Source organism: Phytophthora ramorum (assembly GCF_020800215.1).
Source record: "Phytophthora ramorum isolate Pr-102 chromosome Unknown Phyram_PR-102_s0022, whole genome shotgun sequence".
NCBI lineage: Eukaryota > Oomycota > Peronosporomycetes > Peronosporales > Peronosporaceae > Phytophthora > Phytophthora ramorum.
Genome location: NW_027150668.1, coordinates 1 through 67,466, shown reverse-complemented (window position 1 = coordinate 67,466; position 67,466 = coordinate 1). Strand labels below are relative to the sequence as shown.

Here is a 67,466-nt window from a genome sequence, read left to right as displayed (position 1 = left end):
ACTGGCACTTCAGGTCCTCCTGCAAGCTCCGCGCGGACGCCTTCGGCGTCTCCTGGCGACGGCAGCCCCAGTGGGGGTGATGTCGCTGGCGAGTCTCCAAGCGTCCCTTCCCCAACTCCGCCGCCCGTCGATGACGAGGAGGAAGAGGTGGAAGAGGAACTTCCGGAAGAAGAGGAAGCTCCCGATGACGCGGCGGATGAGTCGGTGGATGCACCTTCGGGACGATCGTCGGCTCAGACCCCCTCTCGGTTACTGCTTTTGGATCGAGCACTTGCTCTCCAAGGCGAGAGCGCACTTCCTTCCGGACGCGACATCCCGCACGATCGTCAGTTGCCAGCTCCGGCGCGTTATGAAGTCCCTCCGGAGCACACTTCCGGTAGACCGGTCCGTCTCGTTGGATTTCCGGCGACTGAAAGCCACAACGATGGGAAAACGTTCACCCAGAACGGCTACGGCGGTCTGGAGGCGCTAATGCAGATGAATGAGTTGACCATCGGTTCTCTGGCGCAGTTGTATGATTTCTTCGACGAAAATGTGGACATTCACGATTACGTCTTGACGCCCCGCAAGAAACCACTTTCGGAAGATGACATGGAGCATCAGTTGGGTCACGTTGGTCTGAAGCGCGAGATCGCGAGCATTCTGACCGAATTTGGTCCGGAAAATTTGGCTCAGCGGGTCTTTGGGACAGTGGACGTCCTTCAGAAGGTGATGGGTCGTTATCGTCGGGTGCGAGAGCAGGTGGACGATTCCAGTTCTGCTGTCCACGACGCCGTCGAAGCTCGTGATGAACTTCTGGTGGTAAAGCAGGACTACCAGTTCCAGACGGACTATTGGAGTCGGAAGGTGGCCGAGGTTCTGGCGGAAAAGGACGAGGTCGTCCGAAGTTCCCGTGAAGACATCATCCAGCTCCTGAAAGAGCATGCTGATGACAAGCGTCACCTCAAGGAACAAGTGGCCACGCTCACCCGACGTCTGGACGACTCGGAAGCGCATCGCAAGATGCTGAGCGACCGTCTTCAACAGACGCGTCTGGAAGTGGCCGATGTGATGAACTTCTTAAGTGACCACTCGCAGCTCTACTTGAACTGGCCTCGCCTCCGAGATCTCTTGGTTCACTTCCGGAACGGCACGCGTGTTCCATCTGGGTGGAACACCATGATCACGGTCGTTGCAAATGACGACCCGAACTTCGCACCGACGTCTTACACTCGGATGAACCGTCCTCACGGCGACGATGACGGAGAGTTCAAGGACAGTGGTCCTCCTTCAGACGCTCTGACCGTCGACCTGACGCAAGACTCATCTTCAGGTGTGCCTGGTGGCAGTTCACCCAAGCGCAAGCGGTCTTCTGGAGGCAAGTCACGTGGTTCGTCCCGCAAGGTTCCAGACGCCATCCAAGATTTCCCGTCCGAATGGGACCGGACCTCCGATGAGCAGTGTCTTCAGGACACCAGCAACATCTCGTCGGAGCAAGATGCCCACAAGATGTTGGCTGACTTCCCGGTGGTCTGGGACCAACTTCGTTTGGACGTCCAGATGTTAATGCGGTCTGGCGTCGGGTACTTGGGAGCGGTTGAGTTGCTCGACCAAGATCAGGTCCTCCACACCAAGTTCCCGCTCGACCCGCTTCTGGAAATGCTTGTCCAGATGATGTTCTGGAACAAGCTGGACGAGACACCGTGGACCAAGCACGTCCCGAGACGTTACTTCCGGGCGGCTCGTGCGAAGCTGGACGACCTTCTGGAAGATGATGTCCAGCCTCCAGTCTGGGACGCTCTGATGTCGCTGGACAAGGAAGAGGACGACCTCATCCCGGAGGTCTTCGAGCCGGAGGTCGATGACAAGACCAAGGATGGTGACTTCGTCCCGGGTGAGGAATTTGAGCTTCCTGACGATGAAGTCATCCCGGTCGACGAGTCTCCTCCCAAGCGTACCCGTCAGAAGTCCAAGCGTCGTCGCACAAGTTCGTCGACATCTGGACCTACTCCTTCCAAGAAGCTCAAGCGTTCCAAGCGTCGGAATGACCTGTCAGCCACTGTCTTGGCCCGGAAGGATTTCGAGTCTCTGACGTCCTTGGAGAAGACGATCATCGAGACGCCTGGTCCGAGCATCACTTCTTGGATGCACTTGGGCATCCGGGTGAAAAGAGGTGATCCGACCACGCTCTCTGCCCTCCAGACGCCGGGCTTTCCAGACTACGCTCCGAACCGGTTTGACTTGGACCTCCTGAAAGAGCGTTGCGACGGGCAAGAACTGGGTGCCTTTCTGAACACCATGCCTTGGCGTAAGATGTTCGATGAACGTCCGCGTGAATTGTACTTCCACAAGCGCGAAGATCTGGATGACGAAGTGCTAAATGCTCTTGACGACTGGATGGACTTCGTGTGTGGAAACTTCCGGGCGATCTGGGACATCCTGCATTGGCTCACGCTGGATCGCTCTTCAGATGCACCGCCGGGTATTCTCAAGATTCAGACCAAGCGCGCTCGTCGTCATGAAGGTTTCCGAAAGAAGGCCTTGGCACTCCAGAAGAAGTTGTCCACCAAGTTGCCGTCTACCATCTGGAACGAGCCTGGTGTTTGGAAGTTCCCGAACAAGATTTGCCACTGGATCCTGATGGACAAGCAGCACTTCAAACCAGGGACTTCCGAATGTTACTCGTTGCAGGAGCAGATGGAACTTCTGGACCGCCGTGAGCCTGCTCGCGCGCAATGGAGCTTCTGTTCCACGGATGCAGAGCGCATCGCCCACCTCCCGGAAAGCGTTCGTCGCGGTCTGATTCCTGCTGATGAGCGGGATCCAGTCACTGACATCTTCTCTTAGTCTTCCATTGGCAATTCATCCGGACGTCGTCACACATCTGTACGTTTTTTTTTTTTTTTTTTTCTTCCAGTAGTCTCAAAGTTAATCGTCCGAAATATACTCACTTGACTTTCCAAATGTTCCCAATCACAACTTCCCATAGTATCCCTTCTCGAAATTCGCCACTTACAATACACACTCGATACTCACTCCAATTTCACAGCAATATAATCACACATTTCCAAAAGTCCGTTCGTCTGATCCATCCAAAAGGATGATATCTCGAAGGCCTAAACTCTTGGATGGTCATCACCTGCTTGCATAGTTTGGAAGCGAGCTCTCGCACGTGCACCTTGGTTGAATTCATAGAGTAAGGCACCACAGCTCAGTTGTGTCACTGGTAACCACTCGGGTTCATCATAGCCTTTCCACTTGATGAGGTACTCTCGGCGCCGCCTGGAAGTACGAGTACGTTTGGACCAACGTAAGTCCAAAATCTTTTCAACTTCATACTCGTCCCTTCCAGCATCCGGTTCCCAACTGTCTTCTGGAAGTAGTGCAGCATCAAAGTCGTCATCTTCGTTCACGTTCAACTCCATATTCGGGCGTTTTGGAAATAAGCCCGGGGCTTCAAACGACTGATGTGCACCCAAGGGTTGACACGATATCCGGTGTCTTCGATCTTGAGCTTCACCCTGAAGTCATCATGCACTTCCTCAATTCGGAAGGGGCCATGCCACATGTGGGCCAACTTTCTGCTCAGTCCAGGTGGACCTTCGGGATGTACAAACCACACCAGGTCACCCACTTCGAATCCGGACTTCAGTCTGTCGGAAAGTTCTTCCACTTCTGCGTTTGCGCATCCGAACGGTGACGCTTAGCTTTCTTCTGTAGGTCTTCTGCACATGCTTTCGCATAGCTGTAGTCCCGTTGAAGCTTTCGTCGCCACTCATAAGCGGTCCTCTCCTGAAGACTTGATGGCTTCGGACCCAACATTGCAGATAACGTCCCTTGGGCATCCCATCCGTGAACCAGATAAAATGGCGTGTCCAGGCGAGTTGCGTCGAATGACGTATTCAGAGCAAACATGAGTCTTTCTGAATGATCGTCCCAATCACTCTGATCCGCTTCCGAAATGTACGCACGGATGCTCCTGACCACCGTCTGGACGGACCGCTCCTGTTGGCCATTTGCCTGGGGACGATATGCCAGTGTGGCGCGCTGTCGACTTCCTAAAAGTTCTCGGAAGCGGGTGAACACCTCGCTCATAAACCTTGGGTCTTGATCGTGACGCAACATCGAACTTGCTCCAAACCTTCGGAAGACGCACTCTTCGTAAGCTTCCGCTACGTCCTGAGCTGTCGTCGAACTCATGGGTTTGCACATGACGAATCCGGAAAACGTATCTTGGAACAAAAGTAAAAAGGTGTTCCCACGCTCGGACTTCGGCATGTGCGTCACAAAGTCCATCGATACAACTTCGAAAGGTCTTCTGGTTCGATGTTTCCAGGCGACGGACCAGCATTCGGAGGTCGTCCCTTGCCGCTGGCACAATCAACACATTCCTTCACATAGCGTTCCACATCCGCATACATCCAGGCCAATAGAATTCCGAACGCAATTTTCGTGCGTCCGGTGATGCCTTGATGGCCGCCCTGATAATCTTCGTGCGCATAGTGCAGCATATCTGGACGGAGTGACTTCGGGACGACCAGCCTTGGCTCATCCACAAAGTCCCTCGGGCGATCTCGGGTAGATCGTGCAAGTCGGTACAGCACATCGCGAGTGTCGAGCGCAAACAAGTCAGCAACCTTGGCAATCTTTCGGAGGCGTCTGGGTGAGAATCTGTCAACTTCACCCTTCAGGAAATCTTTGATCTCTGACAAGTACTCGTCTTCTTCCTGATGAGCTTTGATGCGACGCCATCTTTCCGCTTGGAATTCCAGAGGTCCCATTGGTGGTCCATCCAGAGATTCGGTGGTTTGAAGGCCTGACCTCGTCATGACTGCCATCACTCTGGCGGCTGCCGACAACGGGGCAGAATCAGCATCAGGAAGCACCGTTCCTACCTGAGCGTCCCTCGCATCAGCTTCCGGGTCCCACTGGACTGGAACTGTCATCGCCATCTGGAGTGTCAGTCTTCGTGACCTTTTCGGGTATTTTAGACACTACTTCCAGGTGTCGGAGCTCATGTTCATCTTGGACTTCCCATGACTCACCCAGTAGCAACGTCTTGGAAGTCAAGTAATCGGCGGCTTGGTTGTACTCCCTTTGAGGTGTGCCAGCCTTACTGTCCGGAACTTGGCCTTCAGAACATTAGCCTCCGCGAGATGCTTTTGCAGGTGAGGCTGATTGCAATTGATTAACCTTGCACTTGCTGAATAACAATCCGGGAGTCACCGACCACGAATAGATCTTCGACTGACGTTCGGAAGCCATCGTCATACCTTTCAGAAGTCCGTAGTACTCAGCGTCATTCACAGTAACATCTTTCAGAATATAACCATGTGCTTCTAGAACGGTCCAACCGGGCACCTTCCAAAGGATGCACCCGCAGCTTCCTTGACGAGTCGATGTCTTGGCAGCTCCATCGAAGCTAAGGACGATCCCATCGTAATCTGCATCCAACATCTCAACACTCACCACAGGCGGCTGCCGGATCTCACCTTTCGCTGGAATCAATGATTCAGCAACTTTGTCTAAGTGTTCACGCGGAGTGATCCCAGCGCCCATGATAGCAGCCAGACCGTCCTCGTCCCGTTGAACCTTCCGGATTTCCATGTTCCACCCGGATAACGCAAGTCCCCATGGGACGCATCTTCCGTCGGCGGATTTGGAAGTGATGACCCACTTCAGAACGGAGTATCTCGTATAGACGATCAGTGGACAATGTTCAACAATCGTCCGGAACACCTGAAGCACCCTCATGATAGCGATCACCTCTTTCTCGGCGACATGATACCTCACTTCGGAGTCGTTCAGGACGCGGCCGGTATACCTGACCGGGTGTATCTTCCCATCATATTCCTGCCCGAGGACTGCACATGCGGCCCACTGATTGGCATGCGGGATGATGACGAACGGTCGGGAGCGATCCGGATGGCGTAGCAACGGAGTTGAGACAATCTTCCGCTTCAGGATTCCAAAGGCCTCCTTAGCTCTTGACAGATTACGTCCTGAGCGCACTTGGTCATCCGAGAGTTCATACAGCACCGCAGCTACCACTGGAAAGTCCTCAATAAACTTGTGATAATAATTGAGACTTCCGAGGAACGATTGTACCCCTTTCAGTGTGCTTGGGAACGGCAAGTCCTGAACGCCTTTCGCAATCTTAGGTGTCGCTCGGATGCCTTCAGCACTGATCTCGTGCGACAGATACGGGATCGACTTCTTTCCGAACTCACTTTTAGGGAGGCTCACGGAAATATTCCAGTACCTCAACCTGAAAAGGAGTGCGTTCAGATCATCACAAAGTTGGTCCCAGGTTTCAGCTCCATGTGCAATGTCGTCGATATAGGAACTACGTCCCAAGACAGGGCCCATCTGAGATGGCGCAGGGATATTCCTTTTGAACACCGTCATGTACTCAGTCAGCGTCGGGACTTCAGGATTAGTGTCCACATCCAGAAGATTGGCTGCCGGAGGGGGCAACTTCAGGAAATCCAAGACGTCTTGGTCGACTTCAGCTTCTTCCTCTGGAGGCAGCCGGACGAATCCCCACAGGCAGTTATTAATTACTGCCTGATACACCAAAGGCGCGTTTTTGAGTCCAAACGGCATTCGCACCCATTGGAAGTGTCCAAACGGACACACAAAGCCGAAATCAACTTGGCACGCTCTGACATTCGAACCGCCCAGAATCCACTGCCATATCCAAGCTCATGAACCACATTGCGTTCTCAAATCCGATCAGTAAGTCGTCAATCAGTGGTAACGGGTAGTTCGAAAGTTCGATAAAACCATTGACGATCCGGTAATCAATACACATCCGGATGTCTACACCGTTTTTCTTCAGGACAATCACGATCGGAGAGGACCATGGTGATTCGGAAGGTTCGATCAATCCAGTTTCCAAGAGTTTCTTGAGTAACTCATAGACCTTGATAGCCAATGGTGCGATGGATCGGGCGCGTTGTGCGACCGGCTTGGCCGTCCCAACGTCCAAATCACAAATCACCCTCTTGCTGGAGCAGGAGCGCATTTCCATCACCCAGAAAAATAGAGCGGTGGTACTTCAGGATGGACCGAAGCTTCTGCTCTTCCAGAGGTGATGTCGTTTCCGAATCTCCCACATCAGCCGCATCAATATCACATGTCGGGCTCAGCTCTTGGAGTTCCGGAAGCATCGCCAGCTGATCACGCAATTGGGCTAACAAGTCACTTCCTTCATGGATGTACACAGCGGGTTCCAAATCCAGCTCTTCTGCGTTCAGACGCATGCACCTCTCATACTCGACTTTCAACTTTTGGATTGGGGTAGAGAGCATGGCTTGGGTTTGCTGATCCCGGAGTTCGTCCAATCCTGACAAGTCATCCAGACAATCGTTCACATCATCAGCACCTTCATCCGGAAACTCTTCATTCAGACTAATCGAATCAAAGAATTCATCTCCGTCCGAATCCACGTCGTCCGTCAGAAGTTCTGCGCCTTCCAAACGTTCTTCAACCCTTGGTATGACCTCCGACTCCCTTGGATGACATCCGTCGCCAGTATCTTCCGGACGTGGCACTTCCTCAACCTCAGGGTCCTTTTTCAGCTTCACCGTGTCTTCTGTGATGACTTCATCTGGAAAGTTCCTCCACTTTCGACGTAAGACTCGAGGCAGCTCCTGAAGTTGCACCATGTGAACTTGGTCGCTTCCAGGAAGCGGTCGAACCAATAGCTTAGCCGGCCATGAGTATTCGGACTTCTGGACGCAAGGAGGTTCGGCGTCCCTCATCATCTGCTCAAATCGTTCAGAACGTAAACGCATCTGATTGGATTCGGTATTCTCATAGATGAGAGTCTGCCACTCCTGATACCTTCGGAGACCCGGGCGGACAAAACGTCCTGCCCTCGGGAAGAAGCCAAACTCGATGATCCGAGCAACCGGCGTCCGAGTGTCAATGCTAAGACACCTTCCGGAAATGTTCACCACTTTGATGGCCACAGCCCATGATCTAGCAGCATAGATGATCTGGGTTACCCATCGGTCTCCCCGACCAGCCCATACTACATCACGTTGTGGATTGCTCTGTCCGTAATGTATCCGGACGATAGCATGTTCACCTGGACGCAGGAAAAGCTCTTCACGCGGTCTCACCGGAAGGTCCAAACCTCTGTGGTAATGATCCGCACCACGTCCTGATAGCAACACAGTTTCTTCATCCGGAAGTTGCACCAATCCTTCTCGTGCGCACAGTCGCACTCCAGCGGAATACATGAAATTCATTCCAAGCAACACGTCGACACCTTCACCAATGTTCGCGACCCAAAGTTCCAAGACATACACAATTCTCGGACCTAAAGTGATTTTCACTTCAGCACTCGCGGTGATGATGGTCGGAATGCCACCCAGTCCAGATACCCGGAGCTGTTTGCAGAAGCTTAACTTGAGTTTGAGTCTACGCGCAAGATCCAAACTCACCATGCTTACTGACGCTCCAGAATCCAAAAGGATGTCTGTCCGACAATTGTTCACCGCTCCGTGAACCATCGCAATCCGTTTCGTGTCATCCGAACAGTGATCTTCCCACCAGCCATATCGTTCGCCTGGTCCCAGTCGGAATTCAACAGGTACATCCGGATCTTGTATTTCCGGCCGTACACCTTCCGACAGAACTCGTTCAGGACGAAGTTCATCTGAAAGAGGGTCACCACTTTCCGGAGTCACGTCATGCATTGATGTTTATCCTGTTTTTGGCGTCTCAACTCCGGACCAACATACACTAGAAGACACATATCGGGGGGTTTCTTCAGCCCGTCGCGTTCTGGATCCCCATCCAGCGGGCTTACTAGTTTAACGGCTGTTCCCCTGGATCCACTTTCCCTTCCAGAAGTTGCTTCCGGATAGGAGACGGCAGATCTTTCAGTGCTCCTTGACGTGCAAGATTCTTGATCGCTTGAAAAGCCTTCCATTCTTCACACTTGCCTTCGTGAAACTGGTTACAAATCGCACACGGACGAGTCCTGCAGAGGTGTGTCGGATGTCCCATCCGATGGCATCGATCACATTCGATGTCCGACCAACAATTCTCCGTCAGATGTCCAAACTCCTTGCACTTGTCACAGAACTTGGACGCGTTCGGACTTCCAAAACGTTGCTGCCGGCGATCCGAACGGAAATCAGAAGTCGGTGGCCGCCATCCAGGATTCTCCATCGCACGAAATACTGCTTCGGAAAGGTCATCCATGCTCGAACCGGACACGTTCGTGGCATCCGCAGTTGGAGTAGGCAGCACACTAGGAACATGTTCTCGACTTGGCACTTCTTCCACATCTTCCAAAAAATGGACTTGTCTGCCGTGTTCGCCATCCCGGTTATCGTCATCGTGAAGGACATAGGCCCTTCCAGAACGTTTCGGTCGGAATCGATCACGAGGGACATTGTCCGCTCGGAAGTCTCTCTTCGGAGGTGGAGTATCGTAGTCGTCGTCTTGATTCATTTCTTCATGCTGTTTCAGGACATACTCCAGGTCCTTCAGACGACGCAGACGTTGTCCTTGCAAAGTCGTTCGGAGGCGAGAGTCCAGAAGCTTTTCGTGAACACTTTCAGATGACGCTCACGTTGCTTACTCGATGCGTCGAACTCGATCCCCGCTTTGTCGGCCACCTTGTTCAGGCGGTAGTAAAATTCCAGCGGAGTTTCTGCCTTCTTTTGGATCATCGTGTAATAACGTTCTGAATCCGAGGTCTTGGCCTTGCAATACATATCTCGGAACTCCTTCAGGAACTTCTTCCATTTCCGGCGCACGTTGGGATTCAAGTTCGAACGCCAGTTCCGAACGGCAGCAGGTAACTTCAGCTTCATCTCATAGATCTTGACCTTATCCGACCAACCGCCTTGAACAGCAAAACTCTGGAATCGTTCCAACCACCGGATACGGGTAGCTAGTGACGCTTTCTCATTGAAGTCTTCCAACGTGCTGGCATTCACATACGGTCTGAACGTGAACAGAGATCCGCCTGGACCTGGTGTCGTATGGACATTCGGAACGACATCTTCGAAAGAGCTGCTATTTGAACTGTCCGAGTCCGAGTCACTCTTACTGGAGTCAGAACTTGGGTCAGAATCCGAAGGATCACTTGACTTTCCAGATGACTTCTTCGTCCTCTTTCCTTTTCCAGATGTCGAACTTTTCTTGGACGAACCAGATTTTTCGGACATGTGCCGTTTGACGGACTTTCCAGGTGCAGTTGACTTGGTTCCAGAGGACAACTCGGCCTTTCCAGTTGCAGACGTTTACTTCCAGACATGGGTTCCGCTTTCACGTTCACAACCGGCTCAGAAATCTTCACGGCTTTTCCCATCGGGTTCTTCGAAACTCTGTCACCAGCAAATGCCTGCAACGTAGCTTGCAACTGTGCCGCGAAGATCTCGTCAGAGCTTCTCACATCCGGTTTTGATGTATCGTGTCAGCAGCAGTTCCGGAAGCACTATGCGATCTGAATGGGCGGCTGTACGACCGGATCCGGGCGTACCATCGGAGCCGAACCAACTTCTTGAGCCGAAACACTTCCAGAAGGCTGCTGGGCAGATGCCGTTCGGAGTTCCCGCACTTGGCCTGCTAGAAACTTCTGCAGGTTCTTCGCAGTTTCTCGCTCTTGCTCCCGGTCAACCCGTAGAGCTTGGAGTTCCTGCTGGAGCGTGGCAACCATGGCTGCAGTCCTCTGTGCTTCATCCGTCTGATATGCTTCCGCTTGAGTCTGATATTGCGTAAACCGTGCTTCCGCACGTTCGCGTTCCAGACGTACTGCTTCCAAATGTGCCGCATCAGGATCATCTTCGGCGTCGTGACTTCGACGAACTTCCACCGGAGGTTGAACCGGTTCCTGTTTCGGAATGACGTCCCTGAACTTCTGTTCGACAATGTGATCCAACTTGGCTTCCAGACCGGCAGACATCTTCTCGTAGAGAGACCCCTGCTGAAGTTCCATTCGCGCCATCGCTTCCTGAACTTGGTTCATTGTGTTAAGCGCGACTTGTGTAGATCCGGAGGTTACCGACTGACGTGATCTTCCAATGACTCGAACGAGAGGATCTTTCCGAGGGTGACCGACGTTTGGATCGTGTCGAATGTCTGCTGTTGGAACGTCCACGCCGACGACGGGCATCTGCATCAGAGTCTTCTGACGACGACTCGTCTCGGTATCGGGAGGTCCTTCGGGAGGAAACCTTGGACTTCTGTCTTCGAGAACCCTTCGCTTTGTCTTCTGACATGACGATGTCTTCCTGAATCACTGGTACTGGGTTCCGTGGAATCACTTCGTGAGTGACGTACATACCTACACCAGTCTCCGCCGCAACGGCTCCTCCCAGACTCTGAGCTGTCATTGCCCGTGGTTCAAACACTGAGAACGGCATATGCCTCCTGCACCTTGGCCAACACTCCATCCAGAAGATCCAGACGAACTATCTCTGGAAGTCCGTGAACTGGATGTAGCACTAGCCATCGACTCGCTTGACCCTCCGGAAGTTTCAAACATACTCGGCGTAGAATCTGAGCCAATTCGTTCGGATACATTCTGGGCAGAGGACAAACTGCTTCTGGAGGACAACACTTCCAGGTTCTGGACAACCGAAGATGGCACCGACTGGAGCGATGACGGCGACGGGATCGATGAAGGAGGCGGTCGGGCAGCCACACGTTGAACACGTTTAGACGCAGCTTCTTCGTCCGCAACCCCTCGTGGACTTCGCACCTTCCGGAAACCGGCAGCTTTCAAATGCCACACATACTCCGATCCCAACAGATTGATCTCGTGATCCGTCGCGACTACTATTCCAGGCGGAAAATGAGCGGCAACTTCAAGACGCAGTCGATCAGCATCTCCAGGGGCAGCTTGACTCAGCACTTTTAGAAACTCTTGAGCCTGATTCACCACCTGTCTCCACTCAATCAACTCCACCACAAGTAGTTGCAGCATTTCGCCTACCACTCGTCGGACAAGATCCGGATGCACTTTGTAGACTCGCGTCCGGAACCATCCAGGCACCAAATTGACAAACTCGAAACCAGCCTCGAAAAGGATGGTCTGCAAGACAGCAACGCAATCCCGGGGTGAACATTCCAGGAGGAATCAGAGCGGCGGTCAGATCTCGGGCCATTCCAAACGTGCGACGTCGTAACTGCATCTCCGCAATCCAGGCGTCCGCTTGAGTCGGCATCGACATCCGTCGTCTCAGGTAATCCGAAGTAGTCAGACTAGCAACCATAAACGATTCGGAATCCAAACGCACTTGCGGCCAATCATACTTGACATCCGGAGGGACATTCTTTTCAGAAACATCACGTTCCCAACGTCGAACTTGATCTGCCACATACGCTTTTGCCTGGGCCTCCGTTATTTGAACGTCGGCCGTCCCAGTCTCCACTTCTTGAACTTCAGGATGGTAATCCTTCTGCATAGCGGTTGGAGGGGGTGCATCGACACGACATCTGGAAGCTCCACTGCAATGGGACATCCGATCGCACAGGCAAAGACATCTCCACATCTTCTAGCACAGAATCTTCTTGAACAGTCGATAATGGCCGCTCATCTTTGATCGTTTGCGCTCGTTCGGATGTCTTGATGTCATCCAGAATTTCAACTTCTTCTTCCTGTAATGGGCCCCTCCCATTTACATATGTAGGTAGATCTATATAGGTAGATCTACAAAGTAGAGACAAAGGCACGCGGCTAGCGTGTGCCTCGTTGTCATCCTGCGATTGGTTGAAAGTGGGGAGCCAGACCCATTTCGACCAATCAGGTGTCAACCTGCATTTGAGTGGTTCACATGGATCCGAGGGCCACCCGCCCCGGTCCCAATAATAAACCAGAGTTGATTTTACCCTAGACTAAACACTTGGTCTCAGTATACCTGAGCTTATTGGACGCTTCCTCACCGCTACGTGTAAGCTAGTGACGGGCACTCACCTGGCCCGTTACACCTGGTAGCACTTTGTAGTCCTTCCCATGACCAAGTTCGAGATGAGTGAAGACCAGCCCGCCGGACCTCCAGTGATGACCCTGGAACACGCGGCCTTCCCCCATCTCACGTCTATCGAGTGGCAAGCGTTGCACCGCCTCGCGGCGGTGTCCGGAGAAACCGTCGTCACGTCGCTGCTGAGCTCAGCGACCCCCGACCAACAGCGCCAAGCCATCCAAGAGTTCATGGACCGCGAGCTCGCCGAAGCAAAACGGCGAGTATCAACTCCCTCGCATGCGTCCAGGAACAATGCCGTCAAGATGGAGACATCCTCCTATTCTGGCGAGGGTCCTGATCGCCTACCTCTGAATCGCTGGTTCAGAGAGATCGACATCGCGATCGCCTCGAGGCTAATCGAGGCGCCATCAGCCAAGGTGAACTTCCTGCTATCCCGTTTATCCGGAAAGGCCAAAGAATGGGCTCTCGGCAAACTTGTCGTCGACCAGTACGCGTTCCCGACTCTGGAGGCACTCCAGAGCGACCTGCGTCTCGCCTTCGAACCACCGCAAGATGAGTCGCGCGTTCGAGCTACATTCTTCGCCCTAAAGCAAGGCAAGATGGCCATGCGCGACTACGTCCAGAGAACGCGACACCTTGCATCGTGTATCGTCACGAAGCCGATCGACATGGCTTCCCAAGTCCATGTCTTTGTGTTTGGTATGTGTGAAGGTATGACGCGGTACTGTCTCACGCGCGCCGAGCCTGCCACGTTGGAAGAAGCCTTCGCTCTCGCGCTACGCGAGGACTACCTGGTGACGTCGTCATACGCCAAGACGATGCCTGCACAAACTCGGGTGTCGGTACCCGAGCCAATGGAGATCGATGCGATCGAGGCTTCGCAGAACCGACGGTGGTCGTCTTCTGGGAGAGGCCGCGGTGGTCAGAATGACCTCTCGCTGAATTGTTTCCGCTGCGGAAAGCCTGGTCATCGCGCGGCGGTGTGCCGCGCGCCAGCTCCGATCCTCGCCCACATGAAGCACGTCACGCCCGACGAGAGGATTCCGGCCGCACAGCCAAAAAACGGCCGGGGCCAGTAGGTGCGGGGCGACCTACTGGCTGGAACGGAGGTCCGGGTCCCCCGGCGGCAGCCCGACCTCCTAGCCCCCTGTGCTCTATGCACACTTTAATGCCACCACTGCTAGTGGCGACTCGAGGCTGATTATTGTCAGCCTTTATGTCGCCGGTGCCCGACGACCACTCCGCGCACTCCTGGATTCAGGAGCGACGAACAATTTCTTCCGCGCTTCATGCCTGTCGATCCTACCCGCGGGTGTTCCCGTGCGTGATGTGCCTGGTGATGTCGTTGTCAAGCTTGCGGATGGAAAGCCGTTCCGTGTCGCGCGACGAGAAGTCTCGTTGCCGTATACGTTCGACGGCTTCCGCAGCAATGACAACTTCATTGTGCTTGAGATGAACTACGCGTTTGACTGTATCCTGGGTATACCATGGCTGTCCCGGTATCAGCCCCAGATCGACTGGTTAGCCCGGTCAGTCAAACGGCGACGCGACTTCGATGTGAGCGAAGTCTTCACGCACCTCTTGGTGGCACCAAGAGACTGGCCCCATGTCACAGTCGTGGACGGGACGTCCACGACGCACGTTGTGCGCAGAGCGAGCGATGGCCCTCTCTGCACGACTTGCGCAGTACTGATGACTGATGACGACAGCGTCGAACACCCGTTCGGTTACGGGCGCGCGAGGCGAGCGGTTGAGCATCCGCGGCTCCCGCGGACGAGGAACAAGGCGGCGGAGCGCATGGCGCTCCCAGCGACAAGCCCGACGGTCGAGCAGGGGCTCCCGCGTGTTTACGAGACGGTCGAGCAGGGGCTCCCGTATGATGATGAAGCGGTCGAGCAGGGGCTCCCGCATGCCAACGAGGCGGTCGAGCAGGGGCTCCCGCATGCCATCAAGACGGTCGAGCAGGGGCTCCCGTATGATTTCGAGACGGTCGAGCAGGGGCTCCCGTATGACTTTGAGGCGGTCGAGCAGGGGCTCCCGTATGACTTTGAGGCGGTCGAGCAGGGGCTCCCGCATGACTTCGAGGCGGTCGAGCAGGGGCCCGTATGACGATACCGCGGTCGAGCAGGAGCTGCTCCCGCGTATGAGCGGCGCGGTCGAGCATGGCCTCTCGCGCCTAGAGGAGGGTGAAGTATCGTCCGGCGACAGCGAAACATCGGTCTTGAGCAGGGGCTCGAGACGCACGAAGACATCCCGACGGTCGCGGAGACGTTTGAAGCCGCGCCGCAGTCCAGTGGAACTCACGACGCCACCAATCGAGTCGGTCTGTGCAGTCGAATATGTGGGAGGTGTTCCCAACCACGCTCGAATGATCAAGGTCGCGAGTCCACCTCGCGACGCCAAGTCCATCACGGACCTGCCAGGTCTCTCCTGGAAGAGCTTCCTCCGGGATCTCAAGGCTGGTGACATCGAGCAAGTGTGCCTGATCACCGATGCCAACCCAGTGTCTGACGAGACGAACGCAATTGCCCATGATGACACGTCGTCGCGCCCGAAAAGCGCTGAACCAAAGTCAGCGCGCGAGGAGCGCTTCGCTGCGCAGTCGTGGGAATCGCTGAAGGCGTCCGGCAATCCGGTCTACGAGACAGCTCGCGAGTTCGCCGACGTCTTCCCAGACAAGATCCCTGCGGAGCTGCCAGCGGATCGCGGAGTGCGCCACGAGATTGACCTCGTGCCTGGATCGAAGTACTGCGTGACGCGGCAGTGGCCACTGCCGCGCGATCAAGTCAAGGCCATCGACGACTTCTTCGAAGGCCGCCGCCAAGCCGGTCACGTCCGTGAGAGCATCTCGCCTCACTCGAGCCCGACCTTCTGTGTGAAGAAGGCTACTGGCGGGTGGCGCATCGTACACGCCTTTAACAAGTTGAACGATGCCACCATCCCGGCGCAGACACCGATCCCGCGGAAGGACATGGTACTGGACTCCATGTCGGGCAGCGTCATTTACAGTGCCATCGACTTGACCGATGGCTTCTATCAGATCCTCATGAGAGAGAGCGATGTACCTCTCACGGCAGTCAGTACGCCCAGCGGTATGCTCTGGGAGTGGCTCGTGATGCCCCAAGGTCTGAAGAACGCACCAGCCATTTAATCGCATGGTGTCCCATGTGCTACGCCCGCTTCGTGACTTCGCTCCGAGTTACTTCGATGACATTTTGTGCACAGTCACGCTGAAGAGGGTCTCAGCGCGATCGACGTGCATCTGCGGCACTTGAGGCAGGTCTTTCAAGTGATGAGAGAGACAAGCTCTACGCGAATCTCAAGAAGTGTGTCTTCTGCGCGCCGGAAATTCCGGTGCTTGGGTGCTACGTGAGCAAAAACGGAGTCCGTGCTGACCCGGAAAAAGTGTCGTCTATTTGCTCGTGGCCACCACCATCAAACCCCACTGAGCTGCGTCAGTGGTTGGGCCTCGCTAACTACTTGCACAAGTATACGAAGGGATATGCCGGCTTGATACAGCCACTGTCGTCGCTGTTGAAGAAAGACGCCACGTGGTCGTGGCGCCCCGAGCATCAAGTAGCCTTCGACTCGGTGAAGAAGAGCTTGGCCTCGGCGCCAATACTGATGCTCCCAGATGACGCGAAACCGTTTCACGTCGTCTGCGACGCTAGCGACTTTGCTATCGGGTGCGCGCTCATGCAGTTTGACAACGAAGGCTGCGAACGAGTCGTGAGCTATCAATCACGACAGATGAAGCCGGCCGAACGCAACTATCCCGTCCACGATAAGGAACTTCTTGCGATGCGATACGCTCTGATCAAATTCAGAGTGTATCTGCTCGGAGAACAGACGTTCGCGGTGTACACGGATCACGCATCGCTGCGCACAGCGATGAAGTCCCCACATCTGTCTCAACGCATGGCACGATGGTTGTCGTTCTTCGCTGAGTACAACTTCGTCGTGCACTACAAGCCCGGCAAGAACAATATCCTCGCCGATGCTCTGTCTCGGCGTCCAGACTATGATCCACGAGCGACGCGGGTCGTCAAGTGATTGACGAAGACGAGGATGACGAAGATCACTGCGCGATGTGCTTGACATCAGGTGTCAACCTGATGAACGTGACCCCAGAAATGTCGCTACGCGAAGAAATCGCCGTTGCGTACAACGACGACGCGGTATATGCCGCCATCCTCGCACATCTTCTTTCCCCCAGTGATAAAACACTCCGCGCGCTGCCGAATAACACGCGCAATCAGATTAACCGATATCAACTCGACGGCGATCTGCTGACGTACAGCATCGATCGATTCGATGCTCCCCGCATCGCCATCCCGAACGACGATGATCTGCGCGCTCGGATCATCCACGAGTTCCACGACAGCCCTGTCGGTGGTCACTTGGGCCGCGAAAAGACGTTCGCGGCAGTATCCCGCGACTTCTACTGGCCCCACATGTACAAATGGGTGCGCAAGTGGGTCCGTACTTGTGAGATTTGCCAGCGCGTGAAGCCGTCAAAGTCGTCGCAGGCTCCCCTGCGACCCCTGCCGATTGCAACTGAGGCGTGGCGCTCAGTGTCGATGGACTTCATCTTCGGGCTTCCACCCGATGCCGAAGGTCGGACTGGCGTCTTGGTGTTTGTGGATAGGTTCAGCAAGTTGGTGCATCTCATTCCGGTGTCCGACACGATCACCGCGGCTGAGTCCGCGGTGCATTTCGTTGACGCGGTCTTTCGACACCACGGCTTACCTGAATCGATCGTCTCTGACCGCGATCCGCGGTTCACGTCGGCATTCTGGTCGAGTCTCTTCCAACATCTGGGAACGAAGCTGCTCATGTCAACGGCGGCGCATCCGGAGACGGATGGTCAAACGGAGCGGGTCAACCGAGTCCTCGAAGATGTCCTTCGAAGTTACGCGACTTCGTTCACTAGTTGGAGCTCCTTTTTGCCGCTTGCCGAGTTTGCGCTAAACAACGCGGAACACGCATCGACGGGTCTGACCCCTTTTTTTGTAAATAACGCGCGGCACCCGCGCGTTCCCGCTCTGCTCGCCGTGGGCCACCCCACGATGCCTCGTGGCTCCACTCTGGGTGGGGAAGGAAATGATGGTGCTGGTAGTACGAACACAGACACACCGATACCGATACCGGTATTACCAGTGGTGAGCACGGATGGCACACCACCACCAGCTCCCTTGTCGAGTGCAGCCCACCAGTCCGTGACGCTGAATGCAGTCACCCGCGCGAAGTCGAGACGGACCCTTGCGACGCCGAACAACGCGGTGTCTTCACTGACAGATTGGACTGCGCGCACGTTAATCAACCCTGGCCCGGCTACCGATCCCGTCGCAGCTAACTACGCGCCGAAGCCTCCGGCGCGTCCAGTCGATGATGCGGCCGTCTCTGAGTTCGTGCTGCAGCGACAATCGGTCACCCGATTTGTACGAGATGCACTGCAAGAAGCAGTGGATAAGCAGAAGGAGAACGCCGACAAGCGTGGGCGCAAGAACGTGGCTACATTTACGACAGGAGATCGTGTGCTCCTGTCGACAGACGGCATACGCTCTTCGGCCGTAACGAATCTTGGCGCGAGCAAACTCGCGCCGCGCTTTATTGGTCCCTTCAGGGTTACGAAGGTAATCGGTGATGCCTACACACTGGACATACCATCTTCCCTACGACTACACCCGACGTTCTACGTCGGGCGACTCAAGAAATACCACGCAGCTACAATCCCGTCGGCCCCGGAGCATCCGCCGGCGCAGCATGAACAGGACGTCCCTCCCGACGTGCGCGCCTTGCCATCGAGCCATCCGAGCCATCCGTCCGCTCGCGCGGACGTGCTGCCGTCTGCGGCGCCCCGAACACGCGCCTTTCCAGCTCCCGCGTCCGTTGCAGCAGTTCCGCACTCGTTTGGCGAGCAGCCGCTGCTGCACCCTCCGCCCGACGAGCCCGCTCCTCCGCCGCCTCAGCATCAAGCTGAGCGTCCCGCGCCAATTCACTGCCTCGTCCACGTCATCCTGGGCGACCAGGACGCGAGCTCTATCGTCGCGAAGGTCCCCCGCCGATTGTAGACTCGGCTGGTGATATCCGCTGGATCGTGGACCGTATTGTGGAGCACGAAGATCCACCTCGTACGTACCCATACCCGTACGAGTACGCGCTCCAAGCACGCGGTTCCGACCGCGCGACGTTACCGAGTACGCTGGCTCGGGTTCGCTCCGGACGAAGATACGTGGGAGCCTCGCGCCGCACTCCTCCGGGATGTCCCGGATGTTGTCCGCGAATACGAGAATATCGTGAACGAGAACGACGCCGCAGACGGTCCTGCGGCGAACGAGAACGCGAACGCCGGCGTGCACGTCCCCGTGGCGGCGGAGGACTCCGCTGAGTATCCCGCGGCGTCCGACGCCGCGATTAGTAGACTGGGCCACCTCGGAGAGCGTGCGGCGATATTTGGCGATCCACGACTGTTCACTTTCGCTGAGCGCATGCTCAGTGACGCGACGCAGCCATTCTTCCTCGGACAAACGCTCGGAACTCTCGCACGACGTGCAGCCTTCGCGCACGTGGACGTAACATCATGATCGGACTCCCAGGCGTTCTTGCAGACGCGTGCTCTCAGCTCGCTGAGAGAGTGTTCACCGACGACCTCCTCGCGACTGGTGAGCCAGGCGACGAAGTTGCTCCCCTCCTGATGCATCCGGTTCCACCGGACGATCATTGCACACCACGACCGCTGCAGCGCATCGTGCGAGACACCCGTCAGCGACTTCCCCCGCAGCGCACGAAATCGGCGGAAGTAGCCCGTCATCTCCTCCAGGGATCCTGGAGACTTCGCTCCCGACAAATCGTACAACGCCCAAGGCTTGAGCTCCCGGTCCATAGCGCGTGTCCGCTGGGTGAGTTCCAGCGGCGGGTCCTCCACGATCGCCGCCATAGGTGTTGCCCGCCTATCTCCGCTGCCGAGTTGCTCGCGCGTGTTCCATCCGCAGGAGTCCCTGCGCTCGTGTCCGTCTGTCGCTCCATCTTGCCTCCGATCGCGCAATTCTGATTGTGCCTCTGCGGTTCGCAGAGGTTGCTGCTCGTCGCCGTTGAGACCATCCCGTTGACGCCGCGTTCTCGCCGTTTCCCAGTTTTCTTTTCTTTCAGTTTTCTTTGCTCGCACTCACGGAAGCGTGAGTGCAACCTTAAGAGGGGGGTGATGTAATGGGCCCCTCCCATTTACATATGTAGGTAGATCTATATAGGTAGATCTACAAAGTAGAGACAAAGGCACGCGGCTAGCGTGTGCCTCGTTGTCATCCTGCGATTGGTTGAAAGTGGGGAGCCAGACCCATTTCGACCAATCAGGTGTCAACCTGCATTTGAGTGGTTCACATGGATCCGAGGGCCACCCGCCCCGGTCCCAATAATAAACCAGAGTTGATTTTACCCTAGACTAAACACTTGGTCTCAGTATACCTGAGCTTATTGGACGCTTCCTCACCGCTACGTGTAAGCTAGTGACGGGCACTCACCTGGCCCGTTACACTTCCGGCTGAAGAGAGTCCGAAACTCGATCTTCTGCCGGGGGCTCAACCTTCACGACGTCTCCCTCAGACGCCTCATCAGACTCTTGCGAGCTGGAATCATTTTCGTCATCCGAACCGGATTCCGATCCAGACCACTCGGAGTCTTCTTCCCCATCCGAAACACCTCCACATCACCGTCCTGATTCGCTTGGTGCGCCTCCTGAACGGCGGATCCAGAAGTTCTTCTTTGGGCCGTCGACTCCTTCGCTTCTTGGGTAGCCTTGCGCTTCGCAGCGTTCACCTTCCGAGCATTCCTGACGACCTCATCCAAAGTCGCCTGCTCCTCCGGAGGCAGCCCTTGTACTCGACGTGATGACCGGGACGCATCGCCGCGTTCGGATCCCTCACGTCCACCTTCGCATGTGCTTTCACTTCCAGCCATAATAACCACGGTTAGAAGATTAGTTAGCACCCAGTCCCCTAGAACTCAATCAATAATATAAGAACAACTCGGTGAAATCACTAGACGTCCAAATCCGGGCACGCGCACCAGCTGAGGCGAGGCGGTGAACGCCTTTATCGTCCAGGGTGTATAGCGCACGCGCGCCAGAAGACTCGGCCGATCAGGAAGCTTAAACTTCGCCTTTCGGAAAGCCCAATGGGGTCAGACTACCTCCAAAAGTACGGGACCTCCGGAAGTAGCTTGGCGTGTGACCTTGTGTAATCCCTATAGGTGTCGTTTGTCTTCGGAAGACCGGACTCCACCTGATGAGTTGTTCCTACACAATCAAAATGAATACAAGAATACAGAGTGCGTACGTTCACTTCTCGACGCAATTAGTACAGCTGGGGTTAGACCACTAGCAAAGCCTTCCCAGATGACCAAATAATACAGAGAGTTATACACAATATACAGCTGCTACTTCTTTTGGACCCTTGAGCAGTGGGTCCGTACACCAGTCTACTTGTGTTTCACCTGGAAGACTGGTCACTTCCAGATGCACCCTTGTTGCGCACCACTTCCAGTAAGGAGGATTTATAACTCCTTCCAGAAGATAACTTTCAGATATATCCAAAAGGAAAACCACTTCCGGATCACTCAATATACAGTCCTATCACACAGCAGTCTATTCGATCAAATTCCGGGGGGTGATACTAACAACCTCCTGAAACGGCAATTACTATGAAATGGGGGGTCTAGAGGACACACTCCCAACTGAAATATGAAATAGGACAGATCACGTACGAATGCGCGTCACTCGGTCACCGCCTAATTTGGTCTTGAGCCTTTCGGAGAGTTCCACGGCGGTCTTCGCGATCACGACGCGTCCAAACGCAGGCTGGGTGAACCCGGGTCCCCGGAAATACACGGCGGCTTGTCCGGCGTTATCCCAGCGTGCTTCCAGGCCAACTGATAAGGGCCCTGGAAAACACTTGCGCCCTTGGTGGCAAAACGAACTCTCTGTTATTTTTAGTCTCTGCTAGAAGTCTTCTGTAAAGGTCTCTGCTGGAAGTCTTCCACATGCACATTTGTCTTGGTTTCACTATAGGGTTCCTTGGCGTAATCAGCATCCGGGAGGCTGACATCCTGGTCGCAAGCCGGCTCTTCGTGCATAACATATCCGGCTGGTCGTCTTGGTCGGTCGCTAATATGGGCTTTGTATACTGGAAAATCGGAAAGGTCTTGGTGGGTATAAATCAGGGGCGTCTGGTCAGCCTCCGCACCCACAACGTCTGGGTCATCTGCGAGTCACATCAGGAAGGAACTTTCGGAAGGCACACGTGACTTCCGGAAGTAACTCGACATTGGGAGGACTTCTGGAAGTCACTTGGTCTCAGTATGCTGTGGGAACTTGTACCAGTTCTCCGTTCGTCCTCGTTCTTCCCTGTCGCGCGCACTTCTGGACCAATCATCACCGCGAGTGCTTCCATGGGAAATGGGAAACGACGCTCGGACATTTTACGTCCAGTCGCCACGTGTCAAACCCGTCATTAACATTAGAGGAATGCAGGCGTTGTCATTTGAGGAGAGACGACGGTACTTAAACGAAAACCCTGACATTAGCGCCAGGTACTTTAATAGACGACTCCAGTCTTATTTCGACAATGGTCGAGAAAAGTCACTCGGGGAAATAATAGACCATTTTTGGCGTGTAGAATTTTAGCAACGCGGATCTCCGCATATCCACTGTTTGTTGTGGATTAAAGATGCTCCTGATGTTGTGAAGTTATCAGAAACGGAAGAAGGACGTGCTGAACTTGCTGCATACGTTGATAAGAGTATTCCTGTGCTTTCAAAGCTCTCACTGACCTCGAGGTATGACCATGCGCAACGTGCAGCACTCACCGTGCAGGTGAAATAGATATTCTTGCAATGAGACCTCCTGAAGTGGAAACGGATGAATGGCATATGCTATGACAGTGCACAAAGTGCAAGGACTAACATGCTGCTACGTTGTATTTCATTCTAACTCGATCCCAAACGTTGCTTTCGCGTACGTTGCTTTGTCAACAATTAGGAATCGGAACTCAATTGTCATAACACACCGTCTAACACTTGAAAAGTTGATATCGTCGCCTGACAAAATTGCTACTTTTGCGGACGAGAATGCGTGTGTTTTGAGTGCAGTTGCGAAAACGACGGACGCCGCTATTACGATAGTTCGTGATATGAAAGAGGTAGCATTAGCCCACAGCAAATGTATTTCGCCGCGATGAAGCGTGTGGATCTTTGCATACGATGGTAGCATGCCATTTGTACCCACGCAGCTCCAACCAGACCTAGCACTCGAATTAAAAAGAGTATCACCGATGGATTCACGCAAACCGTTGTGGGGCGTCGATCCAGCTACGAGTAAACCGCTTAGGGCCGCGGAGACATCGCCAAGCTGCCGGCGGATATTGGAGTCTCGTGTCTTGCACCCAGGCACTCTCGGCCAAACGGTGAGTAAGAGCTCGAGGAAACCAGGTACGCCATGATGCACAATACTAAGTCATACGTGTTGCTCATAACTAATGCACTTACTAATCATACTGCATTTGCTTTTGTAGACGACAGATTGCAGAGCGACACACGCATCGCTAGACTTACGATCGGAATATGATACCATTGAACCCTGTGGTATCAACCGCGTACATATATGGATTCGTTAGTCATCGTGACTAAACTGTAACCACTGAAACAAATACGCACATGAAAAGAGCTGTTGACTCACGACATCGTGCCGAACTGCTTCTTCAGCATGTCGGCGCACATTCGCATGAAGGCATCGTCTTCCACTATCCGTTGAAGGATGTGCTCACGCTCTTCGTCGGTGACTCGGTGGCACATTCTGCATCTCGACTCATGAACTTCGTGGTAGTAATTGGAGCTCTCAGCTATTACTCCCACGTACGTCTCCGTTGGCAATGTTGGCTGGACACGTGGCTGAGGTGTAGCTTCACGTCGTGCCGTAGCGCTGACACTAAGCTGCTGAGTAGAATCGTCAACGCGATTCTTCTGGAGCATCTGCGACGTTCGTAGAGCTTCGTAGTCTTGCATCGGCTCAGTGAGTACTGTAGGAACAGCAACGACAGGAGTTTCCACTTGCCGAATCGCTGCACGCTGGCATGATGGGCGAAGAGCAACAGGGACCAACATGTAGTATGTTTGATGTGCGCTCTCGAACAGCGCCACTTCTCGAACAGGGGGTTGATCTTGCACCGGGATGTTGTTAGCTCGGTCTGTGACCTCGGCAGCTTGCGTCTCAGAAGTGCACGGCGAGGATGAATTCTGTTCCTGAGGCAGTACTTGGGCTGTAGTCCGAGTACGACCACGTGTCTTCGTTGTGGTGTTGTGGCGGGTTTTGCTGGACGCTCGACGAGCTAGAAAAACTTGGGGATGCTGCTGCGGTGAATTTGCCAACAGTACATCTTTATCTTGGGTTGTCTTGGTGACCCGACCAATTCTAGATCCCGAAGTGGCCTTAGACGCATGGAGGTATTCCGTCCAGCTTCAGCCTTCGTCCTTAAAGTTTTTTTCTCTTCGTCTTTTCATTCTCGGTCGTCACGGAGCTCACCTCGCTCTGTGGTGCCTTGCTGTTGCACTCGCTGAAAGGTGCAACGTCCAGTGCGGCGTCTTCAACCGAGCGAGCTCGGCGACCTTAGGTCACCTTCTTTTTGCGAAGACCCGCTTGTAACGCGCGCGCGCCAGCGTGTTCTGTCGTATACGATGCTTCTCACACAGCGTATACCTCTCGCCATTGGGCTTGAAAGATCTCTCCAGTCTGCAGCCACCGACGTACATGCATTCCAAAGAGTTCGGCTGACGCGCGTGCCACTTATTATCATGTTCGCGCTCTTCCTCCTCTTCGTGCGCTGTGCCAACTCTGCCACGTGTCACGATGAGTGGAGTCTCGGCGCAGTCCGACGAGCCCAAGAAATCTTGGATCGAGTCGAAGGCGGGTCCTGTAGCACGCAGGCGCGTCAACGCGCGACGCGCGCAACACAGCGTAAGCAAAGCAGTAGGAGCTTGGCACCAGCCACCTAGCGCGCCAGCATCTCACACTAGCGGCGTACTCCCTCCATCTCTCCCTGGCGGATTTGAAGCGGGTGCGTGACTGGGATAAAAGAGAATTTCGAAAGGTCGTCAATATCGCGTTAAGGGGGGGGGGGGGGGGGGGGGGGGGCGGTGCTGAAAACTACAATATTGCATACTTCTATCAGCAACGCCCCCTAGCAACCGGAGCGTACCTACGTGAGGATGCTGGGAACTGGTGTCGTTTTTTATTCTGTTTAATTTATAATGTTTATAACATTACAGTTTTTTTCAACAATCACATTTCTAAATATAACAATAGAAAATCAACATGTAGTTGAAATTTATGTTTCAGACTCGACTCTCTACCAACGAACTTAACTCAACAAGCTACGGATGGCGATAGGGAAGGCGCCGGCTGCGACGACGCGCAGCAGCACTCGCGCCGTCAAGGAGCGCCAACTGGCACTCGTGGAGGACCCGGGCCGTGGCTTGCAGAGCGTAGGCGCGCGCGAGCTGCAGGTGGATGACGACTGGGAGGAGCGTTTGAACCTGGACGTGAAGATCATGTGCGTGCGACGGAATTGCACGAGTTTTTGCCTATTGCTGACGCATTCTGCAGGAACGTGGTGGGCACAGTGGACCTCAAGACGCCGTTGGACCTCAAGACCATCGCGCTGCACGCGCGCAACGCTGAGTACAACCCCAAGGTGTGTAAGCTGGTGGTTTTCTAGCGGGTATTGTTCGGTTAACTAACATGTTAGCCGTTATACTGCAGCGCTTCTCGGCGGTGATCATGCGGCTACGAGACCCCAAGACGACGGCGCTGATCTTCGGCTCTGGAAAGGTGCGGCAACTGGTTGTGTGATGAGGTTCTGGGAGGTTCTGAGGTTGTGTTGACATTGTTCCAGATTGTCATTACGGGTGGTACCAGTGAGGACAGCTGCCGGTTAGCGGCGCGCAAGTTCACGCGCGTAATACAGGTCAGTGGGGTGGAAGAGTGCTGTAACGGTGAAAATTGCCTAATGTTGGAGCTAACGTGTGCTTTGGCTGCTTAGAAACTCAACTTTCCGGCCAAGTTTACCGAGTTCAAGGTGCGCAATGTCATGGGCACGTGCGATATCCGCTTCCCGATTCGGTTGGAAGGACTGCTGAACGACCACGCGCGCTTCTCTAGTGTACGTCGTGCTGCTTCCAGTTGCGTGCTGTTGGTGCAGGCATGGAATTCTCACTGACTGTTGTTGCTGATACAGTACGAGCCGGAGCTGTTCCCGGGACTCATTTACAAACTTGTCGAGCCTAAACTGACGCTGCTGATTTTCGTGTCTGGCAAGATCGTGCTTTGCGGTGCAAGAGACTCGAACCACCTTCACCAGGCTATCGACAAGATGTATCCAGTGCTATTGCAGTACCGCAAGATGACGGCACCACCGTCACTGATGACAGGGAAACATGGTTATGAGGATAGTGAGGACCTTGACCGTCTGGAGACAGGGGCTAACGTCTAAGACCAAAGAAGCTGTACGAGCGTGCATTGCTATATGTATCTATCCTATCCTAACCAACTCAAATCAACAAAAAGCACAACAGCAAAGTAGAATATGCATTATGCCGTGTAGTCTGAGCTCGTGAATAGCCCCAACGATGGCCATCACTTAAGTGTTTCTACCGTGAGTAAGTGTCGAATTCACTCACTCTTGGGGCTCTTCTTGAGCTTTTTCCGCTTTTTCTTGTCGTCGCTTGCCTTCGATGAAGTCACCTGCTTCTTCTCATCGCCCGCAGGTTGCGATTCGGACTGATTGGTGGATTCATCATCTTCTTGTGTTTCCCTTGCTTCATCTGCTTCAGTCGGTTCGCCTTGTGCAGGTCATATCCGGAGACCGTGTTAATGCGGTGCCGCATAGGCGGTGCCTTTAGAAGCTCCTCTTCTTTGATGCACTAGTCTTCTTAAGCGAGAGCATCCAGGCAGGGACTTCGCAACCTGAGATTTTCATGACGTTCGCAATTGTACGCAAGTAGACCATATCATCCTCCGTGAAGAATGTGACAGCCTTGCCCTTGCGTCCATTTCGGCCCGTACGACCGATGCGGTGAATGTAGCTAACAGCGCTCTGTCAAAGCGAACAAAAGCAAACACACAACCATTAGACCCCATGTCTGGATAATCAAGCGCGTACCAGATAACTCCTTCCCACCTGAGGGAAATCGTAATTGATCACCATGTTGACGGCCTTGAAGTCCATACCACGGCTCATCAAGTCTGTACAGATAAGCACCCAGACTTCTCCGGTGCGGAAACGGCGAATCACGTCGTCGCGCTGTTCCTTGGTTCGATCGGCGTGGACTGCACCGATGTTGACTCCATCATACAGCAACTCGTGGTACAATTCGTTGGCACGCTCCTTGTTTTGCACGAAAAGCAGCGCGGGGAGCTGAAGGCCGTCGTGTAGCAGTTGCTTCATGGCAACAAGCTTTCCTTCCTCCTTGCCCACAAACACGAGTTTCTGGTCGATCGTGCTAGCGCCTGCATTTTTCGTTCCCACAGCCACCTTGACAGGGTCACGCAGCACACTTTGAGCTAACTCCTCGACTCCCTCCAACATCGTAGCGCTAAACATGGCACGCTGAACTTTAGCGTGAGTGCACGCAGCAAAAATCTCATCAACCTGCTCTACGAAGCCCAGCTCCAGCAGTCTATCAGCCTCATCTAGGCACACAATCTCCACGGTCGAAAGATCGACCTTCGCTTCTTGGATCAGATGCACAAGTCGCAGAGGTGTCGCAATCAAGACATCATGGTTCACAGCCAGCTTGCTTTTGGTCTGGGAGGCGATGGTAGCAGCAGTAGCCTTAGACAGCAATGTGATGTGTAGCTTCTTGCCCACCGCAAGGCGCGTAAACTCAGCACGAATCTGCACCGCCAAGTCGCGAGTAGGTGCCAACACAATCGAGCGGATACCACTGCTAGATCCGCTACCGGCTGCCAAGTTTCCAAGAATTGGGATGGCGAAGGCTGCAGTTTTACCGGAACCAGTAGGTGCAGTCGCCAGTACATCACGCCTAAGCAACAAACTCGGGATCGCCTGCATCTGCACCGACGTAGGCTCCTTGTACTCCGAGCGTTCAATGTTCTGCAGCAGCACGCGCTTCATCTGCTGCGCACTCGAACTCGAGTCCAAGCGCATATCCGCAAACGAAGTAATAGGCGCAGGCACACTCACACCACTCACGCGAATACCAAGCTGACGTCGAAGCAGCAGCACCCCTTCCCTGTAGCAAAAAAGTAATGCGAAATCATACGTGAGAATCATGCCGAGACGGTCCTAAGCCACGCAGCAGTCCACGTACTGCTCAACAGTAACAGTGTTCTTCTTGGCGGCCTTCTTCGCTTCTTTCTTCGCCTTCTTCTTAGCATCGCCAAACATCTTTTCCGCGTCCACATCCTCATCATTCGACTTGAACAGACTCACAGCTTCTTCCTCATCCTCATCGTCTTCACTTTCACTAGTCTCCGCGGCTTCCTCATCCGATGGCTGCGACACAGCCTCGCTTCCCATCGACTCTGTACGGGAGCGACGACGGGCACGCTTTTCCTTGCGCTTGACAGCCTTGGTCTTGAGAGGAGCCAATAACTGCGACGCTTGCAGGCGAGCCTCGTCCTCCAGACGCTGCTCTTCCAGTGCGCCTTCGCTCAGCTTGCGCTTGCGTCGAGGCTTGCTGCCTTTGACCTTGCGGGGCTTGCTGGTCGTATCGTTACCCGCCCACTCCGGCACCATGTCGACGCTGATCTTGCGCGGCTTGGGCGCCTTCTCCTTGGGTTTCTGTGCGGCATCGAATCCGAAAAAGTCCAGCTCGTCCACCGTCGCAGTTTTCTGCGTGTCCTTGCTAGCTCTTTTGGCTGAATTTCATTGTGGCATGCACAAAACAATTGAAAGTGTGTGGTTAGAAAGCTGTTGGCGAGCTGGAAGGTGTAGTGCTACAGCCGCAGAGCGAGCTAGAGAGTGCAAATTCCATGAAGAGAAAGAGCGTACAGTTGCTAATGTTCTTGAACTGCTTCTTGTCCTTCTGGAACTTGACGCCGCCGAACTTTGCGCCCTGCGTGAGCGCTCCGAAGAAGGTGCTGGACATCGTCAGTCTTGGTCTTTGCGTCCAGCCAAAATGACCAACAAAACGAGCACAAGTTTTGGACCAATCAAAAACCGTTGATCCGTATTAACTGCTATAGACAGCATATTATGGGCCACTACTTCATGCGGCAACCTGCTTTGCTATCGATGCGTCCTCGCCAGCGAGGTCTCTGCATCAATGTTGTTCTAGGTCACAACTTTTGATTTGTTTCTTCACCGTTTGTGACAGCTTCAGCGGTTTCGTTATCTTCGTTTGCAGTCTTTGGGACGGTGAGGACCAAGAATGAGGCTGGGAGCTGGTCGGGGGTTGTGGGCTGCTCCAAGGAAGATCTCGAGTCGGACCAGTGGCCGTTTGGGCCAAGTTTGACGGTGACTTTGGTGCAGTGCTTGTTGATCGCTTCGGCGTCAACGTACTCGTAACGAAGGCTCTTCAGTCCGTTCTTCTTCCACGTGCGGTGGTGCTCCTTCAGCAACTCGTGCTTCACGGTGCACTTCCACTTGCTTCTGCGTAGCACCGTCAGCTTCTCCTTCAAAGTGAGCTCCTCTAGGTCACGAATGGTGCCACTGCAATGGATACGAACACAACAGTAAAGTCAGAGAGCACGACCAACTCGAACCAACTAACAACTAACCTGGGCGGTGTTTGGATGGCGAGTTTCTTGCGCACCACCCGACTGTAGAGCTCATTGTCCTCTCCGCCCCAGCCCCAAAAGTTGTTCGGGAATCCGTTGACCTTGATGAACTGCTGCCGCGTGAACGCCACGATGCCACCGAAATAGTTGGAGCTGTCGTTGTAGCGCTCCCACACTCGTGCAACGTGCATTGGTCCAAGAAGAGGCACCGTCGCGTAGAACTCGCCCAGATCGTCCTGTGCAATGAACAACAAAGCACTCAAATCAGCTTCCAATTCGCACATGTTCACCCTTGCAGCACCTTCCACATACTCCAGGCAGCAGGTCCACGTCGTGGAAAATGTAGACGTCGTAGTCGCTGCGTGCCAAGTCGAAGCCTGCATTCAGCAGTTTGCCTCGATTGAACTTGCGCCCGTCCGGCGACTGCTCCAGGATGAAGATATGGAACGAGGCACTAGCCACCGCAAGCAACCACCGTCAGAAAAAGTCAACACCACGTTCCCACTGCAAGAAGTGGCATACCTCTTCGGTGCACAATGTCGCTGCAGGAACTCCGTCATGTACGGCACGAACTCGTCTAAGTGCGCTCGCCGCTTCTGCGCTGGGTGGTTGTCGCGGAATGGCACCAGCACCGCCACCCGCGTCGTGTCCTGCATTGCGGCGGCGCTGCTTTTGTCTGGCGCTGGTGGCGTCTCCGTCTTTTCCAGTGCTCCAGCAAGTCTGGTGGAGCTGTCATCGCTTTCTGCGAGAAAGGCGTCGCTCGAGCGTCGCTGCCTCTTGCGGTTGTCGCCGGGGGCGTTGGCAAGTGGCCGCTTCGTCGCCATCCACACTCAAGAAAAAAACTGGTAGATGTCTTCACGAAGGAGGACAGAGCTTAAACCATCCAGTGGTTGGATACGCATACGCGCAATCCCGTCCTTGTCGAGGGAGATGCTAACCTTCTCTCGGCTCAACGAACACAAGAGCAGATTTGCAATCGCAATGTGTATTAGTGCTTGGCTTGGTCGCCACCTCCAAAACCACCTTGGACACGACATCTTGTTTTTTATAAGGACGTCCTGCCGTCGCTATTCTTCACCTCTATCAATATATACCCTCTCTGAATACATATCATAAGTGTATCCAAGTGCAATGAAAAAAAAAGCACGTCCCAAAGTAAAGCTGCTGGCTACGCAACTTGCTCGAGAAATGCTGCCGGGGGAAGGCCTACGATCTGCACGAACTGCGATACGGAGACACTGTGCTTTATCATGCACTTGCCCACGCGCCGTCGATAGCTGGAGTCGGTCTGGCCCATTCGTCTCAGTACGGCGACACCAAGCTGGGTTTCGGCGGGCACCTCGCTTTCGTTGAGGAGCTTGACGAGATTGTCCAGCATGCCCAGGGTCTGAACCACGCGGTCTGCAGTTCCAAACACGTCTTTCTTCTGCAGTGCAGCTAACGCCATTAGTGCGGCAGGCGTATCCTCGTCATTGAAGCTATTCACGCTCTTGTTCAGAGCCGACACGGACTTGATGCCCATAACATCAACCAACAGGTCTGGTGCGTGGAGAAGTCTTTGGGTGAACGGAACTACGCCACGAGGCAGATCACAAGCCGAGTTGATGGTAATGCTGGCATTCTGTCGCACAGATGCGCTCGTGTGAGCCAAGCACTGTACCAACGGCTCGATACCGAATTCAATCACGCGTGGTTTGGCGTCCTCGGATGTTGACAACGCCATCACCGCTGCAGTGAGGCATCGAGTGAGCTCATCTCGCTTTTCAGCCGGCTCACAACGCACTTGTCCTAGAAGGACCTTCGAGAGCGCTTTGAGGCACAACTCCACGGCGTTGAGCTGAATGGCTTCTCGCTTGGCTTGGTCGTATGCAGCCACATTCGTGATCACCATCGCCGAGTGCAATAGCGTATCAGCTCGGCACAGCCGCGGTTTTTTAAGCAGCGACAGCACCGGCGCTACAATGGTGAATTGTGCGCAGGTACGAGCACCCTCGTAGACCCGTGTGAGTTTGGCCAGCACCTCCACGAGCAACTCGACAATTTGTGGTGGGAGCTTCGACAGCGGCTGGCTAGATAGCATCTTTGCTAAAGTGGCGACGGCCTCAATTTTGTTGGCGAGCAGGAGACACCCTTCGTTAGAAACCGTCAAGTTGATGAAAATGCGGCATCCAGCAGCGACAACCGCTTCTTCGTCATCGCTTAGCAATCGAGTCGCCGTGGTCAGCACAACTTCGTCGCTCAAGTCGTTTGGCGCGTCCTGCTCGTGTGGCAACAGCTCAGTGACTACTCCATGTGTGGTTTTGCCACGAATGAAAAATGCAACGCAAGCTTACCATTTCGAACAGTACCAGTGATGCAACCACCAGCGCAGCGTCCGCGCGAACCTCAGGAGAGATCGACTGCGTTAGGTCTGCACACGTGAACATGAGCTCCCGCATCACAGCCGTGTACTTGAAGTTTGGACTGCTAAGCAGCTCGCGCAAGTCATAAAGTGCTCGGCAGCGGTCTTCGTCGGGGAGATCTTCCGTCGCCAGCAACTCGGCATATTTCGGAATTGCTCTAGCGCCGAACGCACGCGTCACCTGAGTACATGAGCGACTGAGCCAACACATGTCTCTCGAAGAGCATTTTACTATCTCCGACTACCCACCTCCTTCGGGTTGAAGGACTCCTCAAAAGGTTGGTCCGCGTACGGGTGGCGGTCTCGAAGCTGGTCGCTGACTCGGTGCATAGCGGGCTAGGAGGAAGGTAAAACGAGCTCAAATGCAACCCTGCGACTTTGGTTCCGACAGGGCACCAACAATAGATGAAGAGGAAGTCCGGTGAAACTATCGTGTATTGCTTGTTTAGGCTGCATGTACGACATGTTAGTAGACGCCAGTGCGAACTGATCAGGAAGAAAGACGGACAGGTCTCCACCCTTGGTGTGTTGGCCACCCCTCTTCTCGCTGCACTCTTCCTCAGGACTACTAGCTAAGACTACACATGCAGATATACAAACATTTGCCCTTCTTTTCTCTCATCGACCCCACTTGGAGGTTTTGATGACGTCTTTCGATCACGGATAGGACCCACCGCCGACCCCAGTGACCACTTTTCAGCGGGTGAGGAACGGCAACAAGCCCCGTTTTGTTCAGTCCGCCCGACGCAATACTTCTAATCATCGAGAAAGTCGGAGGCCGCCTTGCAACAGGCCTCGTTGGAATCGCCCCACTCATATGCAAAAATGCAAAACGCACTCAGATCAATGGTATCCCACGACGACATCTCTCGAGGAAGAGCGCAGCTTGGAATCGTGGTAGGAGACTCGAAAAGAAGAGGAGGGCTTCACATGTCCAGGCGGAGACCTACAAGACAAAAGCATGTAGAAAAACAGTTTGCATAGTTAGAGAGTGTAAACCATGAGGCTTGTTCCTGAGCGAAGCTACTTCTTCTCCTTCTTGGGGGCACGGTACGAGCCCACAACCACGGCGTGATCACGCTCGTACGGCTCCAGCGTCAGCTGCTCTGCCGGCTTGAACTGCTCCTGCTGCAGCTTCTTGACCTCACGTGCGAAGACAGCCTCAGGCGGGGCCGTCGAGTCGATGCAGCTAGCCTTGATGGAGATCACGAAGTGACCGCCGTTCTTGAGGTAGTGCGAGGCGTTGATGGCCACGATACGAGCCTGGTCAGGCTGGGCAACATCGGCGAACACAACGTCGACCATGGGGACGAGCATACGATACTTGAGCGGGTGACGCGCATCCTCGATAATGGGCACCACGTTGGTGCGCGACTTGGCCATGTTAATGAGGTCGCGGCCCACACGGTGAGAGAACTCGACGGCGTACACGGCGCCAGTGGGTCCCACAATGTCGGACACATGCGACACGGTCGTGCCAGAGGCACCACCGAGGTACAGCACCTTGGCGCCAGGCTGGATCCAGATGTTGTCCACACCGCCCAGAATGGCGGCGGCGATCTTCGAACGGAACGGGTTCCACACACGGTACTCGACCTTCTCGGTACCCTCGCCCGAGGCGGCTGGCACGTCCACCGAGATGCGCTTCTCGCCGTACACGGACTTGCCGGGCGTCGAGTTGAGCGTCACGAGAGCGTCTTCCTTGCCGCGAGCAATGAAGATGCCGGCGTGACGGTGAGGCTCCACAACCACCTTGGCGCCGCCGGCCATGCCGCCACGGCCACCGCCGCGACCACCACCTCCACGGCCACGGCCAGCGCCACGGCCACCGCGGTCACCGCCACGACCGCCACGGCCACCAAAGCCGCCGCGGCCACCAGGAGCGCCACGACCGCCGCCACGACCACCACCGCGACCGCCGCCGAATCCACGACCACCGCCGCGACCACCGCCACGGCCACCGCGAGCACCACCACGACCGAAACCACGTCCAGACATACTTGAGATTCTTGGGGAGAAGAGAGAGACGAGAGAGTTCGCTGGCTTTTCCGGAATTGAATTGAGCTATTGCCGAGCAAATGGGTCCGAATGAATGGCCACGTCCGGCTGATGCGCTGCCAGCCAACCAACGACCACGGTTAGGTACGAAGCGTTTTCAACCAATCAACGACCATGATTCTACTTTCAGCCAATTATAGACAGGTTGAAGTGCTGTCGAAGCGACGCCAATCACGATCCAGAGCTCATGGTGTCCGTGCTGGCCGTGACCCTGCTACTGTTGCCGAGCGTGAGCACGTTCCGCGTGCTGTCGACGTCGGATGACCCTCTTGGGCACACACGCGGTCTTTGAGCCGTACGCGGCGGGATCTGTGGGCTACTACGGCGACCCCAGCAACCCGGCGGAAGAGCGCCTGAACGAGGGATCCCCGTACTCGCCAGACACGCCGCGGATCTTCTTCAGCGCTCCACTGCAGCGTATGTTTATCTGATTGGTATAATAAGGGAGATTGGAGGAGGAGCGGTATTGATTGAGGGCGTTGTGTGTCTTGAGACAGAAATGTGCCCGGGTATGGTGGGGCCGGGACGCAACGGCGAGTACTACTGCTTCAGTCGAGAATACGGCTACTGCGATCGACGCAGCGGTTTGTGCGTGTGCAATCAGGGCTACACTGGACTGGACTGCACAGCTTGTCAGCCAGGGTACTTTAAGCGAGGCGGATTGTGTTTTGCAAAGAGTTGAGTGTCACTGAGTCGCTCTTTTGGTTTGGGATAGCTGCTGACGGAAACGCTCTTGTCTGTACATGTAGAGAGCTGTCCGAACGATTGTTCGCGGGGCGGCAAATGTGACTATGCTACCGGGACGTGCACTTGTGACCGTACACGACGTGGGGTGGACTGCTCGCAAAGGTTCTGCGCCTTCGATGAACTGTGTGTGAGCTGCACGACTACTGTCTGTCTGCGCTGTGTCGAAGGATTTTATGTGGATCCAGGCACTCAAACATGCGGTACGTTACATGCCAATTTGAACTATCCGTTGAGAATGATTTTCACAAGTATGCTTTGTTTTCCATATTAGCCTCTTGTGCGCGCTACGATCCGCGGTGCTTGTCTTGTAATTCTTCTGGCTGTCTTACGTGCGCAGACCTGCTACTAAACTCGGTGCGCCGCAGTGGTGCGCGCAGAATTGATCAACCATTACCTGCTGATGAACAGGTCCGCGAGTTTTCTCAAGCTTTTGTCTACGGCAGTCAAGATCCGCGGGTTTTTGACGAAGCTGAGTTCTTCATGCTGGTCCCAGCCACTTTATCCTCGACACCGCTGAACGAGAAAAGCGTTACTTGCACGCAGGGTGGTAATGATGATGCTGGGTGGACATGCTCTTCGTATTCTGAGTCGCATCGTGTGTGTGGACATCGAGGCGTCTTCTCGTTCGTTTCGCCGCTTTACGCAATTGCTGAAGCTGCAGGCGACATCACGATAACGGTGCAGCGATCTGGAGGCGGGCTCGGGCATGCTTCATTGCTGTACGATCTGGAACATGTAACCACGACGCCTGGAGATGTGTCGCCCACTGTGTTCTATACGAGCTCACAAAAGCTGGAGTTTGCTCCTGGGGTAGTCTCGATGGCTTTTAAGCTGCAGATTCATGATGACCATATTTTGGAGAGCGACAAAAATTTCAGACTTCGGCTACGCGAACCATTCGCTCCTACAGATTTATTTGGTGTAGCGCCAGCAACTTTGGGGAACCAACGGCGTACATTCGTGACCATTATGGATGACGATAGACTTCGGCCTGTTGCCGGTTTATCGTACGTGGTTAGTCCTCAGACGACATTGCTACTTGGGGGTGCTGCTGGTGACCAGCTCACTTTTCAGATTCAGAGTGTCTTAGGGAATGGAGTTCCTGGTATAGACCCTAATAGCGAAGCTGTCTTTCTCATGACTTCATATCTCGAAGATGATTCAAGCACTGAGGTTGCCGCGTTCCGCACACTTCGACTCGGGACGGTGACGCAAAGCGGGATATCGTTGCTCAGTTGCACGTGGCTACGCAAGCACGCAGGCAATTACACAGTTGCTGTTCAATTATTGTATCCCGGTGGGTTGCGCGGTGAGTACTTCGGCGATGCATGGTTTGGGGAATCCTACTCGTCGGGATCAACCGCTCCCCCAATATTATCACGAATTGATCGTCGTGTGAATTTCACGTGGGGGGTTGGACCAGCGTTCCCTGGTGCCCAGAGTCATTTATCAGTACGCTGGAGCGGCTGGCTTAAGCCACTTACGACTGAAACAACCATGATCGCAGTTTCTATCGTTGGATACGCACGTGTATGGGTTGATGATGTGTTGGTCATCGATCGATGGGGTTCTGGGGGTGAAACGAGCGATAATTTGCCTGTCATCAGAGCAGGAGCTGGTGTGGCTTTGGATACTTCACGCTATTATTCATTGGTGTTCGAGTACCGAGCTCCAAGACAGGGAGATATCTACGTGCGGTTGTGTGGGGAAATGTCGGAAGTGCAAAGTTGGATGTCATTCCTGCCCAGCAACTTTTTTCAGGCAGTCATATTCAGAGTTCTCCCTTTACCAACGTGAAAGTGACACCAGCATTGACAGCAGGTGCAGCATTATCGAGTTCTACTCTGCGGAATGGCAGACCATCTGCATCTCCAGCAATGCAGGTAATTGCAGGTGAGGCATTTATTTTCAGTGTCTTACCCCGTGACGTATACGGGAACCGGCGACGTACCAAAGACCAACATGGTACGCAGCGAGACACTATTGCTGCAACTTTAACACAGACAACCGATCGAAGTCTAGGTGGTATGGGCACCAAAACAGAAGACGCACTCGTTTCGTGGAGCCCAGAGCTGGATGCATTTCGTGTCGTAGCAAGACCTCAGAGCAGTGGTGATTATTCTATGAGTGTCAGCGCCAACAGCATGGCGTTGACAGCAAGTCCCTTAGCCGTGGTCGTGGTACCCGCTCAACTCAATCCTGCAAGGTGCATCCTATCTGGTTCGGGTCTACTCGCTGGTCGTGTTGCCGGACAGGCTGTTAATGTGGCGCTTGAAACGCGAGATTTGTACGCTAATCGCATTTACACCGGAGGGGTAGTTAATCTGAAGTTGCAGGCTGTCCTGGCGTCCAGTGCTCTTCCAACTGTAGCAAGAGGCCAAGTTGTCGACAATGCAGACGGAACCTACAAATTCACATACACACCTCGTGTGGTTGGTAGCTACAGCATTGCAGTGACATGGAATGGAGTGCACTTACACAACAGTCCATATGTGATCACCGTCATACCCAGCACTCCCGTAGGGCCTACAAGCAGCGCCCTAGGTCCAGGCATTACTTCTGCGCGGACCAACGTGCAAACTACTTTCGAGGTGACAACTCGTGATTTCTCTGGAAACTCTGTGCCAATTGGTGGAGTCGCGTCGGCGCTGACGGTGGTACTAAAACACCCTGAAAAGGGAAATGTGAACGGAAATCCATGTACAGACCTTCTTAACGGACACTACACGTGCACATACACAGCGCACTACGTTGGAATTACGTGGTTGCATGTAAAGCTTTCCCAGCAAGCGATTATCGGGAGTCCGGTGGATGTTGCTGCTGGACCCGCTCTGGGATCACGGTGCGTGGCGTTTGGGAACGCGCTCGTTTCGGCTGTGGCTGGTGAGCGAACAAATTTCACTATCAGCATTTATGATGCTTTTGGGAATGCGAAGGCCAATGCTGGTAGTGAAACTATTAGTACAGTTTTCACAGGCCCGGGGATACTTACATCCGCAATCAACGCAGCAGTTGCTGTAACCTATGCCGGTAAAGGCATCTTCATCGTGGCGTATACGTTAGGTCTCAAGGGTACTTACAAAATAAGCGTATCTGTGGATAACGTGGCAGTCACCTCAAGTCCCTTCACGATGTACACGTATCCAGCCGGTGCGTCGCCCGCCACCACCTCGTTGGATTTGCTCTCACCGGCGCTTCCTAAGACGCAAGTCGATCCACCGGTTGTCTTCCGAGCTGGTGCACTTCTTGTAACCAGGCTTACGACGCGTGATGTCATCGGAAATGTACTTGAGAGTGGCGGTAATTTTTTCCAGCTAGATGAAGCTGTGCGCGCTTTCCAAAATGTGCCAATTGCTGACGAAAAAAATGGGAGTTACTTGCTCACGTTACGACCGACACGTGCTGTGATGTTTCCCTTTACGCCCAAATTGATGATGCCAGGGGGATTGAATGGTTCGTACTATTCGGCGAGTGCCTGTTGGGGCTGCTACTGCTGGATCGGCTTCGGCTTCCGATTCAGATGGTGTTAAACCGGCGTGATGCTTCCATTAATTTTGACTTCGGTGAGTATCCACCCGTCCAGACTTACTCTGCAGAGACTTTTAGTGTGCGCTGGAATGGATTCCTGCTTCCTCTCTTCACTGAGATTTACACCTTCGAAGTGGATGTGTTGGGCCTCGCTAGTCTACGCATCGGCCGAACTTCAGCAATAAGCAGCAAAGGTGATACCAATGCGTTGATGAAGGTGCCACTTACATCGCAAACTTTCCTGGATCTCGAACTCAACTTTTCAAAACCGTTGGAGATACCTAACGCCACTGTTTATCTGTGGTGGAGCAGTCTCTCACAAGCTCGTGAAATAATTCCATCGTCTCGGCTCTTTACGTCCTGGGGAATTGTGAACAACGTACCACCACTGGATATAAAGCCTGCTGCGGCAGATCCTACAGCCTTCACTCCAGAATTTACGTTAATGCACGGTTTGGCTGCAGTTCGGGCAGTAGTCGATGAACCATTCATTTTTGTTGTCGTGTCACGAGACACCTTCGGCAACAAAATGAGTGGCGAGGATGACTGCACACTTTACGTATTACTTCCACAGGTGCCAAGTGGGGGCGCGCAGCCTGATCTGTCTATCACCGATTTACGTGACGGCTCATACAAAATCAATCTTGTCCCTCATCTGACCGGAATCTTCTCGTTATATGTTGCTGCACTCCCAGATGCAAAGAAGTCCAGTTCTCCTCCCGGTGGCGATGCTCTGGTGGCTTTCTTAGCTCCGTACAACATTAAGGGCAGTCCATTCAAATTCCAAGTCGACCCTGGATCGCCAAGTGCAGCTATGTCCACCCTGGTTGGCGGAGGATTTGTGACTACTACCGCTGGAGTTTTCACATCCTTCATTTTAGAGCTTCGTGATGGCAGTGCCAACCGCCTAACATCGTCTATGGTGGCTGCAAACATCGGTAAAATTCGTGTAAAGCTGAAAAATATGAGCACCGGAATCGAAGTGCTCACAAAGCTAGCACAAATGGTCAATGGTGATCAATCGGACCAAGACACGCACGTGGAGTATATTGCCACCCTCACTGGACTGTACGCTGTGCTGTTGAGCGTGGACGAAGGCGCTTCATTCACACAGAAGACGTCGACGTTGCGCGTATCCCCCAACGTTGCCACAGCGGTCACTTCCTTCGTCTCCCCCAGCGGTGCAGACGCCACGACAGCTGGAGCAGGCTTGGGTCCACAGATTTCCACGAAGCAGGACTACACGTACCATGTCACAGTCCAGGATGCATTTAGCAACGTTCGGAACAGTGGCGGTGATCTACTTGTTGCACGTGTGCATGGGCCTGACAGCTCAGCGGGCAACGTCACAGATCTAAAGAATGGTGATTACGTTGTGACCTACCGCGTTGTGCTTCCCGGAACATACGAGATCGAGACACAAGTCGCTGAACCGAGCCGGGGGCTGACGGGATATTACTACGTCGACACGGGGTCTGTCCAGCGAAACTTACCCAGTGCGGTGCGTACCGTAGACGCTGTGATTGACTTCGACTGGAGCAAAAACGTCAGCATGCGTGGTTACCCGCGTGTTGTTTGGCGAGGGTTCCTTCGCCCTCAATTTACAGAAGAGTACACGCTGTGGGTGAAAGTGCAAAGTGACGGGAGTGCTGCTGGTGTCTACATTGATAGCCAGGCCGTAATCGATGGCTTGAATACTGGTGCGACCGCGGGACACGTGATGCTAGTCGGCGGACGTCTCCATGCCATCGTCGTCGAGTACCGCAGTGCCTCACTCCAGCAAGATCCGGGATATCTCTCCCTATTCTGGCAGAGCGTCCGACAAACCCGCCAGCTTATTCCATCCCAGGCTCTCATCGCTGAGGCGTCCGAAATCCTTCCTCGGTCGCAGCTCGTAGCAGTGGACTAAACCACCATAAAGTAACAAAAGTAATATCCGCCCACCTTTCAGCCACGTTCAACGCTGACCCACCGGCGGCTTAAAGGGTCGATCCCTTCCTCCAAAGCGAAGTTGGCCCGACTCTTTCCGGCCGCCCAAACCTCCGCCCAGTCGTCGGGGCTTCCACCCTTTCATGACCCGACCCCGTTCAAAGTCCACCAAGATAGTGGCGCCGTCGATCACCCGTCCATGAGCGTGTCTGTAGGCGCGTTCAAAGTGCCTTTCGTGCTCGAACTCCACGAACGCGTAGCCCTTGGACTTGTCGCTTTTATCGCGGACAAGTCGCAGCCGTCGAATGGGCCCATAGGCCTCAAAAAAGCCTCGCAGCGTCTCCTCCGTCGTATCAAAGTGCAGGCGACCCACGAACAACGTCGAGTACGGGTCGCCCTGGATCTGCGGGTCCTTGGCGGCGTCAAAGCGAGCGTTCAGAGCCCGCACCAACCCCTTATCGTGGGGGGAAGTGTCTGTGCCATCGATACTGCCGATCTGAATGGGGTCGTACTCTTCTGCGAACCAGCCGCCCGTGTCCGAGCGTTTACAGTCCCTCCTGTCGCGACTGCGGCTTCTGCGCCGACGCTTCTCGTCGCGATTCATTATTATTTTAAGTATTATTACATAAATATTATTAAATAATATGCTGAAATGGAGTTCTGGTACATGTAGCTATAAAAACAAATCGGTCATTGGTCAAAAAGATGTTGGTCAACCAAAATGCGGCAGAATCTGATTGTCATCTTATTGTTGGCGTGGATGCGCATGGCTTCTGGTTTGCGCGTGGCGCTGCTCACGGACGTAGAAGGCAACTGGGAGTACGTCCGCAATGTGGTGCGTCAGTCCGCGTGTCTCAAGCTGAACGTCAAGGCTGGAAAGGAGCAGCTGGAGCTTCGAGACGGCTGCATGTTGGTGTTCGGAGGCGACGCGGGGGACAAGGGAGAGCACACGCTCAAGTGAGAGATTAATTATGTTGCTAAGAAAGGCGTTATTACTGAAAATGGGTGGGGTTTCAGGTGCTACGAACAGCTCGTGGACCTCAAGAAGCGCCACCCGGACCGCGTCGTGCTGCTCGTGGGGAACCGCGACGTGAACAAAATGCGGCTCACGTCGGAGCTACATGATGCCGAGATGGATCTGCACTCAATGGCCAAAGGTTGGTGCTTTAAGGGGGCTAATTGGTGAGGTGTAAGTCGCTGACTTTTTGTTGTTGACTGCTGAGAAGAGATCTTGGAAGGTCCGACTTGGGTGTCCAAGGATAAGCGGACGACGTTAAAGAAGTTCTTGGCTGATCAACAGGAAGGTGAAGATGGAGGTGATGTGGACGAGGCTTTGCAAGCAGCTAATACTAAGGTGAACCGGCTGAAGTGGATGCTGGAGCATACCATGGGCGCGCAGGGTGACTTCGAGCGTCGACGGGCGGAGCTGAGCTCGCGTCAAGAGGTTGATGGGAAAAACGAGGTTTCGGAGGAGGACGTTGTAAAGTCGTACGTGAACAGTGTCGAGGATGGAGGCGTGCTGCGCGAGTTCCTGCTGCACGGCAGTCTAGCATTTATCACACACCAGACACTGTTTGTGCATGGAGGCATCATAAACGGCGACAGCGAAGCAGATTTATCGGCGCTTGGTCGTGTGCCTGATGAACCTTCCAAGCGCTTCGAGTCGGTATCGGAGTGGGTTGACAAACTGAATACTTGGTACAGGGGTCAAGTTCAGGAGTGGATCGAACGCCCAACATGGAGTATTGACCATGCTTCACGTGGTGGAAACAACCTGCTCAAGTACGTGTTGCCGGATTACGCTGGTAGTGTTGTTATGGGACGCCATCTTCTTTCATCAGGTATGCCAACCCCGCTTCCTGAAGAGGCCGCGTCATTGCTCTCAGAAAGTGGTATACGACGAGTGATCATTGGGCACACGCCTCACGGCAACTGCCCGACGGTCATCAAACAGCCTCAACAACAACTGGACACCTGTGCAGCAGACCGCAGTAGCGATGCCGTGGTATTTGAAGGTGTTATTATGTGCGATACAAGTTACAGCGACGCTCGAGCGCCAGATAATCGGGGCAGCGCTGCATCCGAACTAACGGTGGAGCCCTCAGGTCATGTGCGTGTGAAGGGCATACTTGAGGATGGCCGGCAGATCAAGTATGATCCAGACGAGGATCTGTGGGTGGGCCGATGGCTTCAAGATGGAACCATGGTGAAGGCTCGAATTGCCAATGAAGCGACAAACGATGATGAAGTGTCGTATCTCGTTTTCCGCGTGGAGAATGGCTACTCGTACACTTACCACGATCGCACAGCGGCTCAGCTGCGAGAAATCGGGCTGAAGGATTGAGTGAGCTCCATAAGAAGGTGTAATTGCGCAAAAATAGCGTCTGGATCAACAAATACATGTCAGCCATTTCGGTGCATGCTTCATCAGCCCCCCTATTGACTGAACTGCTTTGCGCGCGTAAATCATGACGCTGGACACGCTGACGCGCGTTCAGGCTGAAGTAAGTCACGTTCGACTCAAGAACTCGCTCGTCCAGTCGTCACAGACATTCCGCGAGCACTTTCGGGCTGAGCAGGAGCTCTTTCGTACAGTTCCTCCACCCGATGTTGGGATTGTCGGCGCACATACGACAACTCGGCTTGGAACCCCAAACAAAAACTCACCGAAATTTGTAGCGGCTCCGGTTGTGCCTTCTGTGCATGAGGAGGACATTGTACGTCTCGAGCGACTAAACCTGTGCTGCAAGCGTGTGCGGATCTGGCGGCGACAGGTCACAAATCCGCTATTGCAATACAAGCAGCAGCAGCTCGTGGGTGGGAAGGGTGGCGCTGGAGGTGGCTCAGGTGGCATTGGCAACTCCAAAAAGCCCGAACGGCGCATGCACGCGACACTGATGATGGCCATGATTGTGGATATGTACGAGCAACGGATTTTCAGCGAGGTAGAAGGTGCTGCCCCTGTAGACGCCTCGATTGACGGGACGACAGGTGGGTGCTCTTCAAGCGGGACTAGCTTTCAGGAGAGCTTCCCAGAGTTCGTAGTGCGCTTTCTGTCGCAGCGTTCGTCAAATCGACGTCTTGCGGTTGATCAGCTGCACAGCACTGTATCGACCGTGCTGCACTCTGCTTCCAATCATGCGCGCGTTCGGGTGTTTGGGTCTCTTTGTGGCATCGATGACAAGTTTAATCCCCCAGAGAAGATCAAGGTGTTTTTGCATATCCTGGAAAATCTGTATCGAAGCAAAGTGGCGGCCAGTGTCGGTGCATCTGGTGCAAACACCGCTCGTATCGAGGAAATCGCTACTTCCGTCCCGCTGGCTGATGTTGTTTTCCACAATGTTGGTATTGCGCTAAACGTGGCGCAACAGGTTATCAGTGATCTCTTCCGAGACAACTTCTACTGGAACTTCCGCTTCTGGCTGGTTCCATGCGCGGAGCTGAGTGTGGACAGCTCGTGGCCGCCTGGTGTTTGCGGGGAGCTACAGGAGCGCGCGTTGACTCTAGCTACAGCATCACGAAACACGTTGCTAAATAGTCACCGGAAAATTGACGGCGATGCTTTTCTGGAGCTTCTCCTCGACGCGTGGACAACTCATGCTAAGCAGCTTCATGCACAACTTGAAACTGCTACGGACCACGAGGAGAGCGCAGGCATCGAGTTGCTCCGTGCACGGCAAGTAACACAGGACTCGCGTATGCAGCACTGCCCTACAACGGACGAGGAGCGTAAGTTCTTTGACCAGCTCATCGATGAGTACTGGAACGCTCCTGTGTCTTGGGCGAGCGCCAAGGTGCAGATTCGTGCTACCGCGCTGGTGCCTCGCAGACCTATGACACAACTTCAGCAGCTTTACGCTGCCTACGTAGCGGAGCTTCCACGGTCTCGGCGTGTGTGGGAGTGGAGCAACTGGCATTGGGAGACTGAATGGGAGTGGGGAGCACTCGTGGTGGCACCAGCTAAGCCTGAGCAGTGACAAAACCAGGGGTAACTCAGTACATTATTGCGTCTTTTCGCTATAAGTTGAACGAGTCAGCAATTCCAGTCGGACAATTGAAGTCACGCTTACAGTGCCAACGCAGCATTGCCGTTCTGTCCGGCACTTGAAGCGTCGAGTCGTGGCAGACAAGAACTCGGACAAACGTTGCCCGAATCTTTCGGATGGGGCTCTTGTGCCAGCCGTTCCAATTGCGACAAGTTATAGCTTACAGACTGCTTAGTGCTCTCCCTCGACGACCACATGGAAGCCGGTGCGATGACCGAGCGGCGGGTTCAATCCTAGGATGCGTGAAATAGGTCGTTCATTACTCCTTTTGCCACCGGCAAGCAAGACGACACGCCCTCCGTCGCGTACAACGCCCACTCTAACCCGTTGAGAGTCATGCTTGGTGGAAAGGCTTACCTGTGGGCCTGCGCGCTGCTCGCACTTGCCGTTTCCAGTTTCGAGATTGAGGCCCAGTCGACGTACGACGCCATTGTCGTTGGTAGCGGACCAGGCGGACTTGTTGCAGCCGAGTACCTCTCTCGTGACCCGAGTGTTTCCGTGCTGATCATCGAAGCCGGGCCCAAATCTCTCGCTGCGAGCGGTGGAACTGTGAGCCCGGACTACGCCAAGAACCGTGGGCTCGCGACGTTCGACATCCCCGGCGAGTATGAAGGCACCATCTACAACCCCAACTACTCGCAGTTCCGCGTCGACTGGATCTCCGATACGTACACGTGGCTCGGCAAGCTGGTCGGTGGTTGCTCGTCGATCAACGCCGCACTCTACTTCCGTCCCCCGAACGGCTACGTGATGAACATGCAGTGGCCATTCTCTGCCGAATCCATGGTCACCAAAATGGATGAAAATGAGAAGATGCACGGCGCCACGGACAAGCCCTCCACGGATGGCATGTGGTACACGCAGGAGGGCTACAACGTTGTGGCTAAGGCATTCTTGGCCCAAGGGTACTCGGAGAAAACGATCAATGATGCTGCTGCACGTAATAGCAAGCACAAGACTTTCGGCCACGCCCCTTTCACCTTCAAGAACGGACGGCGTGACTCCCCCGCCAACGCGTTCTGGGGCCCGATGAGTAAGCGCAGCAACGTGCATCTCGTGACCGACACCAAGGTCGACTATGTCCTGCACTCGGCTGGCAAAGCGACAGGTGTCATGTACGGTGGCAACAAGGCTCAGCTCTCATCACGTGGTACTGTCATCATGGCTGCTGGTGCGTTGAGCACGCCGAAGGTGCTCATCCAGAGTGGCATTGGCCCCGCTGACCAGCTCAACATGCTCAAGGGGAACAGCAACTTCCCTGGCGTCTCGCAGGGCGACTCGATCACGAACCCTTACGTTGGTCACAATTTGTTCGACACGAACGTCGTGTTCCCCTCTTTCTCGCACCCGAACATGAAGACATTCCGGTACGGCGACCACCCGTCGTCAGCCATTGACCAGTACATGAACAAGAACGCTTCTGGACCATGGAGCAGCTCTGGTCCCGTTCTCATCGGCTACGAGAACTTCGAGGTGCAGGGCCGGCAGTACGAGTTCCAGACCACCGTTCTCACTCATGGTTTTGGCGAGTTCGTCAAGCGCGACGACGCGCTGACGACGTCGCTGTACGTAAACAACCCGGAGGCCCGCGCTACCTCTGGCTTCGACAGCAACGGTGCCTGGCACGCATTCAAGGCGGGCAACGCGTACTTTGGCACGAACCGCGACTTGGTCGCGATGCAGCAGTACGCGTCGCATGTGGTGAGTGCCATGGTCGCCCAGGGCGCCACGTTCTTGTCGGGCTCCGGATCGGATGCCGACAGTGTGGCCAAGTGGGTGGCTGCCAACCGGGGCCTCATTGCGCACCACTTTGGCGGCAGCTGCTACGCGTCGAGCGACTCGGGGTCCCAGCGCTGCGCCGATGATAAGCTGCGCGTACTGGGCACCAGCAACATTTTCGTCGCGGACGCCAGTGCGATGCGAGACGGAACCGTCAACCCGTACGGCTTCATCATGTACATCGGACGCGAGGCTGCGGGTCAGGCTTCCAGTTACATTGCTGCTGGCGGCGCTGGCAGTGCGTGGGCGATACAGAAGCCGTCACAGGGCGCGACGTGCTCCGCTATTGAGGAGAACGTGGACTACGCCGGTAGTGACGTCGGCAGCGCCAAGAGCAGCAACGCCGAGGACTGCTGCTCGATCTGCCAGGCCACCAACGCCTGCCACGCGTACACGTGGACGAACTACAATGGGGGCACCTGCTGGCTTAAGAGTGCCAAGGGCACTGCTTCAAACAGCTCTGGTGCCCGCTCGGCTCAGCTGAAATAGGCCACACACGGTAGAAAAACAACTAATGCAGCTCTTGAGTCATTCATGGGTCGAACGAATATATGTCTGGTACCACTTGAGTAGTGTTTTCCACGCTGCTGCCAACATGTAGCCGAAATGAGTCGATGATTACCACTCAGCGGGTTGCAAATGGGCGAGGCTGGGTCATTTTAGAAATAAAATGAAACAATTGGGTCCAAATGGGGATGAGGCGAGATAGTGGGCCGCACTGAAATCAACACTTGTAAACAACTTTTTCGGAGACCAAGCTTTTTTTTTTTAGCGTCCGACGTAGCTGGTAGGCACTGTGGTGCCCGTCCGCCGCACGACCAGCTAAAGGCGCAATGCGTGACTGCCGTACGGTCATACTTCAGGAATGCATGGCTACAGGTAAACGTCAATAGCAACGACTTAACGATCCGGACCATCCTGCTGACGCACGCTAGACAAGCCGACGTCTCCGCGCTGCGCGACTATTAATACACAGCAGTGAGTGCCTCCCTGGGACTTGGTTTCGCTACGACGCAGGCAGCAAAAGATCTCCAAAGGTTCTCTAAAACAAAGTGCAACGAGTCAGTCCGCCGACAAAAATGTGACAAGGTGCAACGAGTCAGTCCACCGACCTCACACGAAAGCGATGCAGCACAGCCGCTGCGGCGGGCATCGCCTTGAAATGTGCACAAGTATGTAGCCTCGGCCTCGCCGATTAGTAACATGTGCAGCACCCAGTCGGCTGATTTCTACACGGACATCATCAAAATGACTGTATGCCAGACGCAGCTAAACTTACATGTCCTGCATCATCGACGGAGTGCTCGCGCCATCAGTCAATCTGATTGCAGCCAGCTTAGAGCGGCGGTATGGTATGCCCATCAGCTATATGTACATGTACCGCATCCACCACCGCCGTTAATGTTGTGCGATCGTCGGGGAGACCACTTCGATTTCCCACTGCCGCCTCCCCCCTCGTTGACCTCGTTGATCATCGGCGCTGCCGTGAATTGACGATGGTAAACATGGTCCATCCGGTGATCGCAGTAGCACCGCGATCACGTGGTCAATTGTCACACCCAGCGGTAGGCATACACATACACACTGCTGTTCGTCGGTGCTGTTTGGGTGCAGCGAGCGGCTTGTTAAACGCAATCGGCTACCTCCACTTTTGAGCGAGTGGTGCATGTACAAATTGTGTACCAAAATGACCAAAATACCATTTTGGGGCGACAACTTTACCCATCTGTGTAATTATACCTATTTATACCGCCTATATCTGCAAATACTTTAACTCCTGTCTGAAACCCTCTCGCTGTCTACACAGTGAGAAAAAGAAAAGCTCCAGTGCAGAGCGAGGAAGGCCCGCACGCCCGGCCCCGACACGCATCCGCACGCCCCCTCTTCCGAGTCCCCGCGCAACCATCTGCTCGGCGACTCGCTTCTCTCTCGTATCGCGGTGTTCGCGTCCCCAGAGTGTCCCTACAGCCCGCGCGCCGCTCGTTCCAGTGCGCCGTCTCGAGGCTCAGTGAAGGCGCTTCGACCGCGGCGACTAGGAGAGCTCCCAGGGTTATAAGAGCTCGTCTACAGACACGTTTAATCAGGTATGGCTCTGTGCTACGATGTACGCGCCTCTTCGACGCGAATCGCGCGTGTATTCGTTGAGTAATGACCCTCACAAAGAGACACTAATAATGTGTGGCGGACTTTTTCCAGGGTATTATGGACAACTCACACGCGTTCGTGGGGGACTTTGGCATGAACTTGAACGGCGACAACCGCTTCATGAATCAGTTCAACTTGGGCGGCAACGGGAATGTCAGCAGCGGCGGCATGGATCTGTCCGGTGGTCTGGACTTTAGCAGCGGTATGAACCTCATGACGGACTCGTCCATGATGCTCGGAGGCGGCTCGTCCTCGTCGACTGCAGGACTGATCGACTTTCCTGATGAGCTGAACTCGCCCACGACGACGGCGAACAGCGGCCCGAGCAGCAGAAGCATGGTGGGCTCTTCAGGCTCGATGATGACGGCGGCGTCCGCGCCGATGACGTCCACAGCGGATGCGATCCCGTTCCCGGCGTCGCTGGCTGCAGAGTCGCTGACGAGCGGTGGCACGTCGGCCTCTTCGTCGGGAAGTTTGGACGTGATGAATTTTATGAACACCACCACGACCAGCAGTGGGATGGGCAACAATGGCAATGGAATGGGTCTCGACATGAACATGGGCATGAATATGAATATGGGCATGGGGGTAAACAACATGGGGATGGATATGAGCGGCAGCAACGGCTTCGGGATGAACGACGCGAACCAGATGATGTTCAACAACATGCAGCATATGAACATGATGAACCCGCAGGGATCCTACTACGTGCCTCAGCAGCAAATGCAGCAGCACTACATGCAGATGATGCAACAGCAGCGTCAGTTAAACTTGCAGCGTCAGCAACAGCAGCAGCAACAACAGAAAGCGCTGCTCGAGCGCCAGCGACTGGCACAACAACAAGCGCAGAAAAACAACACAATCAGCAAACTCAACAACAACAGGCAGCGCAGCAGAAGCAGCAACAGATGCTCGCATCAGGCCAAGTTCCTCCTCAAATGTCTGCGCAGAGGCAACTGAGTGGCGGCAATCCGAGCGTTAATTCTAACGTGAATGCTGCGCGATCGCAGCCTCAAGCGTCAAGCCAAGTTGCTGGATCTGTTTCAGGTGCAACACGACCGACATGGCAATCTTCGGCCGACCAGGCGCTCCGTAAGGAGATGCTGAATCACATTATGCGGGTACTTCAGAACCAACGGTCAAATGCACCAGCTAATTGGCTTCAGAAGCTTCCTGAAATGGCGCATCGACTGGAAGATGAGTGCTACCGTATCGCTGCCTCGCGTGAAGAGTATGCAAACACTAGCACATTGCAGTCGCGATTGCGTAGCATTGTGCGAAGCGCGCAGACTCACCAGCGCAGCGTCGGAGGTAATGCAATGCGCCAGCCTGGTGCACCAAACCAGGCTTCCCCTGGGGACATTCGATCAGCATCTACTGTACCTACTGGAGCGCCAATTCCGTTTCCTGGTGCCAACGCAGTGGGTCCTACTACCAACCGAGCAAACGCGGATGTGAACAATCTTGCTGCTCAGGCTATTCAGATGCCGCCAGAGCTACAAGACCCCCCGTCCCAGGTGAGTACTCCAGTTAAAACAGAAGTGTCACGTATGCAGTCGTCGTCTTCACTGATCGACTCGGTCATGTCGAATCGTTCATCCATGAGTGGCCCGGGGATCTCGCCCCTTGCTGGACAGAATGGAGTTCAAACAACCCCCGGAAGTAGTCCCAATGCAAGTGGGAATGCGTCGGGAATGGGAACAACACCTGGCTCTGGATCAACATCAGCAAACTCTCCGGGTTCAGCGACTGCTGCACGAAACAAGTCGGCCCAGATCATTTGGCAGTTTAAAGCCAAAGCTCAGCAAGTGACGTCAGCCCTGGACAAGAACCAGACAACGGAGTACCACAACAAGTTGCGACTCATGGTTCGTGAAGACGTGAAGACCGCTGGGTCCAAGGAAGTATTGCAGCGCCAGCAGCAGCGACTTTTATTGCTGCGGCATGCCATGTGGTGTAAGTCGCCGGAGGGCTCGTGCACGACTACCCCGAGCTGCGGTGAAATGAAGCGGCTCTGGGCTCACATGGGAGCTTGTCGACAGACGAATGCGTGCTCTTACAGTCATTGTATTTCGTCGAAGTACGTGCTGTCGCATTTCCAGCAATGCACAAATGCCAAGTGTCTTGTGTGTCAGGTGGTTCGGTATCCCGTGGAGGTGAAGGAGAAAAATGGTGCGCTGATGCTGGATGCAGATCGTGCATTGCAGCAAATTATTGCAGCCAGTCAACGTCGGCAGCGAATGATTGCGATCAAGAAGCAACAAGAAATGCAGCAGCAACAGCAGCAGTTACAGCAGCCGCAGCAGTCCCAACAACCCATGCCTCTAGCTATGCCTGCTCACTTACAACAGCCGCAGAATAATGGCAATGTGGCCATGGGATTCCAGCAGCAGCAGCAGCAGCACAATGCCGGCCCAGTTGGTGCAAATGCGAACGCGATGGGAATGGCGATGCCGAACGTAGACAATCGCTCTGTTCCAATGCCGACAGTGCAGGCCAATGGCACTACTACTGGTGCAAATGTGGTGGGCCAGCAGGTCCCTGTGAAAGCAGAAAATCCTGGAGCTCCTACAAACCTTGTCCCGGATGATCAGCGACAGCTTCAGCTCATAAAACAGAAGTTAAGCAGCCGATCTTTGGAACAGCTGACGGCGCATTGTCTTAAGCTAGAAAAGTGGGTGGAAGAAATTCGTGCACGCATGAATGCTATTATGAACGAGTGTCGACAGCTATTGCATCTGTCAAACTCGACGCAAGACCCGATGCAGAAGACTCAATACGAAGCACAAGTACAAGAAAAACGAGTGATGCTCAAGCAACTTGATGTAAAGTTCAAGCAGTGCCGAAGCCAGCGGAACATCGTGAAGCATGTAATTGACGAACGTAATGCCAGTGGAGCTATGCTTACCCAGAATGGGGGTGCACAGTCACATCCAGGCATGAACAGCACAACGAACGCGATGCAGCCGATACCGATGCCGACTCAAATACAACAACAGAATCCTCACCAATTGCAGCAGGGGTCAACTGTTTCATCGATGCAAATGAAGCCGTCGCCTGATGATCTGCTGGGTGAAGAAGATATGGATGTCCCCTCCAAGGTTGATAGCAGCCTTGCAGTCGCGGGAAAGCCACTGGAAATGCCTATGGATCTTCAAGAATCTACTGCAACCCCTGTTTCAGTAGCTGCACCGTTGAATACGCTGGCTGGCTCGGCTCCGATGAATGGCCCTTCAGTGAATCATTCTCAGAGCCAAGGTACAGCCCATGGCCAAATGCAGGGATATGTGATGAGCAATTTGTCATCAGCAGCATCGGGTGGTGTCACAGTGAAGGAGGAGGTGCATGGTGCATCGCTGCAGTCATCGTCGTCTGCTGGGTCGGCTCCAACCCAGACTTTTGTAAAGAAGGAGGAAGTGGCAATAAATCCGCTGACGATGAACAACTCGAAGCTGAATGCAATGATGGTTGAACATCGACGAATGGATGCCAGCAAGGACTTGCAGCTGCCAGCAGGTGCAGTAGCTACGTCCACAGCGATGATGGCGAGCGATGCGAACTCATGCTCCGCGGTTGCGACACCACCAGCACCGCCTGCTTCCTCAGAAGTGCCGATGTCAGTGCTGAGCGAATTGAGCAATGAGGACCTTGCTTCGCACGTCGACTCGTTGGTGACATATTACAACGCCACGGTTTCTCCGTTGAATTTGAAGAAAAAACTCGAAGCGCTGTTGAAAGGTATGATGGAGCACAAGTTCGGATGGGTGTTTAATACGCCTGTGGATCCAGTTGCACTGAATATTCCCAATTACTTCAAGATTATTCGCAAGCCGATGGACCTGGGAACAGTAAAAAAGAAATTGGAGCTCGGCATCTATAATCACATGGAAGAGTTCGCTCACGACGTGCGCACTACATTCCAGAACGCGATGCAGTACAACAGTGAGGACCAGGATGTCTTCAGTCTTGCAAAGGACATGCTGTCTGATTTTAACGGGGAAATGCGCAAACTGGCAGCTGAAATTGACGTCGATGAAAAGGCTGCTCGTGCAAAAGAGAGCTCGTGTCGGTTGTGCGGCATCGAGCGCATGGTGTTCGAGCCAGCAGTGCTGTATTGCAATGGCGAGTGCAACAGCCGCATCCGGCGGAACTGCTACTACTACACTTCAGCAGACAACAAGTATCACTGTTGCCACCAGTGCCACGGTAGCTTGCCTGATACTATCAAACACAACGAGGGTCGCCAGTATCACAAGAGTGAGCTCACGCGCAAAAAAAATGATGAAGTGCATGAAGAGCCTTGGGTGCAGTGTGACAAATGCGAACGCTGGGTTCACCAAATCTGCGCTCTTTTCAATGGCAAGATCGATAGCGAGAAAAAGCCGCAGCTGGTCAAGACCGAGAGCGGCCAATCAACAGATAGCGGCGATGCATCGGCTTCTTCGTCTGGATCAAACCCCACCACCACTGTCACTACTACAACTGTTGTCAAGAGTTCTGCATCGTCGGGGTCAAAGGGAACGGTTCACTCTATCACGACTTCACCAGGTAGTGAGTTTTTGTGTCCAGAATGTCTGCTGGAGCATCGGAAGAGCGAACCGGAAAAGTATAAGGTCGGGCGGCACGCTTTCAGTGCGAAAGACTTGCCGCGCACGAAGCTTTCAGATTTTTTGGAGCGCCGAATCATCCAGTCATTGAAAGCTGAGCGTGAGGACGAGGCAAAATGGACGCAGCGCGATGTGAACGATGTGGAGACGGCTGAAGGGCTTACTGTGCGATTGGTGTCAAACATTGAGAAGCAACTGATGGTTCGGGATAAAATGTTTCAGCGGTACAAGGACTCTCACAAGTACACGTCTGAGCACCGTTTCAAGTCCAAGTGCATCTGTATGTTCCAAGAGCTGGACGGCGTGTCTGTTTTGCTGTTCGGAATGTACGTCCACGAGTTCGACGAGCAAGAAGCGGATTGCAACTCGCGTCGTGTGTACATCTCGTATCTAGACTCAGTGAACTACTTCAAGCCGGCCCACCTTCGCACAAAGGTGTATCATGAGATGTTGATCGCATATTTCGACTTCGTGAAGCAGCGAGGCTTCCACACGGCGCATTTGTGGGCATGCCCGCCTCTGAAGGGTGACGACTATATCTTGTACTGCCACCCTGAGGCGCAGAAAACACCGAAGTCTGATCGTCTACGTGCTTGGTATGTGGATATGCTAGTCAAGGCCGAGGAGGAAGGTGTGGTTTGGCAAATTACGAACATGTACGACGACTACTGGCGGGACCACAACACCCCTTGTGCGCTGCCATACTGTGAGGGCGACTACTGGGTCGGCCTGGTTGAAGACTTGATCGAGAAGTTGGACGCCGAAAAGCCCAAAAAGATTGTTAACAAGCGTGGCTCGAAGTCGCATAAGCGAAAGAACTCGGACACGAAGAAGGCGGCAAACAAGAAATCCAAGTCGAAGAAGCCGAAGCGCCGAAAAACTGCGTCCGGCGGAGAGGGGTCGGGCGATGAGGATGATGACGAGGGCGATGGACACGAGGAGACTGCAGGATCGAATCGTACGCTTACTGTCAAGTCGCTAGACACTCCGGACTGGAAGCTGACAGACCCGCTAATGCACAAGCTGGGCGAGGTAATTGAGCCCATGAAGGACGATTTCTTGGTAGTGAAGCTGGTGCCATGCTGTCGCGTGTGCAACACATCCGTGGTGCAGGGAACTCTGTGGCTTGACCCTAGCGTGAAAACGGAGCATGGACTGAACCCAAAGGTGGTGCAAACTGCGCTGTGCGATGGATGCTATCAGAAGCTGAAGGTCGTGTCGGTCGCAGGGTCGTCGGCCGCCCATCACAGACTGCAGACTCGATTGAATGTTCTCATCAAGGAAACGGTGGCGCTTCCCGAGCGATGCACTGATCCGGACGAGATCAATGATAGCGAGTTTTTTGACACACGACAGGCGTTCTTGAGTCTGTGCCAGGGCAACCATTACCAGTTCGACGAGCTGCGGCGCGCCAAACACTCGTCCATGATGGCTTTGTACCACTTGGGCAACCCGAACCCAAACGCCTACGTGTACGAGTGCAACGCGTGCACGCGCGATATTGTATCAGGCAATCGCTGGCATTGCCACACGTGCCCGGACTTCGACGTGTGCGACGCTTGCTACGCAAAGGAGAAGCACGAGCACCCGCTGGAGATGGTGCCTACGAGTGGTGTCGGAACTGCAGGAAGTGGTCCAGGTGGCTCCACTGGTCCTGGAGCACCCGGCACTGGCGCGTTGACGGCAGAGCAGCGACGACTTCGCGAACAGCGCGCCAAAAACGTTCGTTTGCACATGCAGTTGCTTGTCCACTCGAGCTCGTGTGCTGACGGCAACTGTGGGTCGTCGAACTGCGAGAAGATGAAGGAGCTGATGCGCCATGGAGCCCAGTGCAAGCAGCGTGCTTACGGCGGGTGCACGATCTGTCGGCGCGTGTGGGCACTGCTCCAGCTGCACGCTCGCCAGTGTCGCCAGTATGAGTGCAAGGTGCCGCGCTGCCACGACCTGCGCGAGCACGTCCGCAAGCTGCAGCTGCAGCAGCAGCTCATGGACGACCGGCGACGCGCAGCAGTCACACAGCAGTACCGCCAAATGCAGAGTGAACGCCAGCAGGAGCAGCAGAGTCGAGCTCAAGGCGACGAGCCCATGCAGCAGGCATGATCGACAGATATCCCGGCCGGCTTGGATCGAGCTTTGAGGACCCAAAATGTCGAGTGTAGCAATAGGATAGGGCAAACCATACTAAATGTAGATGTGTGTCAACGTTGTCTGCGTTTGCAAAGCACCCCCAGAACCTGACAGACGTGGATCAAGCCCGCGCATACTATTAACTGCTCAAGGGGAGGTGTCTAGCTTGGACGCAGCGTCTAGTGGCTCCATTTCTATGCCTTCTTGACGCCGAGCCGTTTCTGGCGGCGACGGTGGTGCGAGCACGGACGCTTTCCGTGGTTGGCCTGCCACAAAGTAGAACAAATGCACATGAGCATATATTGACAACAGTACTAAAATCCCTCACGTCCCGCACCTTCTTGGGGCGACGAGCGTTCCGGTTCAGCAGCTCCATGGCTGCGGGAGTCTCCTCCGCAGCGAACAAGTTGAAAGGCGCATTACGCACGCCGGCGATGGCTACAACCGGCTGACGGGCTGCAAAAAACAAGAGAAACACCGAGTCAGCGATACTGAGACCAAGAGAAGGCGGAAAAGACGGTGGAGCGCTGTATGGACACGCACCGGCGATGGAGGGGAAGAGCGAGGCCGGCGCCAGCGCGCTCTTGGCCACGGCGGAGAGCAGGCGCGAGCACAGCATGTCGGTCTGGCGGTGGGTGGCTTTGATGAAAAGAGAGGCTGCAAAATGCAGTTAGGCTTTTGTTGCGGTAAGATTAGTTGAGTTGCGCATAGGTGTACCCTATTTAAGGTACCGACGGCTCGGTTGAAGTTACCATTTTAAAAGCGCAACATGAAGAAGGAGGCGCTTGCACGCCGCCAGCCGAGCGAGAGACGGGCGTTAGGTGCCCGTGGAGATGGCGTGGACGAGTGTGTGCGGTTGGCAGTGGCGCTCGACGGCTGCGTTGCGTTCAACCCAAAGCGATGGCGACAAGTACTGGACAAGTCCTCGACCGTGTTGCACCGCAGAAAAAGCGATGCCCCCGGCAACTTAAACCGCGAAGACAGGAAGAGGACGCCCTTATCTCGAGAGGAGGACGCTCGAACGCCCGTAGAAAGTAGCCGAGCGTTGCCCACGCTCTCCGTCTCGCAGTATTTGAACCAGCCAGAGATGGTGCGGGACCTTTTGAAAGAGGCAGAGGGAGCTTATGATCAGGAGGAGGATGATCTTGTGATGGATCCAGAGCTGCAGATTGGCGACCAGGAGAACGAAGATGATACCGGGGAAGGTGTGGACGAAAATGATGAGGTAGTTACTGATCGAGAGGCAAAGGAAGCTGCGTTGGTGGTGCTGCCTTTGTTGAGGACCGTGTCGCCTAGAACGAGACGAGGTCTGGCACACCTGCCTCCTCCAAGCGAGGCGGAGATGCGTGGAATCGATAGTTTTGAACGCTCTGTAGATCATCCAGAGTTTTTTGAAGATTTTTATCGAGAACTGAAAAGGAAGAGAATGCAGCAGGCTCGACGGCAAATCATACTGCCTGGCAAGAGTATGACCTTGCCACGATCAATTGCACTACGGAAAACGAAGAGGCCGTGCGGCACCATTAAACCGCTCAGGAAAAGAAAAGAGATTGTTGCTCGAGCTGCTACTCTTGCAGTAACGTCAGCAGACGAGAAAGAACGCGCACGGGAAGTGAACGAACAGAAGTCTATGGAGAAAGAAGATACAAGAGGATCTTGCTTGACAAATATTTGAAAGTGAAGGTATCGAATCAACTCCATGCACCTAGCAGGACCCTTAAACCAAAAGGAAGCCGCAGCTATAGCAGATTAATCCAGGAGCAGCACCATGCCGAGTTGCAGCATGGGGCAGCTGAATTTCAGGTGAAGGAAACCATCGACGAGATAAAACAGTGGATTCCTCTTGATGTTATTTACGCGCTTGGGTTCGGGAAGTTCTCGTCGCCAGCCCACAACGAGCTACTGAAGTTTTATTTCGTGTTGGAGTCCGCCTACAAAATCAACTACTCTTCCTAGGAATGCGTCATTGGAAAGGGTTTGTCCTTTCAATGCAAGAACAGGAGTGGGAGTATCCCAGCATCCGCTTACAATGCTGGTGGCGGCAAATATGTGCTAAGCGTGAAGTTTCTACACGAAGAAGAATCCGAAATGAATTGCAACGTAGACAAGAAGCCTTTCTTGCCCTACTTGCAAGCAAGGAGCAGCAAGCGGCTTGCAGGATAACGCGTTGCGTACGAAATTATGTTTTCCGGCATTCGCGTGAGCGAGCAGCAACACGAGAAAAAGCTGCTGTCTGTATTCAAAGTTTCTGGAGAAAATTATGCACTCAGTGGGCAGCACTACGTCGGGAGCTACACAGGCAACGACAAACTAACGCTGCTGTCGTCATTCAGAAGTATGTGAGGCGGATATTAGCTCAGCGCAGACGAGTTCTACTGAGTAAGATTGATTGCATCGAAAAGCGTCGTCGCCAAAAAGCTGTTACAGTTGCAGGTTGGGCAAAAAACACAAAAATGGTTGGAGCGGCAATTTTATTCAGCGTGCATTTCGCAATTGGCAACAAAAGAAAGTTTTAATACTTCGTCGCCGACGCGCTGCCTTTGAGCGCGACAAGAAAAAAATACTTACGGTTCAAGCTCATTATCGAGGCCAACAAGGACGCAGATGGGTAACCAAGCACAAACGCGACATTAGTAAAGCAATTGCTACTCTTCAGTGCTCATGGAGGTGCTTTCTTGCTAGATGTGAGCTCTGGCGGCGAAAGAAGCAAGCTCTTGCTCAACGTAATCATCTTTTGAATGAAATCGAAGAAGATCGTCGAAACAGGAAATCTAATGCCCTCGTTCCGATACATTTACAGAAGAAGTGGAATCAATTTTCGCTGTTGAAAGCAGCTACTGTGCTTCAGCCTGGTGATCCATCCAACTCGCGAGAAGTCCAGGCTGCTAGGAAATTGCAGGCCCGGTGGAGAGGAAAACAAATCCGCAAGCGTCTTCGTTACGAAAAAGCTAAGGAAATAGAGAGATCAAGACGTCAGGTCAATCGCAAGCGAAGACTTGCGGCGGTTTGTATTCAGAAGCGTGTTCGAGGAATAAGAGGACGTGCCTATGCGTGGGAACTGATAGAGGAAAGAAGTGCTGAGCGAATCCAACGCGTGTGGAGAGGATACAAAACTCGAATACAGCTCTTGAAAATGAGATATGCCCTCAAAATGATCAACAGGATTCAAGCACGCTGGAAAGCTAGACGAAACCTAGAGAACCAGCGGTTCCGTGCACTCAATGCAGCTATTTTACAACGAGCAGCGAGGAAGTTCATCGGAAGAAGGATGCTGTCTACAGTAGTTCGCCGGCGACAGTTTCTGGCGGAGGAGGGTGCAGTAGGCAAGGTCCTTGAGGAGAAGACTCGCAGTCGAGTTAAGGATGAGTTATTGCTGCAAAGTTTTTGCTTCAAAGCGCTGAAGGTGGCAGATGAGAAAGAGAGGGATGCACTGGAGGAAATTCGTGTTGATCGGTCATTGTACGTTGTGAACTTTGCGAAAAGAGAGTGGAAACGAAAAGGCTATGATGGAATTTGGCAGGAAATCTTTCGAAATGCCTCTGGGAACTCGTCGGAGATGGATAATTCTCATTTTGCGAGATTTCTCAAGTCACTACCCCACGCCTTTATTCACAGGACCCAGTTTCCAATGCAGAACGCTGATGTGATTTTCGCGAAGATGAAGGAACCAAAAGCAAAGACCATCTCATTCCAGAGATTTAACCAGGCAATTTTGATGTTGCTGAAAGAAAGGTTTGTGGACACCAACCAGAAGGAAGCCAAAAAAGGCTCAGAACCCGTCGATACTGGTAGTGAACTCGAGCGATTTCTCCGGTTCATGAACCGCTTTGTACTTCCGTCAACCATTCAGAACGGAAAATACAGGAAAATGTTAGAGGCACACTGCACTAAGCGGTTGCTGTGGTCTGTTACAGTATTACGGCGGTTTGCGGTAAGAATTGCAACCAAGAACAGGCACGACAAATTCGTAATCCTTTTCCGCGAGGAACAAATGCACAAGCATCGTAGCAAATGTGCCTCTACGATTCAGCTAGCGTATCGCTGCTACAAGTTTTGCTTGCAGTTGAAGGAGATGCTCGCGAGTATGTTTATTGAGTTCGTTGATCACACCGGCCGCACAGTTAGGTTCCAACACATTGGTAGCGGAAAAATCCTCACGAAGCGCCCGCTTTTCTTGAAGGGAGTTAAATGCGGCAAGATCGTCCCGTTGCCATTCCCCGGAGAAGAATTTCACGCGTTTTGTGAACGTCACGAAGACAGCACGAATCCAAGCGCCTCAAACGTTCCTGCCGAAGTGTATTGCGTGGAGTGTGAAGATGCTATGTGCCAAGTCTGCTTTGATAGGGATCATACAGCACGACAAGCTTTTCAACGTCACCAGCGACGACAAATTCAAAGTGTAACTACTGTCGATTGGAGACAGCGACGAGGGAGTGCCTTCAATGCGGCAATGGAAAAGCCCCGTTCTGTGATTCATGTTTTCCACATGTGCACAAGCAACCATCTAAACAACCGAAACGAGAAGTCCAGGGATCACTCACCAAGGAGGAAGGCAAATCGCTTACAGATCAACCAGTGGAAAGTCAACACAAGTTTCAAACATTGGTGGTCATGTGCGCTGAGTGCTCCGACCGGGTTGCTCAATGGGCTTGCGAAACATGCTTGGACGTCTTTTGCAAGCGTTGTATGAGCTCATACCATGCCAAAGGACAGAGGCAATATCACCATTGTCGCCGGCTGAACTATTTCTCCATCTTACGGCAGAAAGCAGAGCTTAAACGGGATGTCGACGCCGAGAAAGAGCGAGAGAGGCGAAAGAAAGAGCGTGAGAAGGAGAGGAGGCAGCAAGAAGCAGAGCTACAGCGGCAACACCTTGCTGCCACGACAATGCAGGCACTTATTCGGTCATTTGTTGCGCGTCAGTCTGGAAAGGCATACATGAAGCTAGTGAGGCAAACACAAGCTGCGCGAGCACAACGGAAGAAAGACGACAGGGTGCGTGCATCCATCGTGTACAAAGCGAAAGCTGCATTTGGGGTATCGCCAGCGTTGAAGTCAGACACAAAGCGAGAGATGGCAGCACGACAGGAGCGGATTGACGACATTAAACGCACCCTGTTCTTTCAACGACGACCAACAGACAAGGCTAACCAGAAAAAGCGCTGGAGCAAGAGACAAAAGGCTCGGGTGCTAGAGTCTGTTAGAACCTGGTGTGACTACGACGCCCAGGTGAAGATCCTGAAGGGCGAGTGGAAGAACTGCGTGGGATCGATCGTGTCGACACAGACCTGATGCTTACTGGGAGCGTGTTGGTCTTCGTCCCTCTCGCCAATCGGTCTGCAGTGGTTCGTTGGGAGGATATCGAGCCCTACGACGAAGCTTTACGACAGCCATACGAGCCACCTGGACGAGTAGCACTGAATATCACGCAAGATTTACAAGTGAAACTCAGGCAGATCTTGCAGAATGCTGTCCGGAAGGCACGCTTGCTGTACTTGCAAACGATCGAGTTCAACCGTATCACGCAGTATGCCTGGGTCATCGACTACGACAAACGGGAGCAAAAGGTGGAGTACTGGAACGTGGTGCTCAACAGGCGCGTTGCAACACCGCCCAAGGTGATGCAGTTGATCGAGCGCATGGAACCAGAGGACCGGGAGAAATTGGAGAAGCGCGTGGAATTGGCCAGAAGCAAACTCGTTGCACTGCTCAACCCGTTCCAGCCTAGAGACAAGCCCAAACTAGCGCTCCGAAGAAACGGCATTGTATTTGTCCCCAATGGGGCGATTGCAGACGACAGCAGCTCTGCACTTGCGTCCTTGAAGCACGAAATGGAGGCTATCGATGGTGCTCGGTTCTGGCACGACAAGGTGGTCCCGAACCGACAGTTTGGTGGCAAGAAGGCGCGGGATTTCCTCGCTGCATCGCCCTCCAATGCATGCTGGTTACTGGTGAAGCTGTTCAATTGGATGGACCTGCACGAGGACGGCGGGTTTGAGCCCCACGCCAAGAAGCTGCTGAATCTGAGCGAGGAGCTGCAGCGGTACGTGGTGCGGGAGGTGAGCGACCGCTTCGAGAGCTCCGGGGACGTGAAACTGGCGCGGGACAAGCTGCTGCGGCTGATGGACCTCAAGGACGCTACGCTGCAGCTGCTCATGACCAAGGACCAGCGCGACGTCGAGGAGGTAGAAGCTCGGCAAGCGCCTTGACACCAGGGCAACTTCCACTTGGCGGTCTCAGACAGCCCCAGCCCTCCTCAGACGTATGTTGCTCCAAGGCTAACGCGATTGATTGGTGCGAACCCGGTTCATTTCCAAGCGCGCTTAAATACTCAAACAGACGGCGTACGGGATCGTCCCTGTAATTTAAGCGCGATGGTTCTTGGCAATGTTAACCGAAGGTCGCAGCAGGCGGCTCCACCTGGGTCGTGCCCAGCCAGCCAACCAGTGGTCCGCCGAGCCGCCTCCATTTGCCTTGCCCACGCAACAAAAGGGAAGTTCGTTCTAACGCATCAACTAGGAAACAATGGGTAAGCCTTATGCTCCACGCCTTGCATCTAGGGCGGATGGCAACCGCGGCAGAGAGACGCAGGCAGGCAGGGACGGCAGGACGCGCTTAGAAACGACGTGGCAGGCACAGCAACCTGAGTGTTAATAGGGTCCAGGTGCCGCTCTACAGGACGACTAAAGCGATGGACCAATTGCCGCCTGCTTCCTGTCCTGTTGCCAGCTCTGCAGACGTCGAGATCCAATATACAAAGGCTGACTTTGGATGTTTGTTGTGTGACTTGCAGTCCAGATCAAGGCGCACGAGCTCCGCACCAAGAGCAAGACTGAGCTGCTCCGTCAGCTGGACGACTACCAGCAGGAGCTGGCCCAGCTCCGCGTGGCCAAGGTCATCGGCGGCGCCGCCTCCAAGCTGAGCAAGATCCGCGTGGTGCGCAAGTCGATCGCCCGCGTGCTGACGGTGTACAACCAGAACCAGAAGGCCAAGCTCCGCGCCGCCCTGGGCAGCAAGAAGCACGTGCCCCTGGACCTGCGCCGCAAGCAGACGCGCGCCATCCGTCGTCAGCTCTCCACGCACGAGAAGTCGCTCAAGACCCTCAAGCAGCAGAAGAAGGAGTCTTACCCCAAGCGTCGCTACGCTCTTAAGGCGTAAGCTGCTAGTTGCTGGGCGTGCGTCGGACTAAATACACCCTCCTAAGCTTCCCGCCATGTTTCGACACGGCGTTGATCAACTGTGGGTTTGTGCTTTTGTATGTGATTTTCTTGCACTGTTACTCTTCAGTGACGTCCCAGTTGAACGACTCATCGCCCTCTTCCGAGTTGGAGTCCGAGACAATGTCGAAGCTGCTGTTCTCGGTCTCGTCGACGCCATCTTGCACTTGGTCCTCTGCGCTTTCTCGGTGTGGCGGAGATTCGTCGTCGCTTTGCCCGACCAGCTGCGTTGCGTCGGGGTCTTCAGCGGTGCTCTGCTGGGTTGAGCGCAGAGTACACGCCGGGTCCACTGCTGGTACTGCTGCGAGTGCAAGATCACTAAACAACTCGTCGTGGATGGCAAAGTCGTCTGATGCTGCATCTCGCGAGTCTTCGACAGCTTCCACGCCACCTTCCTGCAGTGCATGCAATGAATGTTTCGTTAAATCCGCGTGCACTATGCAAACTACTACAGAGTTCGAACCTTGACAGTAAACGGTTGAACCACAAAGCCTGCAACGGATGACTTCACGATTGTGATCGCACGATGCGAGGCGTGGCGCTCCATTATGAACTGTAATACACACATGGAAATGTCAGAGATGTTGAAGTAAAAATGACAAAGCCATCGCATTCATCGACCCTTGTGGTAACGCAGTGAGCCCAACTATCGCCAAGCAGCGGCTTTGTGTAGAGTCCACCTTCAATGCAAGAAAAGCACGTCAAAGCCAGCTTGTCAACCGATAGAAATGCAGCAGTCTTACTCCCTCCTTCAACAGTGGACGCCCGATTCGTGACGACAACAAATGCCTGGTATGTGTCGGCGAACAGTCTGACGGCAGCAGAGACCAATTATTCTCAAGTAAAACAGCAATGAAATGATTCGCTTTACGCACTTCAAGTCTCTCGCCATCCGAAGCATGTGATGCTGGCGCTGTGCCTGCGTTAAATCGTTGGGCTAGCACGACAATCAAACCATTCCAATTCGATTTAAGCGCCGGTACATAAGATACCCCTCAAGATTGCTCTGCTGGGCTCACCTTCTGGAAGAGTGTGGTGACACAGTCAATAATGAGAAGCTTCACCTTGAGCGAGTACATAGCGTCCTCCATTTGCTTCAGTCTGTGAACAACCACCAAACACATAGCATTAAGTGGACCAAGTCGGTAAATAATTTTCTCATCATCGTACTTGGCAATACACGATGCTATCGAGTTGACCCTCACAACACGAATACGCTTGATGACAGCAGCAGCCAACTCATTGATATCTGTATCCTTTCCAGCATTTATCAGTCGTATCCGTGCAACGGTAATTTGCAGCAAACTATCAACAACAAACATTAGCGGCAGCAACAAAAGCTCCAACGAATCGTCTTGCAACATGTGAACCAACCGTTTGGCACTAAAGTTGTGCTCAACGTCGAAAAACATGACGCTGTTGTCTGGGTAGTCCATTGCGCACATCACTGCAAGTGTCATAGCGACTTGACTCTTGCCGATTCCAGCCGTGCCCACAAACTATTCACAACAGCATCTCGTCAGCTACAAGTACATCCACCTCAATCTACAACTGTAGCTTTGCACCTCCGACAGGGCTCGGCAGTGGAGTCCCCCATTCAGAGCCTGGTCGATGCTCGTCAGTCCTGTCCGCAGGAACATCGGGTGGTTGGCACTTTCCAGAAAGAGGTCGAAGGCCTGACCCAGAGTTGGTTAGCAGCAAACCGTTGCAGTATCATTTGTTTTGCAGTTGAAATTGGGACTTGACGCTACCGAACGACATGCTGGCGCCAGTCGAATCGAAAGTTTTGCGATCAATTCCTGCACAAGTAAAAGTCGCAATCCGTGAGAATGATACATTCACGAGGTGGCGAATTACTTGGTAACCAGACCTCCGTCTCTCGAACCGACAAGTCCACAGCATGGGCGACATCCCACAGAGGGCGCTGCAGCAAGTGGCGCTGCGTGATGATGCCGCTAGCGCGAAACAGCGCCCGCCGACGCTCGTCCACTTTCTCCCGAGCCAACACCCGCTGCAGCATTACTGACTACTAACACTTGAACGGTACATAATGTACACATCTTGGCACAATACTCGGAGAAGGACATGTTGAAGTTATAGGCAACGTAAAGCTTGCAAGGCATCGAATGGAAGCCTTTAGCTTCTCGGTCGCTTGATCTAGGCCACATTAGCCATTGAGCCGTATCCCTGGATGTTCGTCGTGTGCGTGCTCTTTCTCGCAGAGATCTTAGCATGTGCTGGATCTTGGATCAGCGAAGTGAACTCGTTGATCTCGGGCAGCATGTGCTCCTGCACCGTAGTGGTGTTAGAGCGAGATAGGCGGCCTTGGTGGAAGGAAAACGACTTGGTGATCTCTGGCTTTGACTCCACTGGCAACTGGCACCAGTACCCGCCAGTGAAACAGAGACTTGCGCCGCCCGTGATGAAGTAATATTGACTGCGAATCAGCACCGTAAGCTCTTCCTCAATCTGCAACAGTCTTCCTCCAAGTCGATGTCGTTGGCGTCCAGACCAAAGGGGCATTCGATCTCCATGGCGATTTCTTCAGCCATGAAGAGGAAGGTCCCCCACAGAAACACCCAAATCGGCGTGTACAGCCCCGAGTTCGGCACAATGACAAAGGTGTAGAGCAACATGTACGCACCGAGGAGGAACTGCAGGTACTGCATGTAGTTGAACGGGATCGGGACGTTGGCGATGTGGAACACTGTTGTGTACAGATTGGGCAACTGGGAAATCTTGCTTTGCAAGCTGTGGCATTACCCGGCGTTAGATGACCGCAGTTGGTAGCAACCTGCACCAATCGCTTCAACCAGAGTTCGGTGATGGTCGCACGCAGCTTGTGAGGAGTGCGGCGCACTAGATCACAAAACGAGTTCATGTCCTCGCTCGGCTTCTTGTGCTCGGATCCACACGCGTACAGCTCGTCGTACTCGGCATCAGTTAAGACTCCAGTGTCCTTGAGCTTGTCGATTCCATCGCGACCGCGACAGTCGTGGAACACGATGGCAATGTACAGAAACACCAGCCGCCGCAGCTCCGTGAAGAACGTGCACTTCTCCAGTATATCTCGCGAAATGGGCTGGAGCCCCTTGAGGACGAGATGTTTGGACTCGTCTTCATCCTTCAATGGTTCTTCAACGTGCGTGTTATCGTGTACGTCTTCGGCATCGAGCTCCGTCGTTTCCTCTTTGATGGTTGTGCTCACGTAGGCGCAACCAGAGCCGACGATGTCCCGAGCCACTTCGGACAGCGCCCCAATTGTCACCATCCCCGCTCGCCACTGCGTGAAAGCGGAGTTCAAGCGGAAGGAGATGATGAGACCCAGGAACGTGTTGAACACCGTCAGCGAGTCCGTGAATGCAATGGATTTACTGGCCGACACCACGAACGGGTGGAAGTGGTCCACGACCGCGACGGCGAGTGCGATTAGGGCCATGCACAGCGCTCGCAACGGGGCCTGGCCGCTCAGCGCAGATCCGTGCCAGCGCAGCAGGATTTTCCGCAAACTTGACGCTTCGTAGTAGATCATCGAGACTTGGCGCTTGGACGGCGAATTGGAGAGTGGCCGAAGATCTTACGGCCTCCGAAGTCGTTGGGTTCGGGCACCGGCATTGACTCAGAAAAAAGTAGTTCAAGTACGTGTTCTACAGAACGTTTTTGCTGCGAGCGAAGAGCAACGTAATACAGCAGCAATGGGCATGGCGCCAATAAGTACTAGTGTGCGTTCATTGCTAGCACCTTAGAGAACGCGTGGCACCATTCACATGGGGCAAACGCTGGTGTCGAGGATTATTGAGACCATCAAAGCTTTGGAGACCAGCTTCAACTTGACCGCTGAGTCTTCCCAGTCGACACTTCAACGGCTCTCTGGCGGGAGGAAGGTATGCAAAATCTATTGATGCGTCTGTTGTCTATCTCTTATCTACGAAAGCGGCCTCGACCTGCAGGGTTCGACAGCTTCAGGTCGCCCACACCACGCTTCTTCCGCCGCTTGCCGTTGCCAAACGCCGAGTCTCCGTCGTCAGCTTCGCCGCTCTCGCGCTCACGCTCGCGAGCGCGCTGCTGCTTCCGCAAGTCAGCCTGGGGGACGAATGACATCTCGCGGACGTAGCCTCCTCCAGTCGTCTCCTCCTTCTTGAATGCACTGCGCTCCTTCTCGGTGACGCGCTGCATTTTCAACCGCTCCGAAAGCGGCAGCTTGGCCAACTGCTTCTTCTCACGCTGGGCAGCACGGTTACCCGACGACCCAAACGCCATGAGGTCGCCCACCTTCTCGCCCTCTGCAATCTCGTAGAACTTGGGGGCTGGTTTCCGCTTGCCCTTCGGCGCAGTTTCGCGTTGAGGCTCTTCCTCCTCCTCGTCCGAAGACTCATCGCTCGGTCTGCCTTCGATCTCTTCCTCCTCCTCGTCGTCCACGCGAGCGAAGCGATCGCCCACCTCGTCGTCCTCATTCTCGTCATCGTCAGTGCCAGCATCGCTGTCCATGTCCTCCTGTTGCTTACGCTGCTGCTTCGCGTTGACGGCGTTCGGGTGCAGCATCCGGTACGTGTCACTCTCCTCATCCACCTGGAAGTCCGTGGACGTGAACATGCGCGAGAAACGATCGTCGCCCAACGGGTTGGAGAAGGACTTGTCGGCATCGTCGTCCTCGCCATCGGCCTCTTTGCTGTTCTTTTTCCGCTTGGCTTCGTTCTCCAACATACGCTCGGCAGTAGCGCGGTTGACCTTGGGCAGGCGGCGCTGAATGGTAATACGGTTGGACTGCTTCGCCTCGACCTTCTCTTTCAGCTTCTTCTTGCGCCACTCGTCGTAGGCGAACGGCTCTGCCACAGCCTTCACCTTGTTGTACAGGCGAGCATCCATGAAGAAACCGTGCATGTACGCCTTGAGCAGCGGCGTACCCACGAGATGGTCCAGTCCAAACGAGGCAATCTCCGCGCGCGTGACGAAACGGTAGTCGTCGTAGACTGTGGCCTGTGCCTCCTCCTCGAGCTCCTCGGTAAGTGAGTCCAAGAACGAGCACCACTTGGGGGCGATACCCAGCTCTGGGATGTAGTAGCTCATCACACGTTCCTGTTCGCCGGCCACGAGCAGCACGCCCGACTTGCCCTGCGCTCCTCCACAACGCACACGTCCTTCACCTCAGCCGGCGTCTCCA

At 54.1% G+C, this 67,466-nt stretch overlaps 20 protein-coding genes across 20 annotated transcripts; 11 read left to right on the top strand and 9 right to left on the bottom strand.

The window, feature by feature from the left end:
• Positions 1-25,358: 25,358 nt before the first annotated feature.
• KRP23_14611 (TATA-box-binding protein) lies at positions 25,359-26,470 on the top strand (the record flags this gene model as incomplete). Its single annotated transcript, XM_067885452.1, has 6 exons — positions 25,359-25,531; positions 25,585-25,672; positions 25,741-25,809; positions 25,874-25,945; positions 26,021-26,140; positions 26,216-26,470. The coding sequence occupies 6 exons, from the start codon at positions 25,359-25,361 to the stop codon at positions 26,468-26,470; spliced, it is 777 nt and encodes a 258-aa protein (XP_067737120.1).
• A 405-nt stretch (positions 26,471-26,875) lies between these two features.
• On the bottom strand, positions 26,876-29,090 carry KRP23_14610 (putative ATP-dependent RNA helicase ddx52; the record flags this gene model as incomplete). The annotated part of the gene is made up of 4 exons (XM_067885451.1): positions 26,876-27,073; positions 27,158-28,232; positions 28,311-28,860; positions 28,994-29,090. 4 exons carry the CDS (start codon positions 29,088-29,090, stop codon positions 26,876-26,878), a joined length of 1,920 nt encoding a protein of 639 aa, XP_067737119.1.
• A 190-nt stretch (positions 29,091-29,280) lies between these two features.
• Positions 29,281-30,545, bottom strand: KRP23_14609 (Beta-1,4-galactosyltransferase 1; the record flags this gene model as incomplete). Its single annotated transcript, XM_067885450.1, has 4 exons — positions 29,281-29,653; positions 29,722-29,957; positions 30,034-30,175; positions 30,244-30,545. The coding sequence occupies 4 exons, from the start codon at positions 30,543-30,545 to the stop codon at positions 29,281-29,283; spliced, it is 1,053 nt and encodes a 350-aa protein (XP_067737118.1).
• A 344-nt stretch (positions 30,546-30,889) lies between these two features.
• Positions 30,890-32,452, bottom strand: KRP23_14608 (uncharacterized protein; the record flags this gene model as incomplete). The annotated part of the gene is made up of 3 exons (XM_067885449.1): positions 30,890-31,978; positions 32,055-32,303; positions 32,372-32,452. The coding sequence occupies 3 exons, from the start codon at positions 32,450-32,452 to the stop codon at positions 30,890-30,892; spliced, it is 1,419 nt and encodes a 472-aa protein (XP_067737117.1).
• A 693-nt stretch (positions 32,453-33,145) lies between these two features.
• Positions 33,146-34,120, bottom strand: KRP23_14607 (rRNA 2'-O-methyltransferase fibrillarin 1; the record flags this gene model as incomplete). The annotated part of the gene is made up of 1 exon (XM_067885448.1): positions 33,146-34,120. One exon carries the CDS (start codon positions 34,118-34,120, stop codon positions 33,146-33,148), a length of 975 nt encoding a protein of 324 aa, XP_067737116.1.
• Positions 34,121-34,440: 320 nt separating this feature from the next.
• KRP23_14606 (EGF-like domain-containing protein comC) lies at positions 34,441-35,238 on the top strand (the record flags this gene model as incomplete). The annotated part of the gene is made up of 5 exons (XM_067885447.1): positions 34,441-34,597; positions 34,678-34,857; positions 34,930-35,050; positions 35,113-35,127; positions 35,199-35,238. The coding sequence occupies 5 exons, from the start codon at positions 34,441-34,443 to the stop codon at positions 35,236-35,238; spliced, it is 513 nt and encodes a 170-aa protein (XP_067737115.1).
• A 4,031-nt stretch (positions 35,239-39,269) lies between these two features.
• On the top strand, positions 39,270-40,364 carry KRP23_14605 (Anti-sigma-I factor RsgI3; the record flags this gene model as incomplete). The annotated part of the gene is made up of 1 exon (XM_067885446.1): positions 39,270-40,364. The coding sequence occupies one exon, from the start codon at positions 39,270-39,272 to the stop codon at positions 40,362-40,364; it is 1,095 nt and encodes a 364-aa protein (XP_067737114.1).
• Positions 40,365-40,412: 48 nt separating this feature from the next.
• Positions 40,413-40,988, bottom strand: KRP23_14604 (U11/U12 small nuclear ribonucleoprotein 35 kDa protein; the record flags this gene model as incomplete). Its single annotated transcript, XM_067885445.1, has 1 exon — positions 40,413-40,988. One exon carries the CDS (start codon positions 40,986-40,988, stop codon positions 40,413-40,415), a length of 576 nt encoding a protein of 191 aa, XP_067737113.1.
• Positions 40,989-41,105: 117 nt separating this feature from the next.
• Positions 41,106-42,728, top strand: KRP23_14603 (uncharacterized protein; the record flags this gene model as incomplete). The annotated part of the gene is made up of 3 exons (XM_067885444.1): positions 41,106-41,341; positions 41,402-41,541; positions 41,611-42,728. 3 exons carry the CDS (start codon positions 41,106-41,108, stop codon positions 42,726-42,728), a joined length of 1,494 nt encoding a protein of 497 aa, XP_067737112.1.
• A 124-nt stretch (positions 42,729-42,852) lies between these two features.
• KRP23_14602 (uncharacterized protein) lies at positions 42,853-44,361 on the top strand (the record flags this gene model as incomplete). Its single annotated transcript, XM_067885442.1, has 1 exon — positions 42,853-44,361. One exon carries the CDS (start codon positions 42,853-42,855, stop codon positions 44,359-44,361), a length of 1,509 nt encoding a protein of 502 aa, XP_067737111.1.
• A 405-nt stretch (positions 44,362-44,766) lies between these two features.
• KRP23_14601 (Cellobiose dehydrogenase) lies at positions 44,767-46,698 on the top strand (the record flags this gene model as incomplete). The annotated part of the gene is made up of 1 exon (XM_067885441.1): positions 44,767-46,698. One exon carries the CDS (start codon positions 44,767-44,769, stop codon positions 46,696-46,698), a length of 1,932 nt encoding a protein of 643 aa, XP_067737110.1.
• Positions 46,699-47,412: 714 nt separating this feature from the next.
• Positions 47,413-49,314, top strand: KRP23_14600 (uncharacterized protein; the record flags this gene model as incomplete). The annotated part of the gene is made up of 3 exons (XM_067885440.1): positions 47,413-47,463; positions 48,246-48,293; positions 48,406-49,314. 3 exons carry the CDS (start codon positions 47,413-47,415, stop codon positions 49,312-49,314), a joined length of 1,008 nt encoding a protein of 335 aa, XP_067737109.1.
• A 33-nt stretch (positions 49,315-49,347) lies between these two features.
• On the top strand, positions 49,348-55,061 carry KRP23_14599 (Histone acetyltransferase HAC1; the record flags this gene model as incomplete). The annotated part of the gene is made up of 2 exons (XM_067885439.1): positions 49,348-49,401; positions 49,485-55,061. 2 exons carry the CDS (start codon positions 49,348-49,350, stop codon positions 55,059-55,061), a joined length of 5,631 nt encoding a protein of 1,876 aa, XP_067737108.1.
• Positions 55,062-55,282: 221 nt separating this feature from the next.
• KRP23_14598 (uncharacterized protein) lies at positions 55,283-55,707 on the bottom strand (the record flags this gene model as incomplete). Its single annotated transcript, XM_067885438.1, has 3 exons — positions 55,283-55,354; positions 55,426-55,544; positions 55,632-55,707. The coding sequence occupies 3 exons, from the start codon at positions 55,705-55,707 to the stop codon at positions 55,283-55,285; spliced, it is 267 nt and encodes an 88-aa protein (XP_067737107.1).
• Positions 55,708-55,857: 150 nt separating this feature from the next.
• On the top strand, positions 55,858-56,447 carry KRP23_14597 (uncharacterized protein; the record flags this gene model as incomplete). The annotated part of the gene is made up of 2 exons (XM_067885437.1): positions 55,858-56,313; positions 56,385-56,447. The coding sequence occupies 2 exons, from the start codon at positions 55,858-55,860 to the stop codon at positions 56,445-56,447; spliced, it is 519 nt and encodes a 172-aa protein (XP_067737106.1).
• A 3,932-nt stretch (positions 56,448-60,379) lies between these two features.
• Positions 60,380-61,297, top strand: KRP23_14596 (uncharacterized protein; the record flags this gene model as incomplete). Its single annotated transcript, XM_067885436.1, has 1 exon — positions 60,380-61,297. The coding sequence occupies one exon, from the start codon at positions 60,380-60,382 to the stop codon at positions 61,295-61,297; it is 918 nt and encodes a 305-aa protein (XP_067737105.1).
• Positions 61,298-61,613: 316 nt separating this feature from the next.
• On the top strand, positions 61,614-62,246 carry KRP23_14595 (60S ribosomal protein L35; the record flags this gene model as incomplete). The annotated part of the gene is made up of 2 exons (XM_067885435.1): positions 61,614-61,617; positions 61,882-62,246. 2 exons carry the CDS (start codon positions 61,614-61,616, stop codon positions 62,244-62,246), a joined length of 369 nt encoding a protein of 122 aa, XP_067737104.1.
• A 118-nt stretch (positions 62,247-62,364) lies between these two features.
• Positions 62,365-64,325, bottom strand: KRP23_14594 (DNA repair protein RAD51-like protein 2; the record flags this gene model as incomplete). Its single annotated transcript, XM_067885434.1, has 11 exons — positions 62,365-62,700; positions 62,769-62,858; positions 62,927-62,985; positions 63,049-63,116; positions 63,181-63,242; positions 63,325-63,406; positions 63,476-63,610; positions 63,680-63,804; positions 63,871-63,981; positions 64,057-64,104; positions 64,176-64,325. 11 exons carry the CDS (start codon positions 64,323-64,325, stop codon positions 62,365-62,367), a joined length of 1,266 nt encoding a protein of 421 aa, XP_067737103.1.
• A 424-nt stretch (positions 64,326-64,749) lies between these two features.
• Positions 64,750-65,837, bottom strand: KRP23_14593 (uncharacterized protein; the record flags this gene model as incomplete). Its single annotated transcript, XM_067885433.1, has 2 exons — positions 64,750-65,056; positions 65,119-65,837. 2 exons carry the CDS (start codon positions 65,835-65,837, stop codon positions 64,750-64,752), a joined length of 1,026 nt encoding a protein of 341 aa, XP_067737102.1.
• Positions 65,838-66,226: 389 nt separating this feature from the next.
• On the bottom strand, positions 66,227-67,372 carry KRP23_14592 (Nucleolar protein 10; the record flags this gene model as incomplete). Its single annotated transcript, XM_067885431.1, has 1 exon — positions 66,227-67,372. One exon carries the CDS (start codon positions 67,370-67,372, stop codon positions 66,227-66,229), a length of 1,146 nt encoding a protein of 381 aa, XP_067737101.1.
• Between the last annotated feature and the right edge of the window lie 94 nt (positions 67,373-67,466).